The sequence below is a fragment of the Oncorhynchus keta genome, chromosome 15 (assembly GCF_023373465.1).
Source record: "Oncorhynchus keta strain PuntledgeMale-10-30-2019 chromosome 15, Oket_V2, whole genome shotgun sequence".
NCBI lineage: Eukaryota > Metazoa > Chordata > Actinopteri > Salmoniformes > Salmonidae > Oncorhynchus > Oncorhynchus keta.
Window position 1 is genome coordinate 1,244,691 of NC_068435.1, and position 62,368 is coordinate 1,307,058.

Below are 62,368 nucleotides of genomic sequence, written 5' to 3' on the forward strand. Positions count from 1 at the left end.
CTAGACAGGCTCTCTCATATAGTAACTAACTCCTCCCACTAGCCAGACTCTCTCATAGAGTAACTAACTCCTCCCACTAGCCAGGCTCTCTCATAGAGTAACTAACTCCTCCCACTAGCCAGGCTCTCTCATAGAGTAACTAACTCCTCCCACTAGCCAGGCTCTCTCATAGAGTAACTAACTAACTAGCCCTCCCACTCCCAGCCAGACTCTCTCATAGAGTAACTAACTCCTCCCACTAGCCAAGCTCTCTCATAGAGTAACTAACTCCTCCCACTAGCCAGACTCTCTCATAGAGGAACTAATTCCTCCCACTAGACAGGCTCTCTCATATAGTAACTAACTCCTCCCACTAGCCAGACTCTCTCATAGAGTAACTAATTCCACCCACTAGCCAGGCTCTCTCATAGAGTAACTAACTCCTCCCACTAGCCAGGCTCTCTCATGGAGTAACTAACTCCTCCCACTAGCCAGGCTCTCTCATAGAGTAACTAATTCCTCCCACTAGCCAGGCTCTCTCATGGAGTAACTAACTCCTCCCACTAGCCAGGCTCTCTGATAGAGTAATTAACTCCTCCACTAGCCAGGCTCTCTCATAGAGTAACTAACTCCTACCACTAGCCAAGATCTCTCATAGAGTAACTAACTCCTCCCACTAGCCAGACTCTCTCATAGAGTAACTAACTCTTCCCACTAGCCAAGCTCTCTCATAGAGTAACTAACTCCTCCCACTAGCCAGACTCTCTCATCCTCCCACTAGACAGGCTCTCTCATATAGTAACTAACTCCTCCCACTAGCCAGACTCTCATAGAGTAACTAATTCCACCCACTAGCCAGGCTCTCTCATAGAGTAACTAACTCCTCCCACTAGCCAGGCTCTCTCATGGAGTAACTAACTCCTCCCACTAGCCAGGCTCTCTCATAGAGTAACTAATTCCTCCCACTAGCCAGGCTCTCTCATGGAGTAACTAACTCCTCCCACTAGCCAGGCTCTCTGATAGAGTAATTAACTCCCTCCACTTGCCAGGCTCTCTCATGTAGTAACTAACTCCTCCCACTAGCTAGGCTCTCTCATATAGTTACTAACTCCTCCCACTAGCCAGACTCTCTCATAGAGGAACTAATTCCTCCCAATAGACAGGCTCTCTCATATAGTAACTAACTCCTCCCACTAGCCAGACTCTCTCATGGAGTAACTAACTCCTCCCACTAGCCAGGCTCTCTCATAGAGTAACTAACTCCTCCCACTAGCCAGGCTCTCTCATAGAGTAACTAACTCCTCCCACTAGCTAGGCTCTCTCATAGAGTAACTAACTCCTCCCACTAGCCAGGCTCTCTCATAGAGTAACTAAGTCCTCCCACTAGCCAGGCTCTCTCATAGAGTAACTAACTCCTCCCACTAGCCAGGCTCTCTCATAGAGTAACTAACTCCTCCCACTAGACAGGCTCTCTCATAGAGTAACTAAGTCCTCCCACTAGCCAGGCTCTCTCATAGAGTAACTAACTCCTCCCACTAGCCAGGCTCTCTCATAGAGTAACTAACTCCTCCCACTAGACAGGCTCTCTCATATAATGTGATATAAATGTATTCTTTGACATGAACAATATATTCACCAAATAATTACAATATTGGGGGGATGTAAAATGTGATGCCATATTGTGGCTTTTGCTGTTATTCTACATCATGTAGTGCCATACAGGTTGTCTCCTCTGAGGTCGTGACCTGACACAGAGCCATATATAGAGAGAGAGACCAACCAGATCTCTATAGCTCTGATATGACCAGGATCCAGAGAGAGAGACCAACCAGATCTCTATAGCTCTGATATGACCAGGATCCAGAGAGAGACCAACCAGATCTCTATAGCTCTGATATGACCAGGATCCAGAGAGAGAGACCAACCAGATCTCTATAGCTCTGATATGACCAGGATCCAGAGAGAGAGACCAACCAGATCTCTATAGCTCTGATATGACCAGGATCCAGAGAGAGAGACCAACCAGATCTCTATAGCTCTGATATGACCAGGATCCAGAGAGAGACCAACCAGATCTCTATAGCTCTGATATGACCAGGATCCAGAGAGAGACCAACCAGATCTCTATAGCTCTGATATGACCAGGATCCAGAGAGAGACCAACCAGATCTCTATAGCTCTGATATGACCAGGATCCAGAGAGAGACCAACCAGATCTCTATAGCTCTGATATGACCAGGATCCAGAGAGAGAGACCAACCAGATCTCTATAGCTCTGATATGACCAGGATCCAGAGAGAGACCAACCAGATCTCTATAGCTCTGATATGACCAGGATCCAGAGAGAGACCAACCAGATCCTATAGCTCTGATATGACCAGGATCCAGAGAGAGACCAACCAGATCTCTATAGCTCTGATATGACCAGGATCCAGAGAGAGACCAACCAGATCCCTATAGCTCTGATATGACCAGGATCCAGAGAGAGACCAACCAGATCTCTATAGCTCTGATATGACCAGGATCCAGAGAGAGACCAACCAGATCTCTATAGCTCTGATATGACCAGGATCCAGAGAGAGAGACCAACCAGATCTCTATAGCTCTGATATGACCAGGATCCAGAGAGAGACCAACCAGATCTCTATAGCTCTGATATGACCAGGATCCAGAGAGAGACCAACCAGATCTCTATAGCTCTGATATGACCAGGATCCAGAGAGAGAGACCAACCAGATCTCTATAGCTCTGATATGACCAGGATCCAGAGAGAGACCAACCAGATCTCTATAGCTCTGATATGACCAGGATCCAGAGAGAGACCAACCAGATCTCTATAGCTCTGATATGACCAGGATCCAGAGAGAGAGACCAACCAGATCTCTATAGCTCTGATATGACCAGGATCCAGAGAGAGACCAACCAGATCTCTATAGCTCTGATATGACCAGGATCCAGAGAGAGACCAACCAGATCTCTATAGCTCTGATATGACCAGGATCCAGAGAGAGACCAACCAGATCTCTATAGCTCTGATATGACCAGGATCCAGAGAGAGACCAACCAGATCTCTATAGCTCTGATATGACCAGGATCCAGAGAGAGACCAACCAGATCTCTATAGCTCTGATATGACCAGGATCCAGAGAGAGAGACCAACCAGATCTCTATAGCTCTGATATGACCAGGATCCAGAGAGAGACCAACCAGATCTCTATAGCTCTGATATGACCAGGATCCAGAGAGAGACCAACCAGATCTCTATAGCTCTGATATGACCAGGATCCAGAGAGAGACCAACCAGATCTCTATAGCTCTGATATGACCAGGATCCAGAGAGAGACCAACCAGATCTCTATAGCTCTGATATGACCAGGATCCAGAGAGAGACCAACCAGATCTCTATAGCTCTGATATGACCAGGATCCAGAGAGAGAGACCAACCAGATCTCTATAGCTCTGATATGACCAGGATCCAGAGAGAGAGACCAACCAGATCTCTATAGCTCTGATATGACCAGGATCCAGAGAGAGAGACCAACCAGATCTCTATAGCTCTGATATGACCAGGATCCAGAGAGAGAGACCAACCAGATCTCTATAGCTCTGATATGACCAGGATCCAGAGAGAGACCAACCAGATCTCTATAGCTCTGATATGACCAGGATCCAGAGAGAGAGACCAACCAGATCTCTATAGCTCTGATATGACCAGGATCCAGAGAGAGAGACCAACCAGATCTCTATAGCTCTGATATGACCAGGATCCAGAGAGAGACCAACCAGATCTCTATAGCTCTGATATGACCAGGATCCAGAGAGAGACCAACCAGATCTCTATAGCTCTGATATGACCAGGATCCAGAGAGAGAGACCAACCAGATCTCTATAGCTCTGATATGACCAGGATCCAGAGAGAGAGACCAACCAGATCTCTATAGCTCTGATATGACCAGGATCCAGAGAGAGACCAACCAGATCTCTATAGCTCTGATATGACCAGGATCCAGAGAGAGACCAACCAGATCTCTATAGCTCTGATATGACCAGGATCCAGAGAGAGACCAACCAGATCTCTATAGCTCTGATATGACCAGGATCCAGAGAGAGAGACCAACCAGATCTCTATAGCTCTGATATGAACAGGATCCAGAGAGAGACCAACCAGATCCCTATAGCTCTGATATGACCAGGATCCAGAGAGAGACCAACCAGATCTCTATAGCTCTGATATGACCAGGATCCAGAGAGAGACCAACCAGATCTCTATAGCTCTGATATGACCAGGATCCAGAGAGAGACCAACCAGATCTCTATAGCTCTGATATGACCAGGATCCAGAGAGAGACCAACCAGATCTCTATAGCTCTGATATGACCAGGATCCAGAGAGAGAGACCAACCAGATCTCTATAGCTCTGATATGACCAGGATCCAGAGAGAGACCAACCAGATCTCTATAGCTCTGATATGACCAGGATCCAGAGAGAGAGACCAACCAGATCTCTATAGCTCTGATATGACCAGGATCCAGAGAGAGAGACCAACCAGATCTCTATAGCTCTGATATGACCAGGATCCAGAGAGAGACCAACCAGATCTCTATAGCTCTGATATGACCAGGATCCAGAGAGAGAGACCAACCAGATCTCTATAGCTCTGATATGACCAGGATCCAGAGAGAGACCAACCAGATCTCTATAGCTCTGATATGACCAGGATCCAGAGAGAGAGACCAACCAGATCTCTATAGCTCTGATATGACCAGGATCCAGAGAGAGACCAACCAGATCTCTATAGCTCTGATATGACCAGGATCCAGAGAGAGACCAACCAGATCTCTATAGCTCTGATATGACCAGGATCCAGAGAGAGACCAACCAGATCTCTATAGCTCTGATATGACCAGGATCCAGAGAGAGAGACCAACCAGATCTCTATAGCTCTGATATGACCAGGATCCAGAGAGAGACCAACCAGATCTCTATAGCTCTGATATGACCAGGATCCAGAGAGAGAGACCAACCAGATCTCTATAGCTCTGATATGACCAGGATCCAGAGAGAGACCAACCAGATCTCTATAGCTCTGATATGACCAGGATCCAGAGAGAGAGACCAACCAGATCTCTATAGCTCTGATATGACCAGATCCAGAGAGAGACCAACCAGATCTCTATAGCTCTGATATGACCAGGATCCAGAGAGAGACCAACCAGATCTCTATAGCTCTGATATGACCAGGATCCAGAGAGAGACCAACCAGATCTCTATAGCTCTGATATGACCAGGATCCAGAGAGAGACCAACCAGATCTCTATAGCTCTGATATGACCAGGATCCAGAGAGAGACCAACCAGATCTCTATAGCTCTGATATGACCAGGATCCAGAGAGAGACCAACCAGATCTCTATAGCTCTGATATGACCAGGATCCAGAGAGAGACCAACCAGATCTCTATAGCTCTGATATGACCAGGATCCAGAGAGAGAGACCAACCAGATCTCTATAGCTCTGATATGACCAGGATCCAGAGAGAGAGACCAACCAGATCTCTATAGCTCTGATATGACCAGGATCCAGAGAGAGACCAACCAGATCTCTATAGCTCTGATGACCCAGAGAGAGAGACCAACCAGATCTCTATAGCTCTGATATCTCTCTATAGCTCTGATATGACCAGGATCCAGAGAGAGACCAACCAGATCTCTATAGCTCTGATATGACCAGGATCCAGAGAGAGACCAACCAGATCTCTATAGCTCTGATATGACCAGGATCCAGAGAGAGACCAACCAGATCTCAGACATGTCTGTAAAACGCTTCAGTAACTATTGTAACTTAGATGTTTTATGTCGTTGAAAAATAAGGTGGTGAAATGTGGTCCTTTATTTTCTATATCAGCCATTGGTACACAGTATGTCAACACAATGAAAACAGCTCATGGTTCAATGTGGACAAAACATTAGGAACACCTGCTCTTTCCATGACAGACGGACCAGGTGAATCCAGGTGAAAGCTATGATCCCTTATTGATGTCACTTGTTAAATCCACTTCAATCAGTGTAGATGAAGGTGAGGAGACCAGTTAAAGGATGATTTTTAAACCTTGAGACATGGATTGTGTCTGTGTGCCATTCAGAGGGGTAATGGACAAGACAACATATTGAAAGGCCTTAGAACGGGGTATGGTAGTAGCTGCCTTAGAACGGGGTATGGTTGTAGCTGCCTTAGAACGGGGTATGGTTGTAGCTGCCTTAGAACGGGGTATGGTAGTAGCTGCCTTAGAACGGGGTATGGTAGTAGCTGCCTTAGAACGGGGTATGGTAGTAGCTGCCTTAGAACGGGGTATGGTAGTAGCTGCCTTAGAACGGGTATGGTAGTAGCTGCCTTAGAACGGGTATAGTAGTAGCTGCCTTAGAACGGGGTATGGTAGTAGCTGCCTTAGAACGGGGTATGGTTGTAGCTGCCTTAGAACGGGTATGGTTGTAGCTGCCTTAGAACGGGGTATGGTTGTAGCTGCCTTAGAACGGGGTATGGTAGTAGCTGCCTTAGAACGGGGTATGGTAGTAGCTGCCTTAGAACGGGGTATGGTAGTAGCTGCCTTAGAACGGGGTATGGTAGTAGCTGCCTTAGAACGGGGTATGGTTGTAGCTGCCTTAGAACGGGGTATGGTAGTAGCTGCCTTAGAACGGGGTATGGTAGTAGCTGCCTTAGAACGGGGTATGGTAGTAGCTGCCTTAGAACGGGTATGGTAGTAGCTGCCTTAGAACGGGGTATGGTAGTAGCTGCCTTAGAACGGGGTATGGTAGTAGCTGCCTTAGAACGGGGTATGGTAGTAGCTGCCTTAGAACGGGGTATGGTTGTAGCTGCCTTAGAACGGGGTATGGTAGTAGCTGCCTTAGAACGGGGTATGGTAGTAGCTGCCTTAGAACGGGGTATGGTAGTAGCTGCCTTAGAACGGGGTATGGTAGTAGCTTTGTTTTTAGAACGGGGTATGGTAGTAGCTGCCTTAGAATGGGTATGGTAGTAGCTGCCTTAGAACGGGGTATGGTTGTAGCTGCCTTAGAACGGGGTATGGTTGTAGCTGCCTTAGAACGGGGTATGGTAGTAGCTGCCTTAGAACGGGGTATGGTAGTAGCTGCCTTAGAACGGGGTATGGTAGTAGCTGCCTTAGAACGGGGTATGGTAGTAGCTGCCTTAGAACGGGGTATGGTTGTAGCTGCCTTAGAACGGGGTATGGTAGTAGCTGCCTTAGAACGGGGTATGGTAGTAGCTGCCTTAGAACGGGGTATGGTAGTAGCTGCCTTAGAACGGGGTATGGTAGTAGCTGCCTTAGAACGGGGTATGGTAGTAGCTGCCTTAGAACGGGGTATGGTAGTAGCTGCCTTAGAACGGGGTATGGTAGTAGCTGCCTTAGAACGGGGTATGGTTGTAGCTGCCTTAGAACGGGGTATGGTAGTAGCTGCCTTAGAACGGGGTATGGTAGTAGCTGCCTTAGAACGGGGTATGGTAGTAGCTGCCTTAGAACGGGGTATGGTAGTAGCTGCCTTAGAACGGGGTATGGTAGTAGCTGCCTTAGAACGGGGTATGGTTGTAGCTGCCTTAGAACGGGGGTATGGTAGTAGCTGCCTTAGAACGGGTATGGTAGTAGCTGCCTTAGAACGGGGTATGGTAGTAGCTGCCTTAGAACGGGGTATGGTAGTAGCTGCCTTAGAACGGGGTATGGTAGTAGCTGCCTTAGAACGGGGTATGGTAGTAGCTGCCTTAGAACGGGGTATGGTAGTAGCTGCCTTAGAACGGGGTATGGTTGTAGCTGCCTTAGAACGGGGTATGGTAGTAGCTGCCTTAGAACGGGGTATGGTAGTAGCTGCCTTAGAACGGGGTATGGTAGTAGCTGCCTTAGAACGGGGTATGGTAGTAGCTGCCTTAGAACGGGTATGGTAGTAGCTGCCTTAGAACGGGTATGGTAGTAGCTGCCTTAGAACGGGGTATGGTTGTAGCTGCCTTAGAACGGGGTATGGTTGTAGCTGCCTTAGAACGGGGTATGGTAGTAGCTGCCTTAGAACGGGGTATGGTAGTAGCTGCCTTAGAACGGGGTATGGTAGTAGCTGCCTTAGAACGGGGTATGGTAGTAGCTGCCTTAGAACGGGGTATGGTAGTAGCTGCCTTAGAACGGGGTATGGTAGTAGCTGCCAGGCGCACCGGTTTGAGTGGCAACAACTGCAACTGGGTTTTTCACGCTCAACAGTTTCCCGTGTGTATCAAGAAAGGTCAACCACCCGAAGGACATCCAGCCATCTTGACACAACTGTGGGTGAACATGGGCCAGCATCCCTGTGGAACACTTTCAACACCTTGTAGAATCCACTCCCCGATGAATTGAGGCTGTCCTGAGGGCAAAAAGAGGTCCAACTCAATATTAGGACGTGTTCTTAATGTTTGATAGACTCACTGTAGTATTTAATAACTGTTTTTGCTTCTTTGTTTTTTATTTTTACAATTTGAGCAGTGTTGATATGTAATGATATGGTGTTATCATAGGGTGTTAACATATGGTGTTATCATATGGTGTTATCATATGGTGTTATCATATGGTGTTATCATATGATGTTATCATATGGTGTTATCATATGGTGTTATCATATGGTGTTATCATATGGTGTTATCATATGGTGTTATCATATGGTGTTATCATATGGTGTTATCATATGGTGTTATCATATGGTGTTATCATATGGTGTTATCATATGGTGTTATCATATGGTGTTATCATATGGTGTTATCATATGGTGTTATCATATGGTGTTATCATATGGTGTTATCATATGGTGTTATCATATGGTGTTATCATATGGTGTTATCATATGGTGTTATCATATGGTGTTATGCATGGTGTTATCATATGGTGTTATCATATGGTGTTATCATATGGTGTTATCATATGGTGTTATCATATGGTGTTATCATATGGTGTTATCATATGGTGTAATGATATGGTGTTATCATATGGTGTTATCATACAGTGTTATCGTACGGTGTTATCATATGGTGTAATGATATGGTGTTATCATATGGTGTTATCATACAGTGTTATCATACGGTGTTATCATATGGTGTTATCATATGGTGTTATCATACAGTGTTATCACATGGTGTTATCATATGGTGTTATCATATGGTGTTATCATATGGTGTTATCATATGGTGTTATCATATGGTGTTATCATATGGTGTTATCATACGGTGTTATCATATGGTGTTATCATATGGTGTTATCATATGGTGTTATCATATGGTGGTATCATATGGTGTTATCATACAGTGTTATCATATGGTGTTATCATATGGTGTTATGATATGATGTTATCATATGGTGTTATCATACAGTGTTATCATATGGTGTTATCATATGGTGTTATCATATGGTGTTATCATATGGTGTTATAATATGGTGTTATGATGCGGTGTTATCATATGGTGTTATGATATGGTGTTATCATATGGTGTTATCATATGGTGTTATCATATGGTGTTATCATATGGTGTTATCATATGGTGTTATCATATGGTGTTATCATATGGTGTTATCATATGGTGTTATCATATGGTGTTATCATATGGTGTTATCATATGGTGTTATCATATGGTGTTATCATATGGTGTTATCATATGGTGTTATCATATGGTGTTATCATATGGTGTTATCATATGGTGTTATCATATGGTGTTATCATACGGTGTTATCATAGGGTGTTATCATATGGTGTTATCATATGGTGTTATCACATGGTGTTATCATACAGTGTTATCATACGGTGTTATCATATGGTGTTATCACATGGTGTTATCATACGGAGTTATCATACGGTGTTATCATATGGTGTTATCATACGGTGTTATCATATGGTGTTATCATATGCGGTGTTATCATATGGTGTTATCATATGGTGTTATCACATGGTGTTATCATATGGTGTTAGCATATGGTGTTATCATACGGTGTTATCATATGGTGTTATCATAGGGTGTTATCATATGGTGTTATCACATGGTGTTATCATACGGTGTTATCATACAGTGTTATCGTACGGTGTTATCATATGGTGTAATGATATGGTGTTATCATAGGGTGTTATCATATGGTGTTATCACATGGTGTTATCATACAGTGTTATCATACGGTGTTATCATATGGTGTTATCATATGGTGTTATCATATGGTGTTATCACATGATACGGTGTTATCATACGGTGTTATCATATGGTGTTATCATACGGTGTTATCATATGGTGTTATCATACAGTGTTATCATATGGTGTTATCATATGGTGTTATCATATGGTGTTATCATATGGTGTTATCATATGGTGTTATCATATGGTGTTATGATATGATGTTATCATATGGTGTTATCATACGGTGTTATGATATGATGTTATCATATGGTGTTATGATATGATGTTATCATATGGTGTTATCATATGGGGTTATCATGCGGTGTTATCATATGGGGTTATCATACGGTGTTATCATATGGTGTTATCATATGGTGTTATCATATGGTGTTATGATATGATGTTATCATACGGTGTTATCATATGGTGTTATCATATGGGGTTATCATATGGTGTTATCATATGGTGTTATCATATGGTGTTATCATATGGTGTTATCATATGGTGTTATAATATGGTGTTATCATATGGTGTTATCATATGGTGTTATCATACGGTGTTATCATATGGTGTTATCATATGGTGTTATCATATGGTGTTATCATATGGTGTAATGATATGGTGTAATGATATGGTGTTATCATATGGGGTTATCATATGGGGTTATCATACGGTGTTATCATATGGTGTTATCATATGGTGTTATAATATGGTGTTATCATATGGTGTAATGATATGGTGTTATCATATGGTGTTATCATATGGAGTTATCATACGGTGTTATCATATGGGGTTATCATACGGTGTTATCATATGGTGTTATCATATGGTGTAATGATATGGTGTTATCATATGGTGTAATGATATGGTGTAATGATGATATTAATATGCAGTGTTAATAAGGACAAAACAGACCTCGTCGACAAACGGTTGAAAGCAGATGGCTGTGTTAATTTTCTGGTAATTTTCAGACGATTCTCCACGTTGAATCACCAGCTTTTATCGCCACCCAGCAGGGGATCTGCACAGCCGCCGTCCGCTATGCTGTGTTTTGTCCTTCAGGACGACATTTCATCTGATGATCTGGAGTCCCGATCTGTAGAGTTCATCCTATGTTATATAAGATATAAACATAAAACATCCTCTCTTTCTCTTCTACACTCAAATAGATGTATTGGCTAGAAATATGGTTTTAACATTGTATTTTATAATACCATGCTTATAAAGGCTCTTTCTTTAAAAAAAAAAATAATAGTAATATTGAGGAGACCAGGTTGTCCAAATGTCTTTTCTTTAATTCTACATTTTTAGATTCCCATTCCAAAGTGCCTGTTGGTCACCATACGACAGAAGATCCTAGATGTATCTATTTGCTTTATTTATGCAAAGAACGTGAGGAGTGGAATAGGTAACTTTCAAGTCATGTTGTTTTCTGAAATGATTCCAAAATGTCTGCCAATAAAAAGGACCAAATCTAGAATGGAAATCATAGATCACTGCACTGTATATAATCGTTGTGTCCAAAAAGGATTTATTTTCTCTGTATATGAATGTAAAAAATATCTTTATGAACTGAAAAGATATGCTGGTCTGAACTGATGTCATGAAACATGTCTGAACCTGTTGTAGTATTATATATGCTAACCTGTAGTAGTATTTTATATATTAACCTGTAGTATTATTATGTATATATATATACTAACCTGCAGTATTATTATATATACTAAACTGTAGTTGTATTTTATATATATATATATATACTAACCTGTAGTAGTATTATATATACTAATCTGTAGTAGTATTATATATACTAACCTGCAGTATTATTATATATACTAACCTGTAGTATTATATATACTAATCTGTAGTAGTATTATATATACTAACCTGTAGTATTATATATATATATATATATACTAACCTGTAGGATTCAAATCAAACTTTGTCACGTGCTGAATACAACAGGTGTAGTAGACCTTACCGTGAAATGCTTACTTACAAGCCCTTATTTCTATTTCTTGAACTGAATTGTTGGTTAAGAAGATAATAAAAAGTAACACAATAAAAGAGCAATAATGAGGCTATATACAGGGGGTACCAGTACCGAGTCAATGTATGGGGTTACAGGTTAGTCGAGGTAATTTGTACATGCAAAGTGACTATGCATAGATAATAAACAGTGAGTAGCAGCAGTGTAAAAACAAATGAGGTGGTGTGTCAATGTAAATAGTACGGGTGGCCATTTGATTAATTGTTCATCTGTTTTATGGCTTGGGGGTAGAAGCTGTTTAGAAGCCTCTTGGACCTAGACATGGTGCTCCGGTACCGCTTGCCGTGCAGTAGCAGAGAGAACAGTCTATGACTAGGGTGACTTGAGTTTTTGACAATTTTATGGGGCCTTTCTCTGACACCACCTGGTATAGAGGTCCTGGATGGCAGGAAGCTTGGCCCCAGGATGCTCTCGATGGTGCAGCTGTCAAACTTTTTGAGGATCTGGGGACCCATGCCAAATCTTTTCAGTCTCCTGAGAGGGGAAAGGTGTTGTCGTGTCCTCTTCACAACTGTCTTGGTGTGTTTGATCTATGATAGTTTGTTGGTGATGTGGAAACAAGCGGCGTGATGTAGCGACGTGAAGTAGAGGCGTGAAGTAGAGGCGTGAAGTAGCGGCGTGAAGTAGAGGCGTGAAGTAGAGGCGTGAAGTAGCGGCGTGAAGTAGCGACGTGAAGTAGCGGCGTGAAGTAGCGACGTGAAGTAGAGGCGTGAAGTAGCGGCGTGAAGTAGCGACGTGAAGTAGAGGCGTGAAGTAGCGGCGTGAAGTAGCGACGTGAAGTAGAGGCGTGAAGTAGCGGCGTGAAGTAGCGACGTGAAGTAGAGGCGTGAAGTAGCGGCGTGATGTAGCGGCGTGAAGTAGCGACGTGAAGTAGCGGCGTGAAGTAGAGGCGTGAAGTAGCGGCGTGATGTAGCGGCGTGATGTAGAGGCGTGAAGTAGAGGCGTGAAGTAGCGGCGTGAAGTAGCGGCGTGAAGTAGCGACGTGAAGTAGCGGCGTGAAGTAGCGACGTGAAGTAGCCACGTGAAGTAGCCACGTGAAGTAGCGGCGTGATGTAGCGGCGTGAAGTAGCGGCGTGAAGTAGCGGCGTGAAGTAGCGACGTGAAGTAGAGGCGTGAAGTAGCGGCGTGAAGTAGAGGCGTGATGTAGCGGCGTGAAGTAGCGGCGTGAAGTAGCGGCGTGAAGTAGCGACGTGAAGTAGAGGCGTGAAGTAGCAACGTGAAGTAGCCACGTGAAGTAGCGGCGTGAAGTAGCGACGTGAAGTAGAGGCGTGAAGTAGCGACGTGAAGTAGCGACGTGAAGTAGCGACGTGATGTAGCGGCGTGATGTAGCGACGTGAAGTAGAGGCGTGAAGTAGCGGCGTGATGTAGCGGCGTGAAGTAGCGACGTGAAGTAGCGGCGTGAAGTAGAGGCGTGAAGTAGCGGCGTGATGTAGCGGCGTGATGTAGAGGCGTGAAGTAGAGGCGTGAAGTAGCGGCGTGAAGTAGCGGCGTGAAGTAGCGACGTGAAGTAGCGGCGTGAAGTAGCGACGTGAAGTAGCGGCGTGAAGTAGCGACGTGAAGTAGAGGCGTGAAGTAGCGGCGTGAAGTAGCGACGTGAAGTAGAGGCGTGAAGTAGCGACGTGAAGTAGCGGCGTGAAGTAGAGGCGTGAAGTAGCGGCGTGATGTAGCGGCGTGATGTAGAGGCGTGAAGTAGAGGCGTGAAGTAGCGGCGTGAAGTAGAGGCGTGAAGTAGCGGCGTGAAGTAGCGACGTGAAGTAGCCACGTGAAGTAGCCACGTGAAGTAGCGGCGTGATGTAGCGGCGTGAAGTAGCGGCGTGAAGTAGCGGCGTGAAGTAGCGACGTGATGTAGCGGCGTGATGTAGCGGCGTGAAGTAGCGGAGTGACGTGAAGTAGCGACGTGAAGTAGCGGCGTGAAGTAGCGGCGTGAAGTAGCGGCGTGAAGTAGCGGCGTGAAGTAGCGGCGTGAAGTAGCGGCGTGAAGTAGCGGCGTGAAGTAGCGGCGTGAAGTAGCCACGTGAAGTAGCGGCGTGAAGTAGCGGCGTGAAGTAGCGGCGTGAAGTAGCGACGTGAAGTAGCGGCGTGATGTAGCGGCGTGATGTAGCGGCGTGAAGTAGCGGAGTGACGTGAAGTAGCGACGTGAAGTAGCGGCGTGAAGTAGCGGCGTGAAGTAGCGGCGTGAAGTAGCGGCGTGAAGTAGCGGCGTGAAGTAGCGGCGTGAAGTAGCGGCGTGAAGTAGCGGCGTGAAGTAGCCACGTGAAGTAGCGGCGTGAAGTAGCGGCGTGAAGTAGCGGCGTGAAGTAGCGGCGTGAAGTAGCGGCGTGAAGTAGCAACGTGAAGTAGCCACGTGAAGTAGCCACGTGAAGTAGCCACGTGAAGTAGCGGCGTGAAGTAGCGACGTGAAGTAGCGGAGTGACGTGAAGTAGCGACGTGGAGTAGCGGCGTGAAGTAGCGACGTGAAGTAGTGGAGTGACGTGAAGTAGCGACGTGGAGTAGCGGCGTGAAGTAGCGGCGTGATGTAGCGACGTGAAGTAGCGGCGTGAAGTAGAGGCGTGAAGTAGAGGCGTGAAGTAGCGACGTGAAGTAGCGGCGTGAAGTAGCGACGTGAAGTAGCGACGTGAAGTAGAGGCGTGAAGTAGCGGCGTGAAGTAGCGGCGTGAAGTAGCGGCGTGAAGTAGCGGCGTGAAGTAGAGGCGTGAAGTAGAGGCGTGAAGTAGCGGCGTGAAGTAGCGACGTGAAGTAGCGGCGTGAAGTAGAGGCGTGAAGTAGAGGCGTGAAGTAGCGGCGTGAAGTAGCGACGTGAAGTAGCGACGTGAAGTAGAGGCGTGAAGTAGCGGCGTGAAGTAGCGACGTGAAGTAGCGACGTGAAGTAGCGGTGTGAAGTAGAGGCGTGGATTAGCCCCTGGATTAGCCCCTGAGCCCCGCCCCCTTTCTATTACAACGTTTACTGGTTGGCCACACACAGCCCCTGAGCCCCGCCCCCTTTCTATTACAACATTTACTGGTTGGCCACACACAGCCCCTGAGCCCCGCCCCCTTTCTATTACAACGTTTACTGGTTGGCCACACACAGCCCCTGAGCCCCGCCCCTTTCTATTACAACGTTTACTGGTTGGCCACACACAGCCCCTGAGCCCCGCCCCTTTCTATTACAACGTTTACTGGTTGGCCACACACAGCCCCTGAGCCCCGCCCCTTTCTATTACAACGTTTACTGGTTGTCCACACACAGCCCCTGAGCCCCGCCCCTTTCTATTACAACGTTTACTGGTTGGCCACACACAGCCCCTGAGCCCCGCCCCCTTTCTATTACAACGTTTACTGGTTGGCCACACACAGCCCCTGAGCCCCGCCCCTTTCTATTACAACGTTTACTGGTTGGCCACACACAGCCCCTGAGCCCCGCCCCCTTTCTATTACAACGTTTACTGGTTGTCCACACACAGCCCCTGAGCCCCGCCCCCTTTCTATTACAACGTTTACTGGTTGGCCACACACAGCCCCTGAGCCCCGCCCCCTTTCTATTACAACGTTTACTGGTTGGCCACACACAGCCCCTGAGCCCCGCCCCCTTTCTATTACAACGTTTACTGGTTGGCCACACACAGCCCCTGAGCCCCGCCCCCTTTCTATTACAACGTTTACTGGTTGGCCACACACAGCCCCTGAGCCCCGCCCCCTTTCTATTACAACGTTTACTGGTTGTCCACACACAGCCCCTGAGCCCCGCCCCCTTTCTATTACAACGTTTACTGGTTGGCCACACACAGCCCCTGAGCCCCGCCCCCTTTCTATTACAACGTTTACTGGTTGGCCACACACAGCCCCTGAGCCCCGCCCCCTTTCTATTACAACGTTTACTGGTTGGCCACACACAGCCCCTGAGCCCCGCCCCCTTTCTATTACAACGTTTACTGGTTGTCCACACACAGCCCCTGAGCCCCGCCCCCTTTCTATTACAACGTTTACTGGTTGGCCACACACAGCCCCTGAGCCCCGCCCCTTTCTATTACAACGTTTACTGGTTGTCCACACACAGCCCCTGAGCCCCGCCCCCTTTCTATTACAACGTTTACTGGTTGGCCACACACAGCCCCTGAGCCCCGCCCCCTTTCTATTACAACGTTTACTGGTTGTCCACACACAGCCCCTGAGCCCCGCCCCCTTTCTATTACAACGTTTACTGGTTGGCCACACACAGCCCCTGAGCCCCGCCCCCTTTCTATTACAACGTTTACTGGTTGGCCACACACAGCCCCTGAGCCCCGCCCCCTTTCTATTACAACGTTTGGATTTTCTAATCTAAACAATAAGAGATCTCCTCTGAGTGAACCAATGAAACCTCGTCGCACAATTTATCAGCAAATGATGCATTAATGAACAACCTCCTTTCTGGACCAATGTGGTCACAGCTCTCCCTACGCTGTGAGTCACGTGGGTCGCGTCAGACAGGCAAACAGAATCAAATTCAAGTCTAATGTTTTTGTTAAAAAACTACCCACCATGCCTGGAGTATCCAGCAGACGCGGATACAGACGCTCTCTTGACTGTCCCATTCTGTCTGGTCCACTGAGACCGTCTCCATGTCCTCTGCATCCTGGTTGGTCAGCCAGCTGTTGTTCAGCCACTTGGTCATCTGGCCTGCTCTCTCACATTTGACACTGTTGTGAGCACAAAGTATTCAATTATTTATAAATTCCTTTTAACAATCAGTTTTTAAAATACACAAATCTTTCAACATGTACCTGGCAAGACTCGGCTACTGCTCCAGCTTGTTGTGTCGCTTGGTGTGTTCACAGTCCTATGTGTGTGTCTTGAGGACCTCTCCTCGTGTATAAAAAAGGTGATGTTTACAGAATACTCACTGCGTGTAAGTCTTTCATGTTCTTCTTTAACTTCAGGCTATAGTGTAGGGGCGGCAGGTAGCCTAGTGGTTAGAGTGTGGGGCGGCAGGTAGCCTAGTGGTTAGAGTGTAGAGGAGGCAGGTAGCCTAGTGGTTAGAGTGTAGGGGCGGCAGGTAGACTAGTGGTTAGAGTGTGGGGCGGCAGGTAGCCTAGTGGTTAGAGTGTAGAGGAGGCAGGTAGCCTAGTGGTTAGAGTGTGGGGCGGCAGGTAGCCTAGTGGTTAGAGTGTAGAGGAGGCAGGTAGCCTAGTGGTTAGAGTGTGGGGCGGCAGGTAGCCTAGTGGTTAGAGTGTGGGGCAGGTAGCCTAGTGGTTAGTGTGGGGCGGCAGAGTAGCCTAGTGGTTAGAGTGTGGGCCGGCAGGTAGCCTAGTGGTTAGAGTGTAGAGGAGACAGGTAGCCTAGTGGCTAGAGTGTAGAGGCGGCACGTAGCCTAGTGGTTAGAGTGTGGGGCGGCAAGTAGCCTAGTGGTTAGAGTGTAGGGGCGGCAGGTAGCCTAGTGGTTAGAGTGTAGAGGCGGCAGGTAGCCTAGTGGTTAGAGTGTGGGGCGGCAGGTAGCCTAGTGGTTAGAGTGTAGAGGAGGCAGGTAGCCTAGTGGTTAGAGTGTGGGGCGGCAGGTAGCCTAGTGGTTAGAGTGTAGAGGAGGCAGGTAGCCTAGTGGTTAGAGTGTGGGGCGGCAGGTAGCCTAGTGGTTAGAGTGTGGGCCGGCAGGTAGCCTAGTGGTTAGAGTGTAGAGGAGACAGGTAGCCTAGTGGCTAGAGTGTAGAGGCGGCACGTAGCCTAGTGGTTAGAGTGTGGGGCGGCAAGTAGCCTAGTGGTTAGAGTGTAGGGGCGGCAGGTAGCCTAGTGGTTAGAGTGTAGAGGCGGCAGGTAGCCTAGTGGTTAGAGTGTAGGGGCGGCTAGTAGCCTAGTGGTTAGAGTGTAGAGGCGGCAGGTATCCTAGTGGTTAGAGTGTAGGGACGGCAGGTAGCCTAGTGGTTAGAGTGTAGGGGCGGCAGGTAGCCTAGTGGTTATAGTGTGGGCCGGCAGGTAGCCTAGTGGTTAGAGTGTAGGGGCGGCAGGTAGCCTAGTGGTTAGAGTGTAGGGGCGGCAGGTAGCCTAGTGGTTAGAGTGTAGGGGCGGCAGGTAGCCTAGTGGTTAGAGTGTGGGGCGGCAGGTAGCCTAGTGGTTAGAGTGTAGAGGAGGCAGGTAGCCTAGTGGTTAGAGTGTGGGGCGGCAGGTAGCCTAGTGGTTAGAGTGTGGGCCGGCAGGTAGCCTAGTGGTTAGAGTGTAGAGGAGACAGGTAGCCTAGTGGTTAGAGTGTAGAGGCGGCAGGTAGCCTAGTGGTTAGAGTGTGGGGCGGCAGGTAGCCTAGTGGTTAGAGTGTAGGGGCGGCAGGTAGCCTAGTGGTTAGAGTGTAGAGGCGGCAGGTAGCCTAGTGGTTAGAGTGTAGGGGCGGCAGGTAGCCTAGTGGTTAGAGTGTGGGGCGGCAGGTAGCCTAGTGGTTAGAGTGTAGAGGAGGCAGGTAGCCTAGTGGTTAGAGTGTGGGGCGGCAGGTAGCCTAGTGGTTAGAGTGTGGGCGGCAGGTAGCCTAGTGGTTAGAGTGTAGAGGAGACAGGTAGCCTAGTGGCTAGAGTGTAGAGGCGGCACGTAGCCTAGTGGTTAGAGTGTGGGGCGGCAAGTAGCCTAGTGGTTAGAGTGTAGGGGCGGCAGGTAGCCTAGTGGTTAGAGTGTAGAGGCGGCAGGTAGCCTAGTGGTTAGAGTGTAGGGGCGGCTAGTAGCCTAGTGGTTAGAGTGTAGAGGCGGCAGGTATCCTAGTGGTTAGAGTGTAGGGCGGCAGGTAGCCTAGTGGTTAGAGTGTAGGGGCGGCAGGTAGCCTAGTGGTTATAGTGTGGGCCGGCAGGTAGCCTAGTGGTTAGAGTGTAGGGGCGGCAGGTAGCCTAGTGGTTAGAGTGTAGGGGCGACAGGTAGCCTAGTGGTTAGAGTGTAGGGGCGGCAGGTAGCCTAGTGGTTAGAGTGTGGGGCGGCAGGTAGCCTAGTGGTTAGAGTGTAGAGGAGGCAGGTAGCCTAGTGGTTAGAGTGTGGGGCGGCAGGTAGCCTAGTGGTTAGTGTGGGCCGGCAGGTAGCCTAGTGGTTAGAGTGTAGAGGAGACAGGTAGCCTAGTGGCTAGAGTGTAGAGGCGGCAGGTAGCCTAGTGGTTAGAGTGTGGGGCGGCAGGTAGCCTAGTGGTTAGAGTGTAGGGGCGGCAGGTAGCCTAGTGGTTAGAGTGTAGAGGCGGCAGGTAGCCTAGTGGTTAGAGTGTGGGGCGGCAGGTAGCCTAGTGGTTAGAGTGTAGGGCCGGCAGGTAGCCTAGTGGTTAGAGTGTAGAGGCGGCAGGTAGCCTAGTGGTTAGAGTGTGGGGTGGCAGGTAGCCTAGTGGTTAGAGTGTAGGGGCGGCAGGTAGCCTAGTGGTTAGAGTGTGGGGCGGCAGGTAGCCTAGTGGTTAGAGTGTAGAGGAGGCAGGTAGCCTAGTGGTTAGAGTGTGGGGCGGCAGGTAGCCTAGTGGTTAGAGTGTGGGCCGGCAGGTAGCCTAGTGGTTAGAGTGTAGAGGAGACAGGTAGCCTAGTGGCTAGAGTGTAGAGGCAGCAGGTAGCCTAGTGGTTAGAGTGTAGGGGCGGCAGGTAGCCTAGTGGTTAGAGTGTAGAGGCGGCAGGTAGCCTAGTGGTTAGAGTGTAGGGGCGGCAGGTAGCCTAGTGGTTAGAGTGTAGGGGCGGCAGGTAGCCTAGTGGTTAGAGTGTAGGGGAGGCAGGTAGCCTAGTGGTTATAGTGTGGGTCGGCAGGTAGCCTAGTGGTTAGAGCGTAGGGGCGGCAGGTAGCCTAGTGGTCAGAGTGTAGGGGCGGCAGGTAGCCTAGTGGTTAGAGTGTAGGGGCGGCAGGTAGCCTAGTGGTTATAGTGTGGGGCGGCAGGTAGCCTAGTGGTTAGAGTGTAGGGGCGGCAGGTAGCCTAGTGGTTATAGTGTGGGGCGGCTAGTAGCCTAGTAGTTAGAGTGTAGGGGCGGCAGGTAGCCTAGTGGTTAGAGTGTAGGGGCGGCAGGTAGCCTAGTGGTTATAGTGTGGGGCGGCAGGTAGCCTAGTGGTTAGAGTGTAGGGGCGGCAGGTAGCCTAGTGGTTAGAGTGTGGGGGCGGCAAGTAGCCTAGTGGTTAGAGTGTAGGGGCGGCAGGTAGCCTAGTGGTTAGAGTGTAGAGGCGGCAGGTAGCCTAGTGGTTAGAGTGTGGGGCGGCAGGTAGCCTAGTGGTTAGAGTGTAGGGCCGGCAGGTAGCCTAGTGGTTAGAGTGTAGAGGCGGCAGGTAGCCTAGTGGTTAGAGTGTGGGGTGGCAGGTAGCCTAGTGGTTAGAGTGTAGGGGCGGCAGGTAGCCTAGTGGTTAGAGTGTGGGGCGGCAGGTAGCCTAGTGGTTAGAGTGTAGAGGAGGCAGGTAGCCTAGTGGTTAGAGTGTGGGGCGGCAGGTAGCCTAGTGGTTAGAGTGTGGGCCGGCAGGTAGCCTAGTGGTTAGAGTGTAGAGGAGACAGGTAGCCTAGTGGCTAGAGTGTAGAGGCAGCAGGTAGCCTAGTGGTTAGAGTGTAGGGGCGGCAGGTAGCCTAGTGGTTAGAGTGTAGAGGCGGCAGGTAGCCTAGTGGTTAGAGTGTAGGGACGGCAGGTAGCCTAGTGGTTAGAGTGTAGAGGCGGCAGGTAGCCTAGTGGTTAGAGTGTAGGGGCGGCAGGTAGCCTAGTGGTTAGAGTGTAGGGGAGGCAGGTAGCCTAGTGGTTATAGTGTGGGTCGGCAGGTAGCCTAGTGGTTAGAGCGTAGGGGCGGCAGGTAGCCTAGTGGTCAGAGTGTAGGGGCGGCAGGTAGCCTAGTGGTTAGAGTGTAGGGGCGGCAGGTAGCCTAGTGGTTATAGTGTGGGGCGGCAGGTAGCCTAGTGGTTAGAGTGTAGGGCGGCAGGTAGCCTAGTGGTTATAGTGTGGGGCGGCTAGTAGCCTAGTAGTTAGAGTGTAGGGCGGCAGGTAGCCTAGTGGTTAGAGTGTAGGGCGGCAGGTAGCCTAGTGGTTATAGTGTGGGCGGCAGGTAGCCTAGTGGTTAGAGTGTAGGGCGGCAGGTAGCCTAGTGGTTAGAGTGTGGGCGGCAAGTAGCCTAGTGGTTAGAGTGTAGGGCGGCAGGTAGCCTAGTGGTTAGAGTGTAGGGGCGGCAGGTAGCCTAGTGGTTAGAGTGTGGGGCGGCAAGTAGCCTAGTGGTTAGAGCGTAGGGGCGGCAGGTAGCCTAGTGGTTAGAGTGTAGGGGAGGCAGGTAGCCTAGTGGCTAGAGTGTAGAGGAGACAGGTAGCCTAGTGGCTAGAGTGTAGAGGCAGCAGGTAGCCTAGTGGTTAGAGTGTAGGGGCGGCAGGTAGCCTAGTGGTTAGAGTGTAGAGGCGGCAGGTAGCCTAGTGGTTAGAGTGTAGGGGCGGCAGGTAGCCTAGTGGTTAGAGTGTAGAGGCGGCAGGTAGCCTAGTGGTTATAGTGTGGGGCGGCTAGTAGCCTAGTAGTTAGAGTGTAGGGGCGGCAGGTAGCCTAGTGGTTAGAGTGTAGGGGCGGCAGGTAGCCTAGTGGTTATAGTGTGGGGCGGCAGGTAGCCTAGTGGTTAGAGTGTAGGGGCGGCAGGTAGCCTAGTGGTTAGAGTGTAGGGGCGGCAGGTAGCCTAGTGGTTAGAGTGTGGGGCGGCAAGTAGCCTAGTGGTTAGAGTGTAGGGGCGGCAGGTAGCCTAGTGGTTAGAGTGTAGGGGCGGCAGGTAGCCTAGTGGTTAGAGTGTGGGGCGGCAAGTAGCCTAGTGGTTAGAGCGTAGGGGCGGCAGGTAGCCTAGTGGTTAGAGTGTAGGGGAGGCAGGTAGCCTAGTGGCTAGAGTGTAGAGGAGACAGGTAGCCTAGTGGCTAGAGTGTAGAGGCAGCAGGTAGCCTAGTGGTTAGAGTGTAGGGGCGGCAGGTAGCCTAGTGGTTAGAGTGTAGAGGCGGCAGGTAGCCTAGTGGTTAGAGTGTAGGGGCGGCAGGTAGCCTAGTGGTTAGAGTGTAGAGGCGGCAGGTAGCCTAGTGGTTAGAGTGTAGGGGCGGCAGGTAGCCTAGTGGTTAGAGTGTAGGGGAGGCAGGTAGCCTAGTGGTTATAGTGTGGGGCGGCAGGTAGCCTAGTGGTTAGAGCGTAGGGGCGGCAGGTAGCCTAGTGGTCAGAGTGTAGGGGCGGCAGGTAGCCTAGTGGTTAGAGTGTAGGGGCGGCAGGTAGCCTAGTGGTTATAGTGTGGGGCGGCAGGTAGCCTAGTGGTTAGAGTGTAGGGGCGGCAGGTAGCCTAGTGGTTATAGTGTGGGGCGGCTAGTAGCCTAGTAGTTATAGTGTGGGGCGGCAGGTAGCCTAGTGGTTAGAGTGTAGGGGCGGCAGGTAGCCTAGTGGTTAGAGTGTGGGGCGGCAAGTAGCCTAGTGGTTAGAGCGTAGGGGCGGCAGGTAGCCTAGTGGTCAGACTGTAGGGGCGGCAGGTAGCCTAGTGGTTAGAGTGTAGGGGCGGCAGGTAGCCTAGTGGTTATAGTGTGGGGCGGCAGGTAGCCTAGTGGTTAGAGTGTAGGGGCGGCAGGTAGCCTAGTGGTTAGAGTGTAGGGGCGGCAGGTAGCCTAGTGGTTATAGTGTGGGGCGGCTAGTAGCCTAGTAGTTATAGTGTGGGGCGGCAGGTAGCCTAGTGGTTAGAGTGTAGGGGCGGCAGGTAGCCTAGTGGTTATAGTGTGGGGCGGCAGGTAGCCTAGTGGTTAGAGCGTAGGGGCGGCAGGTAGCCTAGTGGTCAGAGTGTAGGGGCGGCAGGTAGCCTAGTGGTTAGAGTGTAGGGGCGGCAGGTAGCCTAGTGGTTATAGTGTGGGGCGGCAGGTAGCCTAGTGGTTAGAGTGTAGGGGCGGCAGGTAGCCTAGTGGTTAGAGTGTAGGGGCGGCAGGTAGCCTAGTGGTTATAGTGTAGGGGCGGCAGGTAGCCTAGTGGTTAGAGTGTAGGGGCGGCAGGTAGCCTAGTGGTTAGAGTGTGGGGCGGCAAGTAGCCTAGTGGTTAGAGTGTAGGGGCGGCAGGTAGCCTAGTGGTTAGAGTGTAGGGGCGGCAGGTAGCCTAGTGGTTAGAGTGTGGGGCGGCAAGTAGCCTAGTGGTTATAGTGTGGGGCGGCAGGTAGCCTAGTGGTTAGAGCGTAGGGGCGGCAGGTAGCCTAGTGGTCAGAGTGTAGGGGCGGCAGGTAGCCTAGTGGTTAGAGTGTAGGGGCGGCAGGTAGCCTAGTGGTTATAGTGTAGAGGCGGCACGGTAGCCTAGTGGTTAGAGTGTAGGGGCGGCAGGTAGCCTAGTGGTTATAGTGTGGGGCGGCAGGTAGCCTAGTGGTTATAGTGTAGGGGCGGCAGGGTAGCCTAGTGGTTAGAGTGTAGAGGGGGCAGGGTAGCCTAGTGGTTAGAGTGTAGGGGCGGCAGGTAGCCTAGTGGTTAGAGTGTAGGGGCGGCAGGTAGCCTAGTGGTTATAGTGTGGGGCGGCTAGTAGCCTAGTAGTTATAGTGTGGGGCGGCAGGTAGCCTAGTGGTTAGAGTGTAGGGGCGGCAGGTAGCCTAGTGGTTAGAGTGTGGGGCGGCAAGTAGCCTAGTGGTTAGAGCGTAGGGGCGGCAGGTAGCCTAGTGGTCAGACTGTAGGGGCGGCAGGTAGCCTAGTGGTTAGAGTGTAGGGGCGGCAGGTAGCCTAGTGGTTATAGTGTGGGGGCGGCAGGTAGCCTAGTGGTTAGAGTGTAGGGGCGGCAGGTAGCCTAGTGGTTAGAGTGTAGGGGCGGCAGGTAGCCTAGTGGTTATAGTGTGGGGCGGCTAGTAGCCTAGTAGTTATAGTGTGGGGCGGCAGGTAGCCTAGTGGTTAGAGTGTAGGGGCGGCAGGTAGCCTAGTGGTTATAGTGTGGGGCGGCAGGTAGCCTAGTGGTTAGAGCGTAGGGGCGGCAGGTAGCCTAGTGGTCAGAGTGTAGGGCGGCAGGTAGCCTAGTGGTTAGAGTGTAGGGGCGGCAGGTAGCCTAGTGGTTATAGTGTGGGGCGGCAGGTAGCCTAGTGGTTAGAGCGTAGGGGCGGCAGGTAGCCTAGTGGTCAGAGTGTAGGGGCGGCAGGTAGCCTAGTGGTTAGAGTGTAGGGGCGGCAGGTAGCCTAGTGGTTATAGTGTGGGGCGGCAGGTAGCCTAGTGGTTAGAGTGTAGGGGCGGCAGGTAGCCTAGTGGTTAGAGTGTAGGGGCGGCAGGTAGCCTAGTGGTTATAGTGTGGGGCGGCAGGTAGCCTAGTGGTTAGAGTGTAGGGGCGGCAGGTAGCCTAGTGGTTAGAGTGTGGGGCAGCAAGTAGCCTAGTGGTTAGAGTGTAGGGGCGGCAGGTAGCCTAGTGGTTAGAGTGTAGGGGCGGCAGGTAGCCTAGTGGTTAGAGTGTGGGGCGGCAAGTAGCCTAGTGGTTAGAGCATAGGGGCGGCAGGTAGCCTAGTGGTTAGAGTGTGGGGCGGCAAGTAGCCTAGTGGTTAGAGTGTAGGGGCGGCAGGTAGCCTAGTGGTTAGAGTGTAGGGGAGGCAGGTAGCCTAGTGGTTAGAGTGTAGGGGAGGCAGGTAGCGTAGTGGTTAGAGTGTAGGGGTGGCAGGTAGCCTAGTGGTTAGAGTGTAGGGGAGGCAGGTAGCCTAGTGGTTAGAGTGTAGGGGCCACAGGTAGCCTAGTGGTTAGAGTGTAGGGGCGGCAGGTAGCCTAGTGGTTAGAGTGTAGGGGCAGCAGGTAGCCTAGTGGTTAGAGTGTAGGGGAGGCAGGTACCCTAGTGGTTAGAGTGTAGGGGAGGCAGGTAGCCTAGTGGTTAGAGTGTAGGGGAGGCAGGTAGCCTAGTGGTTAGAGTGTAGGGGAGGCAGGTAGCCTAGTGGTTAGAGTGTAGGGGCGGCAGGTAGCCTAGTGGTTAGAGTGTAGGGGAGGCAGGTAGCCTAGTGGTTAGAGTGTAGGGGAGGCAGGTAGCCTAGTGGTTAGAGTGTAGGGGCGGCAGGTAGCCTAGTGGTTAGAGTGTAGGGGAGGCAGGTAGCCTAGTGGTTATAGTGTGGGGCGGCAGGTAGCCTAGTGGTTAGAGTGTAGGGGCGGCAGGTAGCCTAGTGGTTAGAGTGTAGGGGCGGCAGGTAGCCTAGTGGTTAGAGTGTAGGGGAGGCAGGTAGCCTAGTGGTTAGAGTGTAGGGGATGGCAGGTAGCCTAGTGGTTAGAGTGTAGGGGAGGCAGGTAGCCTAGTGGTTAGAGTGTAGGGGCGGCAGGTAGCCTAGTGGTTAGAGTGTAGGGGCGGCAGGTAGCCTAGTGGTTAGAGTGTAGGGGAAGCAGGTAGCCTAGTCGTTAGAGTGTAGGGGCGGCAGGTAGCCTAGTGGTTAGAGTGTAGGGGCCGCAGGTAGCCTAGTGGTTAGACTGTAGGGGAGGCAGGTAGCCTAGTGGTTAGACTGTAGGGGAGGCAGGTAGCCAAGTGGTTAGAGTGTAGGGGTGGCAGGTAGCCAAGTGGTTAGAGTGTAGGGGTGGCAGGTAGCCTAGTGGTTAGAGTGTAGGGGCGGCAGGTAGCCTAGTGGTTAGAGTGTAGGGGAGGCAGGTAGCCTAGTGGTTAGAGTGTAGGGGAGGCAGGTAGCCTAGTGGTTAGAGTGTGGGGGCCGCAGGTAGCCTAGTGGTTAGAGTGTAGGGGAGGCAGGTAGCCTAGTGGTTAGACTGTAGGGGTGGCAGGTAGCCAAGTGGTTAGAGTGTAGGGGTGGCAGGTAGCCTAGTGGTTAGAGTGTAGGGGCGGCAGGTAGCCTAGTGGTTCTAGTGTAGGGGCGGCAGGTAGCCTAGTGGTTAGAGTGTAGGGGAGGCAGGTAGCCTAGTGGTTAGAGTGTAGGGGATGGCAGGTAGCCTAGTGGTTAGAGTGTAGGGGAGGCAGGTAGCCTAGTGGTTAGAGTGTAGGGGCGGCAGGTAGCCTAGTGGTTAAAGTGTAGGGGCGGCAGGTAGCCTAGTGGTTAGAGTGTAGGGGAAGCAGGTAGCCTAGTGGTTAGAGTGTAGAGGAGGCAGGTAGCCTAGTGGTTAGAGTGTAGGGGAGGCAGGTAGCCTAGTGGTTAGAGTGTAGAGGCGGCAGGTAGCCTAGTGGTTAGAGTGTAGGGGCGGCAGGTAGCCTAGTGGTTAGAGTGTAGGGGAGGCAGGTAGCCTAGTGGTTAGAGTGTAGAGGCGGCAGGTAGCCTAGTGGTTAGAGTGTAGGGGCGGCAGGTAGCCTAGTGGTTAGAGTGTAGAGGAGGCAGGTAGCCTAGTGGTTAGAGTGTAGAGGCGGCAGGTAGCCTAGTGGTTGGAGTGTAGGGGCGGCAGGTAGCCTAGTGGTTAGAGTGTAGAGGAGGCAGGTAGCCTAGTGGTTAGAGTGTAGGGGCGGCAGGTAGCCTTGTGGTTAGAGTGTAGGGGAGGCAGGTAGCCTTGTGGTTAGAGTGTAGGGGAGGCAGGTAGCCTAGTGGTTAGAGCGTAGGGGCTGCAGGTAGCCTAGTGGTTAGAGTGTAGGGACGGCAGGTAGCCTAGTGGTTAGAGTGTGGGCGGCAGGTAGCCTAGTGGTTAGAGTGTAGGGACGGCAGGTCGCCTAGTGGTAAGAGTGTGGGCGGCAGGTAGCCTAGTGGTTAGAGTGTAGGGACGGCAGGTAGCCTAGTGGTTATAGTGTGGGGGCGGCAGGTAGCCTAGTGGTTAGAGTGTAGAGGCAGCAGGTAGCTTAGTGGTTATAGTGTGGGGCGGCAGGTAGCCTAGTGGTTAGAGTGTAGAGGCAGCAGGTAGCTTAGTGGTTATAGTGTGGGGCGGCAGGTAGTCTAGTGGTTAGAGTATAGAGGCAGCAGGTAGCTTAGTGGTTATAGTGTGGGGCGGCAGGTAGCCTAGTTGTTAGAGTGTAGGGACGGCAGGTAGCCTAGTGGTTAGAGTGTGGGGGCGGCAGGTAGCCTAGTGGTTAGAGCGTAGGGGCGGCAGGTAGCCTAGTGGTTAGAGTGTAGGGGCTGCAGGTAGCCTAGTGGTTAGAGTGTAGGGGCTGCAGGTAGCCTAGTGGTTAGAGTGTAGGGACGGCAGGTAGCCTAGTGGTTAGAGTGTAGGGGCTGCAGGTAGCCTAGTGGTTAGAGTGTGGGGCGGCAGGTAGCCTAGTGGTTAGAGCGTAGGGGCGGCAGGTAGCCTAGTGGTTAGAGTGTAGGGACGGCAGGTAGCCTAGTGGTTAGAGTGTAGGGGCTGCAGGTAGCCTAGTGGTTAGAGTGTGGGCGGCAGGTAGCCTAGTGGTTAGAGTGTAGGGACGGCAGGTAGCCTAGTGGTTAGAGTGTAGGGACGGCAGGTAGCCTAGTGGTTAGAGCGTAGGGGCGGCAGGTAGACTAGTGGTTAGACTGTAGGGGCGGCAGGTAGCCTAGTGGTTAGAGCGTAGGGGCGGCAGGTAGCCTAGTGGTTAGAGCGTAGGGGCGGCAGGTAGCCTAGTGGTTAGAGCGTAGGGGAGGCAGGTAGCCTAGTGGTTAGAGTGTAGGGGTGGCAGGTAGCCTAGTGGTTAGAGTGTAGGGGAGGCAGGTAGCCTAGTGGTTAGAGTGTAGGGGAGGCAGGTAGCCTAGTGGTTAGAGTGTAGGGGAGGCAGGTAGCCTAGTGGTTAGAGTGTAGGGGAGGCAGGTAGCCTAGTGGTTAGAGGGTAGGGGAGGCAGGTAGCCTAGTGGTTAGAGTGTAGGGGAGGCAGGTAGCCTAGTGGTTAGAGTGTAGGGGAGGCAGGTAGCCTAGTGGTTAGAGTGTAGGGGAGGCAGGTAGCCTAGTGGTTAGAGTGTAGGGGAGGCAGGTAGCCTAGTGTTTAGAGTGTAGGGGCGGCAGGTAGCCTAGTGGTTAGAGTGTAGGGGCGGCAGGTAGCCTAGTGGTTAGAGCGTAGGGGAGGCAGGTAGCCTAGTGGTTAGAGTGTAGGGGTGGCAGGTAGCCTAGTGGTTAGAGTGTAGGGGAGGCAGGTAGCCTTGTGGTTAGAGTGTAGGGGAGGCAGGTAGCCTAGTGGTTAGAGTGTAGGGGAGGCAGGTAGCCTAGTGGTTAGAGTGTAGGGGAGGCAGGTAGCCTAGTGGTTAGAGGGTAGGGGAGGCAGGTAGCCTAGTGGTTAGAGTGTAGAGGCGGCAGGTAGCCTAGTGGTTAGAGTGTAGGGGCGGCAGGTAGCCTAGTGGTTAGATTGTAGGGGAGGCAGGTAGCCTAGTGGTTAGAGTGTAGAGGCGGCAGGTAGCCTAGTGGTTAGAGTGTAGGGGCGGCAGGTAGCCTAGTGGTTAGAGTGTAGAGGAGGCAGGTAGCCTAGTGGTTAGAGTGTAGAGGCGGCAGGTAGCCTAGTGGTTGGAGTGTAGGGGCGGCAGGTAGCCTAGTGGTTAGAGTGTAGAGGAGGCAGGTAGCCTAGTGGTTAGAGTGTAGGGGCGGCAGGTAGCCTTGTGGTTAGAGTGTAGGGGAGGCAGGTAGCCTTGTGGTTAGAGTGTAGGGGAGGCAGGTAGCCTAGTGGTTAGAGCGTAGGGGCTGCAGGTAGCCTAGTGGTTAGAGTGTAGGGACGGCAGGTCGCCTAGTGGTTAGAGTGTGGGGCGGCAGGTAGCCTAGTGGTTAGAGTGTAGGGACGGCAGGTCGCCTAGTGGTAAGAGTGTGGGGCGGCAGGTAGCCTAGTGGTTAGAGTGTAGGGACGGCAGGTAGCCTAGTGGTTATAGTGTGGGGCGGCAGGTAGCCTAGTGGTTAGAGTGTAGAGGCAGCAGGTAGCTTAGTGGTTATAGTGTGGGGCGGCAGGTAGCCTAGTGGTTAGAGTGTAGAGGCAGCAGGTAGCTTAGTGGTTATAGTGTGGGGCGGCAGGTAGTCTAGTGGTTAGAGTATAGAGGCAGCAGGTAGCTTAGTGGTTATAGTGTGGGGCGGCAGGTAGCCTAGTTGTTAGAGTGTAGGGACGGCAGGTAGCCTAGTGGTTAGAGTGTGGGGGCGGCAGGTAGCCTAGTGGTTAGAGCGTAGGGGCGGCAGGTAGCCTAGTGGTTAGAGTGTAGGGGCTGCAGGTAGCCTAGTGGTTAGAGTGTAGGGGCTGCAGGTAGCCTAGTGGTTAGAGTGTAGGGACGGCAGGTAGCCTAGTGGTTAGAGTGTAGGGGCTGCAGGTAGCCTAGTGGTTAGAGTGTGGGGCGGCAGGTAGCCTAGTGGTTAGAGCGTAGGGGCGGCAGGTAGCCTAGTGGTTAGAGTGTAGGGACGGCAGGTAGCCTAGTGGTTAGAGTGTAGGGGCTGCAGGTAGCCTAGTGGTTAGAGTGTGGGGCGGCAGGTAGCCTAGTGGTTAGAGTGTAGGGACGGCAGGTAGCCTAGTGGTTAGAGTGTAGGGACGGCAGGTAGCCTAGTGGTTAGAGCGTAGGGGCGGCAGGTAGACTAGTGGTTAGACTGTAGGGGCGGCAGGTAGCCTAGTGGTTAGAGCGTAGGGGCGGCAGGTAGCCTAGTGGTTAGAGTGTAGGGGCGGCAGGTAGCCTAGTGGTTAGAGCGTAGGGGAGGCAGGTAGCCTAGTGGTTAGAGTGTAGGGGTGGCAGGTAGCCTAGTGGTTAGAGTGTAGGGGAGGCAGGTAGCCTAGTGGTTAGAGTGTAGGGGCGGCAGGTAGCCTAGTGGTTAGAGTGTAGGGAGGCAGGTAGCCTAGTGGTTAGAGTGTAGGGGAGGCAGGTAGCCTAGTGGTTAGAGGGTAGGGGAGGCAGGTAGCCTAGTGGTTAGAGTGTAGGGGAGGCAGGTAGCCTAGTGGTTAGAGTGTAGGGGAGGCAGGTAGCCTAGTGGTTAGAGTGTAGGGGAGGCAGGTAGCCTAGTGGTTAGAGTGTAGGGGAGGCAGGTAGCCTAGTGTTTAGAGTGTAGGGGCGGCAGGTAGCCTAGTGGTTAGAGTGTAGGGGCGGCAGGTAGCCTAGTGGTTAGAGCGTAGGGGAGGCAGGTAGCCTAGTGGTTAGAGTGTAGGGGTGGCAGGTAGCCTAGTGGTTAGAGTGTAGGGGAGGCAGGTAGCCTAGTGGTTAGAGTGTAGGGGAGGCAGGTAGCCTAGTGGTTAGAGTGTAGGGGAGGCAGGTAGCCTAGTGGTTAGAGTGTAGGGGAGGCAGGTAGCCTAGTGGTTAGAGGGTAGGGGAGGCAGGTAGCCTAGTGGTTAGAGTGTAGGGGAGGCAGGTAGCCTAGTGGTTAGAGTGTAGGGGAGGCAGGTAGCCTAGTGGTTAGAGTGTAGGGGAGGCAGGTAGCCTAGTGGTTAGAGTGTAGGGGAGGCAGGTAGCCTAGTGGTTAGAGTGTAGGGGAGGCAGGTAGCCTAGTGGTTAGAGTGTAGAGGAGACAGGTAGCCTAGTGGTTAGAGTGTAGGGGAGGCAGGTAGCCTAGTGGTTAGAGTGTAGGGGCGGCAGGGAGCCTAGTGGTTGGGAGCGTTGGACTCGTAACCGAAAGGTTGCGAAATTGAATCCCCGAGCCGACAAGGTAAATGTATTGTTCTGCCCCTGAACTGACTTGCCTAGTTATATAAAGGTAAAAAATAAAAAAGTAAATGTGTTTCCTGGTCTATCACTTCCTGGTCTATCACTCCCTGGTCTATCACTTCCTGGTCTATCACTTCCTGGTCTATCACTCCCTGGTCTATCACTTCCTGGTCTATCACTTCCTGGTCTATCACTTCCTGGTCTGTCACTCCCTGGTCTGTCACTTCCTGGTCTATCACTTCCTGGTCTATCACTTCCTGGTCTATCACTCCCTGGTCTATCACTTCCTGGTCTATCACTTCCTGGTCTATCACTTCCTGGTCTATCACTTCCTGGTCTATCACTCCCTGGTCTATCACTTCCTGGTCTATCACTTCCTGGTCTATCACTTCCTGGTCTATCACTCCCTGGTCTATCACTTCCTGGTCTATCACTTCCTGGTCTATCACTCCCTGGTCTATCACTCCCTGGTCTATCACTTCCTGGTCTATCACTTCCTGGTCTATCAATTAACGTCCCATCCGAAAGACAGCACCCTACACAGAGCAATGTGGCTCCCAAGTGGCCCAGTGGTCTCAGTGCTAGAGGCTTCACTACAACCTGGTTTGAATCCAGTGTCACGACTTTGAATCCAGTGTCCGCCAAAGTCGGTTCCTCTCCTTGTTCGGGCGGCGTTCGGCGGTCAACGTTACTGGTCTTCTAGCCATCGCCGCTCCACCTTTCATTTTCCATTTGTTTTGTCTTGTTTTCCCGCCCACCTGGTTCACATTCCCTCATCAGACTAAATGTATATTACCCTCTGTTTCCCCCATGTCTGTGTGTGGAATTGTTCTTTGTGTAGGGTGTTACACTACAGGTTGGCTTGCACTAGGGTTGTTTTGTTTAATCCGGTTCATGTTACCGTGGCTGTGCTTTGTGCTGCCTCGCCCGTGCCTTTGGGCCAGGGTGGATATTAAAGTTCTCCTGTTATCACCCATCTCTGCTCTCCTGCGCCTGACTTCCTGGAAACCAGTCACTCACCCCGCTACATCCAGACTATCACAACCGGGCCGTGATTGGGAGTCCCAATGGGCGGCGCACAATTAGCTCAGCGTCGTCCGGGTTTGGCCGTCATTGTAAATAAGGAATTGTTCTTACCTGACTTGCCTAGTTAAAAAAAGGGTACATTGTCACCAATCACTTCTCTGGGGTATTGGGATATCTTTGTAGACCAGAGGAAAGGGTGACTCCTACTGGCCCTCCAGCAGCATCTGGTCTCCTACCAGTGACCGACCAGGACCAACCCTGCTTAGCTTCAGAAGCAAGCCAGCAATGGGATGCAGGGTGATATGCTGCTGGCCTTGTGATAGGACAACCTATTTTACCTGAATGACCATCAAATTCATAACATGCATAACATTTTTAACTTATCTACCGTTTTTACGGTTGTCAGAGGGCCAAAACACACTCAGTCTGTCAACAGAACCGGAGACGTTTTCCACTCAGTCAGTCAACAGAACCGGAGACGTTTTCCACTCAGTCTGTCAACAGAACCGGAGACGTTTTCCACTCAGTCAGTCAACAGAACCGGAGACGTTTTCCACTCAGTCAGTCAACAGAACCGGAGACGTTTTCCACTCAGTCAGTCAACAGAACTGGAGACGTTTTCCACTCAGTCAGTCAACAGAACCGGAGACGTTTTCCACTCAGTCAGTCAACAGAACCGGAGACGTTTTCCACTCAGTCAGTCAACAGAACCGGAGACGTTTTCCACTCAGTCAGTCAACAGAACCGGAGACGTTTTCCACTCAGTCAGTCAACAGAACCACGTTTTCCACTCAGTCAGTCAACAGAACCGAGGCGTTTTCCACTCAGTCAGTCAACAGAACCGGAGACGTTTTCCACTCAGTCAGTCAACAGAACCGGAGACGTTTTCCACTCAGTCAGTCAACAGAACCGGAGACGTTTTCCACTCAGTCAGTCAACAGAACCGGAGACGTTTTCCACTCAGTCAGTCAACAGAACCGGAGACGTTTTCCACTCAGTCAGTCAACAGAACCGGAGACGTTTTCCACTCAGTCAGTCAACAGAACCGGAGACGTTTTCCACTCAGTCAGTCAACAGAACCGGAGACGTTTTCCACTCAGTCTGTCAACAGAACCGGAGACGTTTTCCACTCAGTCTGTCAACAGAACCGGAGACGTTTTCCACTCAGTCAGTCAACAGAACCGGAGACGTTTTCCACTCAGTCTGTCAACAGAACCGGAGACGTTTTCCACTCAGTCAGTCAACAGAACCGGAGACGTTTTCCACTCAGTCAGTCAACAGAACCGGAGACGTTTTCCACTCAGTCTGTCGCAAGAGAACAAGATGAAAAAATGACCCAGCACCAACAGCCCAACCTTAATGACCCAGCACCAACAGCCCAACCTTAATGACCCAACCTTAATGATCCAGCACCAACAACCCAACCTTAATGACCCAGCACCAACAGCCCAACCTTAATGACCCAGCACCAACAACCCAACCTTAATGACCCAGCACCAACAACCCAACCTTAATGATCCAGCACCAACAACCCAACCTTAATGACCCAGCACCAACAGCCCAACCTTAATGACCCAGCACCAACAACCCAACCTTAATGATCCAGCACCAACAACCCAACCTTAATGATCCAGCACCAACAACCCAACCTTAATGACCCAGCACCAACAGCCCAACCTTAATGACCCAGCACCAACAGCCCAACCTTAATGACCCAACCTTAATGACCCAGCACCAACAGCCCAACCTTAATGACCCAGCACCAACAACCCAACCTTAATGACCCAGCACCAACAACCCAAACTTAATGACCCAGCACCAACAACCCAACCTTAATGATCCAGCACCAACAACCCAACCTTAATGACCCAGCACCAACAGCCCAACCTTAATGACCCAGCACCAACAACCCAACCTTAATGACCCAGCACCAACAGCCCAACCTTAATGATCCAGCACCAACAACCCAACCTTAATGACCCAGCACCAACAGCCCAACCTTAATGACCCAGCACCAACAGCCCAACCTTAATGACCCAACCTTAATGACCCAGCACCAACAACCCAAACTTAATGACCCAGCACCAACAACCCAACCTTAATGACCCAGCACCAACAACCCAACCTTAATGACCCAGCACCAACAGCCCAACCTTAATGACCCAGCACCAACAGCCCAACCTTAATGACCCAACCTTAATGATCCAGCACCAACAACCCAACCTTAATGACCCAGCACCAACAGCCCAACCTTAATGACCCAGCACCAACACCCCAACCTTAATGACCCAGCACCAACAGCCCAACCTTAATGACCCAACCTTAATGACCCAGCACCAACAACCCAACCAAAACAACCCAACACTATGTCTAGTGTATATGTCTGGTGTATATGTCTAGTGTATATGTCTAGTGTATATGTCTAGTGTATATGTCTGGTGTATATGTCTAGTGTATATTTCTATGTCTGGTGTATATGTCTGGTGTATATGTATATGTATAGTGTATATGTCTGGTGTATATGTCTAGTGTATATGTCTGGTGTATATTTCTATGTCTAGTGTATATGTCTAGTGCATATGTCTGGTGTATATGTCTGGTTTATATGTCTGGTGTATATTTCTATGTCTGGTGTATATGTCTGGTGTATATGTATATGTCTAGTGTATATGTCTGGTGTATATGTCTGGTGTATATGTCTGGTGTATATGTCTGGTTTATATGTCTGGTGTATATTTCTATGTCTGGTGTATATGTCTGGTGTATATGTCTATGTCTAGTGTATATGTCTGGTGTATATGTCTATGTCTAGTGTATATGTCTAGTGTATATGTCTGGTTTATATGTCTGGTTTATATGTCTGGTGTATATTTCTATGTCTGGTGTATATGTCTATGTCTAGTGTATATGTCTGGTGTATATGTCTATGTCTAGTGTATATGTCTAGTGTATATGTCTGGTGTATATGTCTAGTGTATATGTCTAGTGTATATGTCTGGTGTATATGTCTAGTGTATATGTCTAGTGTATATTTCTATGTCTAGTGTATATGTCTGGTGTATATGTCTGGTGTATATGTCTATGTCTAGTGTATATGTCTGGTGTATATGTCTGGTGTATATTTCTATGTCTAGTGTATATGTCTAGTGTATATGTCTGGTGTATATTTCTATGTCTAGTGTATATGTCTAGTGTATATGTCTGGTGTATATGTCTATGTCTGGTGTATATGTCTGGTGTATATTTCTATGTCTAGTGTATATGTCTAGTGTATATGTCTGGTGTATATGTCTAGTGTATATGTCTAGTGTATATGTCTGGTGTATATTTCTATGTCTAGTGTATATGTCTAGTGTACATGTCTGGTGTATATGTCTATGTCTAGTGTATATGTCTGGTGTATATGTCTAGTGTATATGTCTAGTGTATATGTCTAGTGTATATGTCTAGTGTATATGTCTGGTGTATATTTCTATGTCTAGTGTATATGTCTAGTGTACATGTCTGGTGTATATGTCTATGTCTAGTGTATATGTCTAGTGCATATGTCTAGTGTATATGTCTAGTGTATATGTCTGGTGTATATGTCTGGTGTATATGTCTAGTGTATATTGTAACGGTTTTGACTTGAGGTTATTATTTATAGGGGTGCCAGGTAGGTTGTGCCTACCAGAGAAAACATTGGTTTCTCCTTTTAGTTTGGGTGGGAATGAGTCCCATCTGGTCCGTCAAGTCTACACCAATACAAAGGACTTATGTAAAAGTCAGGATGGAAATAAACTTTTCATAAACCCTTAAAACATTGGAAAGAACTTCAAAAACAACTATATTCTGTTGCGTGGGTTGTATTAGCAACAACAATGATTACACACACACATAATAATATCACAATGAGTTCTGGTTCCTCCAGAAATGTCCTGTACCTCGGGCCTAAAAAGAGTCCAGCCCGGTAAAGGAGTTCAGTGAACTCAAGTGACTTTTGTCACGCGATGTTTGTCCGTTCATTCCGTGTAGCGTAAACCCAGTGTTAAACATACAATCAATATAACAATTACTTTACCACAGAACCTTAAAGCGGATCAACTCTTAATTAAGTCCTCAACTACCACTAACTACACAAATCACAGTATACATCACATCCAAACAAATGAAATACCGTATACAAAAAGGTGGTAGTCAGACAATCCAATCCGCCAATAGATCTCCAGCGGAGAACGGAGAGGTGTAGTCCAGGGACGCGAAGAGTGGATCCGATCCTGGGTAAACTCTCTTAGGCTACAAAACACACGTTTAACGGCAACAAAACAAACGGAATAGAGAAGCTTCGGAACTGAGGGTTGAACACATCCTCATGCACGTCTCCATCACAACCCCCCTTTCGTGCAGCTGATGCTGGCTATTTAATTGGGAATTAAAGGGAAAGCGCCCTATTGCAAGGAGCTGCACTGAGACGGTTCAGAAAAATTCAGGGCCGTCACAATATGTCTAGTGTATATGTCTAGTGTATATGTCTAGTGTATATGTCTGGTGTATATGTCTGGTGTATATGTCTGGTGTATATGTCTAGTGTATATGTCTAGTGTATATGTCTAGTGTATATGTCTGGTGTATATGTCTGGTGTATATGTCTAGTGTATATGTCTAGTGTATATGTCTGGTGTATATGTCTAGTGTATATGTCTAGTGTATATGTCTGGTGTATATGTCTGGTGTATATGTCTAGTGTATATGTCTGGTGTATATGTCTGGTGTATATGTCTAGTGTATATGTCTGGTGTATATGTCTAGTGTATATGTCTGGTGTATATGTCTATGTCTAGTGTATATGTCTAGTGTATATGTCTAGTGTATATGTCTGGTGTATATGTCTGGTGTATATGTCTAGTGTATATGTCTGGTGTATATTTCTATGTCTAGTGTATATGTCTAGTGCATATGTCTGCTGTATATGTCTGGTTTATATGTCTGGTGTATATTTCTATGTCTGGTGTATATGTCTATGTCTAGTGTATATGTCTAGTGTATATGTCTAGTGTATATGTCTGGTGTATATGTCTAGTGTATATGTCTGGTGTATATGTCTGGTGTATATGTCTAGTGCATACATTTACATTTAAGTCATTTAGCAGATGCTCTTATCCAGAGCGACTCACTGGGTATACAGTGGGGCAAAAAAGTATTTATTCAGCCACCAATTGTGCAAGTTCTCCCACTTAAAAAGATGAGAGAGGCCTGTAAATTTTCATCATAGGTACACTATATCAGCCGAGAGTGTGGACTGGTTAGTCTGGGGTTTAACATGCCTGTTACAGTGTGGACTGGGTCTAACACACCTGTTATAGTGTGGACTGGGTCTAACACACCTGTTATAGTGTGGACTGGGTCTAACACACCTGTTATAGTGTGGACTGGGTCTAACACACCTGTTATAGTGTGGACTGGGTCTAACACACCTGTTATAGTGTGGACTGGGTCTAACACGCCTGTTATAGTGTGGACTGGGTCTAACACACCTGTTATAGTGTGGACTGGGTCTAACACACCTGTTATAGTGTGGACTGGTTAGTCTGGGGTCTAACACACACCTGTTATAGTGTGGACTGGGTCTAACACACACCTGTTATAGTGTAGACTGGTTAGTCTGGGGTCTAACACACACCTGTTATAGTGTAGACTGGGTCTAACACACCTGTTATAGTGTGGACTGGGTCTAACACGCCTGTTATAGTGTGGACTGGGTCTAACACACCTGTTATAGTGTGGACTGGGTCTAACACACACCTGTTATAGTGTGGACTGGGTCTAACACACACCTGTTATAGTGTGGACTGGTTCTAACACACCTGTTATAGTGTGGACTGGTTCTAACACACCTGTTATAGTGTGGACTGGGTCTAACACGCCTGTTATAGTGTGGACTGGGTCTAACACACCTGTTATAGTGTGGACTGGGTCTAACACACACCTGTTATAGTGTGGACTGGGTCTAACACACACCTGTTATAGTGTGGACTGGTTCTAACACACCTGTTATAGTGTGGACTGGTTCTAACACACCTGTTATAGTGTGGACTGGGTCTAACACACCTGTTATAGTGTGGACTGGGTCTAACACACCTGTTATAGTGTGGACTGGGTCTAACACACACCTGTTATAGTGTGGACTGGGTCTAACACACACCTGTTATAGTGTGGACTGGGTCTAACACACCTGTTATAGTGTGGACTGGGTCTAACACACCTGTTATAGTGTGGACTGGGTCTAACACACACCTGTTATAGTGTGGACTGGGTCTAACACACACCTGTTATAGTGTGGACTGGGTCTAACACACCTGTTATAGTGTAGACTGGTAAGTCTGGGGTCTAACACACACCTGTTATAGTGTGGACTGGGTCTAACACACCTGTTATAGTGTAGACTGGTAAGTCTGGGGTCTAACACACACCTGTTATAGTGTGGACTGGTAAGTCTGGGGTCTAACACACACCTGTTAGTGTGGACTGGGTCTAACACACACCTGTTATAGTGTGGACTGGTAAGTCTGGGGTCTAACACACGCCTGTTATAGTGTAGACTGGTTTCAGAGGTCAGCCTATTATAGGCAGACCCCAGACTAACCACACTATAACATGCGTGTTAAACCCCAGACTAACCATGGAGACAAGGACAGGTAGACATTACCGCATACGTTGTGAAACGGCACGTTAACCTGTTCTCCAACGACATGCTAACCCAAACACAACGCTCCAACTTTTGTTAAAGTGCATTTAACACTACAGTACCACGCTCAGTGATTTATTCTCTGTGGGACAGGAACTTCCTACTTAGGCCTGCGTTTGTGTTGTGATGCCAGCTATAGGACTAGGAAGCAAACAGACGTAAACATTTAGCAACAGTGTCCCACTAATGAATACACCACCAGAATGAAGAAGCAAGACAGATGAGTTTAAAAGCAAATCTGTGTATTTATTTCATCGTGTCACTTAAAAGCATTCATTACAGACTGATTTATTATAATTAAATATGTCTGGGAAAAAAAATACATAATTGTAAATCATGTCTTTAAAAAGTGATACTGTATCACTGTTGAAAGCAACAGGTGAATACATTGTCTGACAAGAGAGAGGTCCCGTCTGGTTCTCTCCAACCGGTCTTCCCACAGTCACAACCTCCGCTTGGGCATCCCCTCTCCCTCTTCAGCAAAACCGCTCTCTCTGCCTGAGTTACAGCTTCCTGCGTGACTTCCGCTGCATCATCCTCTGTCTGGAGCCGTTGGAGGAGGAGGAGGAGAGCTTGGATCCTGAGACGACAGAAGAGTTAGTCAGCACAACTCTAGGAAGACCTGGGACACAGCTGTATAGTGATGTGTCTTCACTTTACTGTAAAAATTAGATACAACCTGGGACAGAGGTTGGGCTGTTGGGGGGACCGGAGTTGGGCTGTTGGGGGGACCGGAGTTGGGCTGTTGGGGGACCGGAGTTGGGCTGTTGGGGGACCGGAGTTGGGCTGTTGGGGGACCGGAGTTGGGCTATTGGGGGACCGGAGTTGGGCTGTTGGGGGGACCGGAGTTGGGCTGTTGGGGGACCGGAGTTGGGCTGTTGGGGGACCGGAGTTGGGCTGTTGGGGGACCGGAGTTGGGCTATTGGGGGGACCGGAGTTGGGCTGTTGGGGGACCGGAGTTGGGCTGTTGGGGGACCGGAGTTGGGCTGTTGAGGGGACCGGATTTGGGCTGTTGAGGGGGACCGGAGTTGGGCTGTTGAGGGGGACCGGAGTTGGGCTGTTGAGGGGGACCGGAGTTGGGCTGTTGAGGGGGACCGGAGTTGGGCTGTTGAGGGGGACCGGAGTTGGGCTGTTGAAGGGGACCGGAGTTGGGCTGTTGAAGGGGACTGGAGTTGGGCTGTTGAAGGGGACCGGAGTTGGGCTGTTGAGGGGGACTGGATCACTGGAGTTGGGCTGTTGGGGGGACTGGAGTTGGGCTGTTGGGGGTGACCGGAGTTGGGCTGTGGGGCGTGACCGGAGTTGGGCTGTTGGGGGAGGGGGACCGGAGTTGGGCTGTGGGGGTGACCGGAGTTGGGCTGTGGGGGTGACCGGAGTTGGGCTGTGGGGGTGACCGGAGTTGGGCTGTTGAGGGGGACTGGATCACTGGAGTTGGGCTGTTGGGGGAGGGGGACCGGAGTTTAGTTTAGTTGGGCTGTGGGGAGGGGGAAGTTGGGGTTGAGGGGGACTGGATCACTGGAGTTGGGCTGTTGGGGGAGGGGGACGGAGTTGAGCTGTGGGGGAGTTGAGCTGTTGAGGGGGACCGGAGTTGGGCTGTGGGGGGACCGGAGTTGGGCTGTTGAGGGGGACTGGATCACTGGAGTTGGGCTGTTGGGGGAGGGGGACCGGAGTTGAGCTGTGGGGCGGAGTTGAGCTGTTGAGGGGGACCGGATGGGCTGTGGGGGTCCGGAGTTGAGCTGTTGGGGAGAGACCGGAGTTGGGCTGTTGGGGGAGAGACCGGAGTTGGGCTGTTCCAGAGTTGGGCTGTTGAGGGGACCGGAGTTGAGCTGTGGGGGAAGAGTTGGGGGAAGGGTGGGGGAGGGGGACCGGAGTTGGGGGAAGAGGGGTGGGGGAGGGGGACCGGAGTTGAGCTGTTGAGGGGGACCGGATGGGCTGTGGGGGGACCGGATGGGCTGTGGGGGGATCCGGAGTTGAGCTGTTCCAGAGTTGGGCTGTTGAGGGGGACCGGAGTTGAGCTGTGGGGAGAGGAGACCGAAGTTGGGCTGTTGAGGGGGAGGTGGGCTGTTGAGGGGGAGTTGGGCTGTTGAGGGGAGTTGGGCTGTTGAGGGGAGTTGGGCTGTTGAGGGGAGTTGGGCTGTTGAGGGGAGTTGGGCTGTTGAGGGGGAGTTGGGCTGTTGAGGGGGAGTTGGGCTGTTGAGGGGGAGTTGGGCTGTTGAGGGGGAGTTGGGCTGTTGAGGGGGAGTTGGGCTGTTGAGCGAGAGTTGGGCTGTTGAGCGAGAGTTGGGCTGTTGAGCGAGAGTTGGGCTGTTGAGCGAGAGTTGGGCTGTTGAGCGAGAGTTGGGCTGTTGAGCGAGAGTTGGGCTGTTGAGGGAGAGTTGGGCTGTTGAGGGAGAGTTGGGCTGTTGAGGGAGAGTTGGGCTGTTGAGGGAGAGTTGGGCTGTTGAGGGAGAGTTGGGCTGTTGAGGAGAGTTGGGCTGTTGGGGGGAGAGACCGGAGTTGGGCTGTTGGGGGAGAGACCGGAGTTGGGCTGTTGGGGGAGAGACCGGAGTTGGGCTGTTGGGGGGAGGGGGACCGGAGTTGGGCTGTTGGGGGGAGGGGGACCGGAGTTGGGCTGTTGGGGGGAGGGGGACCGGAGTTGGGCTGTTGGGGGAGGGGGACCGGAGTTGGGCTGTTGGGGGAGGGGGACCGGAGTTGGGCTGTTGGGGGAGGGGGACCGGAGTTGGGCTGTTGGGGGAGGGGGACCGGAGTTGGGCTGTTGGGGGAGGGGGACCGGAGTTGGGCTGTTGGGGGAGGGGACCGGAGTTGGGCTGTTGGGGGAGGGGGACCGGAGTTGGGCTGTTGGGGGAGGGGACCGGAGTTGGGCTGTTGGGGGAGGGGGACCGGAGTTGGGCTGTTGAGGGAGGGGGACCGGAGTTGGGCTGTTGGGGGAGGGGGACCGGAGTTGGGCTGTTGGGGGAGGGGGACCGGAGTTGGGCTGTTGAGGGGAGTTGGGCTGTTGAGCGAGAGTTGGGCTGTTGAGCGAGAGTTGGGCTGTTGAGGAGAGTTGGGGGACCGGAGTTGGGCTGTTGGGGGGAGAGACCGGAGTTGGGCTGTTGGGGGAGGGGGACCGGAGTTGGGCTGTTGGGGGAGGGGGACCGGAGTTGGGCTGTTGGGGGAGGGGGACCGGAGTTGGGCTGTTGGGGGAGGGGGACCGGAGTTGGGCTGTTGGGGGAGGGGGACCGGAGTTGGGCTGTTGGGGGAGGGGGACCGGAGTTGGGCTGTTGGGGGAGGGGGACCGGAGTTGGGCTGTTGGGGGAGGGGGACCGGAGTTGGGCTGTTGGGGGAGGGGACCGGAGTTGGGCTGTTGGGGGAGGGGGACCGGAGTTGGGCTGTTGGGGGGAGGGGGACCGGAGTTGGGCTGTTGGGGGGAGGGGGACCGGAGTCGAGCAACACTGCTGTTGGGGATGGCTGAGTCATGTTAAAGTACAACTAGCTCCTACACCTACCTTTCAGGTTGATCCGACAGGTCTCCCTCAAAACAACAGGTCGAGCAAGTCTCCACATCAGACTAAAACCCACAACTATCATCGTCTAGTACTGGATTTGACCAATAGAGTTGTAGAGTTGGTTTCAGCATTATCTACTATTAGGTTTCAACTTACCGAAGGGTGAGAACGCGAAGCCCCCGAATGTGGGGACTGCAGCTCCCGGGCTGAGGAACGGGTTGAGACCCCCCCCACTGGAGCTCTGCTCTACTGCAGCCAGAGCTGGCGGAGGAGCCACCACTAGGTAGGAGGAGACAGAACGGGTCAGAACATAGGCAATGCCCACAAACAACTGCTAGGCCCAGTGCCAAACAGACTCTAGTCTAGAAACAACTCCTAGGCCCAGTGCCAAACAGACTCTAGTCTAGAAACAACTCCTAGGCCCAGTGCCAAACAGACTCTAGTCCAGAAACAACTCCTAGGCCCAGTTCCAAACAGACTCTAGTCCAGAAACAACTCCTAGGCCCAGTGCCAAACAGACTCTAGTCCAGAAACAACTCCTAGGCCCAGTGCCAAACAGACTCTAGTCTAGAAACAACTCCTAGGCCCAGTGCCAAACAGACTCTAGTCCACAAACAACTCCTAGGCCCAGTGCCAAACAGACTCTAGTCCACAAACAACTCCTAGGCCCAGTTCCAAACAGACTCTAGTCCAGAAACAACTCCTAGGCCCAGTGCCAAACAGACTCTAGTCCAGAAACAACTGCTAGGCCCAGTGCCAAACAGACTCTAGTCCAGAAACAACTCCTAGGCCCAGTTCCAAACAGACTAGTCCAGAAACAACTCCTAGGCCCAGTGCCAAACAGACTCTAGTCCAGAAACAACTCCTAGGCCCAGTTCCAAACAGACTCTAGTCCAGAAACAACTCCTAGGCCCAGTTCCAAACAGACTCTAGTCCAGAAACAACTCCTAGGCCCAGTGCCAAACAGACTCTAGTCCAGAAACAACTCCTAGGCCCAGTGCCAAACAGACTCTAGAAACTACTCCTAGGCCCAGTGCCAAACAGACTCTAGTCCAGAAACAACTCCTAGGCCCAGTGCCAAACAGACTCTAGTCCAGAAACAACTCCTAGGCCCAGTGCCAAACAGACTCTAGTCCAGAAACAACTCCTAGGCCCAGTGCCAAACAGACTCTAGTCCACAAACAACTCCTAGGCCCAGTGCCAAACAGACTCTAGTCCACAAACAACTCCTAGGCCCAGTGCCAAACAGACTAGTCCAGAACCAACTCCTAAGTTAAACAACTCTAGTCCAGGCTAAACAGACATTCCAGAAAAAGCACTGCAATGCCAAACAGACTCTAGTCCAGAAACAAAAGTGCCAAACAGTTGAATCAGATTCCACAAACAATTGCCAAAACAGAGATAGGAGCCAAACAGACTCTAGTCCAGAAACAACTCCTAGGCCCAGTGCCAAACAGACTCTAGTCCACAAACAACTCCTAGGCCCAGTGCCAAACAGACTCTAGTCCACAAACAACTCCTAGGCCCAGTGCCAGAAACACAGAACCAACTGACCTAAATTAAATAAAGGCTAAATACATTTTAAAAAGCACTGCAATGGATGAGAAAGGGTTGAATCATTACATTAGAGATAGGAGGTAGAGTAGAGGTAGAGTGGAGGTAGAGTAGAGGTAGAGTAGAGGTAGAGTAGAGGTAGAGTAGAGGTAGAGTGGAGGTAGAGTGGAGGTAGAGTGGAGGTAGAGTAGAGGTAGAGTAGAGGTAGAGTAGAGGTAGAGTAGAGGTAGAGTGGAGGTAGATAGGAGGTAGAGTGGAGGTAGATTGGAGGTAGATAGGAGGTAGAGGTAGATTAGAGGTAGAGTGGAGGTAGAGTAGAGGTAGATAGGAGGTAGAGGTAGATTAGAGGTAGAGTGGAGGTAGAGTGGAGGTAGAGTAGAGGTAGAGTGGAGGTAGAGTGGAGGTAGAGTGGAGGTAGAGTGGAGGTAGAGTAGAGGTAGAGTAGAGGTAGAGTAGAGGTAGAGTGGAGGTAGATAGGAGGTAGAGTAGAGGTAGAGTAGAGGTAGAGTAGAGGTAGATAGGAGGTAGAGGTAGATTAGAGGTAGAGTAGAGGTAGAGTGGAGGTAGAGTGGAGGTAGAGTGGAGGTAGAGTAGAGGTAGATAGGAGGTAGAGTAGAGGTAGAGTGGAGGTAGAGTGGAGGTAGAGTAGAGGTAGAGTAGAGGTAGAGTAGAGGTAGAGTGGAGGTAGAGTAGAGGTAGAGTGGAGGTAGAGTGGAGGTAGATAGGAGGTAGAGTAGAGGTAGATAGGAGGTAGAGTAGAGGTAGAGTGGAGGTAGAGTGGAGGTAGAGTAGAGGTAGAGTAGAGGTAGAGTGGAGGTAGAGTGGAGGTAGAGTGGAGGTAGAGTGGAGGTAGATTGGAGGTAGAGTGGAGGTAGATTGGAGGTAGAGTGGAGGTAGATAGGAGGTAGATAGGAGGTAGATAGGAGGTAGAGGTAGATTAGAGGTAGAGTGGAGGTAGAGTGGAGGTAGATTAGAGGTAGAGTGGAGGTAGAGTGGAGGTAGAGTAGAGGTAGAGTGGAGGTAGAGTGGAGGTAGATAGGAGGTAGAGTAGAGGTAGATAGGAGGTAGAGTAGAGGTAGAGTGGAGGTAGAGTAGAGGTAGAGTGGAGGTAGAGTAGAGGTAGATAGGAGGTAGAGTAGAGGTAGAGTAGAGGTAGAGTGGAGGTAGAGTGGAGGTAGAGTAGAGGTAGAGTAGAGGTAGAGTAGAGGTAGAGTGGAGGTAGAGTGGAGGTAGAGTGGAGGTAGAGTAGAGGTAGAGTGGAGGTAGAGTGGAGGTAGAGTGGAGGTAGAGTGGAGGTAGATAGGAGGTAGAGTAGAGGTAGAGTGGAGGTAGAGTGGAGGTAGATAGGAGGTAGAGTAGAGGTAGATAGGAGGTAGAGTAGAGGTAGAGTGGAGGTAGAGTGGAGGTAGAGTGGAGGTAGAGTAGAGGTAGAGTAGAGGTAGAGTAGAGGTAGAGTAGAGGTAGAGTAGAGGTAGAGTAGAGGTAGAGAGGAGGTAGAGTAGAGGTAGAGTGGAGGTAGAGTAGAGGTAGAGTGGAGGTAGAGTGGAGGTAGAGTGGAGGTAGATAGGAGGTAGATAGGAGGTAGAGTAGAGGTAGAGTGGAGGTAGAGTGGAGGTAGAGTGGAGGTAGAGTGGAGGTAGAGTAGAGGTAGAGTGGAGGTAGATAGGAGGTAGAGTGGAGGTAGATAGGAGGTAGAGTGGAGGTAGAGGTAGATTGGAGGTGGAGGTAGAGTAGAGGTAGAGTAGAGGTAGAGTAGAGGTAGAGTAGAGGTAGAGTGGAGGTAGATAGGAGGTAGAGTAGAGGTAGAGTGGAGGTAGAGTGGAGGTAGATAGGAGGTAGAGTGGAGGTAGAGTGGAGGTAGAGTGGAGGTAGAGTAGAGGTAGAGTGGAGGTAGAGTGGAGGTAGAGTGGAGGTAGAGTAGAGGTAGAGTAGAGGTAGAGTGGAGGTAGAGTGGAGGTAGAGTGGAGGTAGAGTGGAGGTAGAGTGGAGGTAGAGTAGAGGTAGAGTGGAGGTAGAGTGGAGGTAGAGTAGAGGTAGAGTAGAGGTAGAGTGGAGGTAGAGTAGAGGTAGAGTGGAGGTAGATAGGAGGTAGAGTAGAGGTAGAGTGGAGGTAGAGTGGAGGTAGATAGGAGGTAGAGTGGAGGTAGAGTGGAGGTAGAGTGGAGGTAGAGTGGAGGTAGAGTGGAGGTAGAGTGGAGGTAGAGTAGAGGTAGAGTGGAGGTAGAGTGGAGGTAGAGTGGAGGTGGATAGGAGGTGTAGATTAGAGAGGTAGAGGTGCACAGTAACTCACATGCTGTTGGATCAGTCTGGAAACAGCTGGGGGGTTCTGGTGACTCTACTATAGACACCTCTCTCACTGGGGAGGAACACAGACAGTCTGCTGTATTTACTCAAGGTATGGTATGGATCCTGCCTCGTTCTCAGAGGAATAAATAAATCAAATCAGGCCTTTTGAGGACAGGTTGAGGACAGATGTTGGTGGTCCTTCTGTAGCTCAGTTGGTAGAGCATGGCGCTTGTAACGCCAGGGTAGTGGGTTCGATTCCCGGGACCACCCATACGTAGAATGTATGCACACATGACTGTAAGTCGCTTTGGATAAAAGCGTCTGCTAAATGGCATATATTATTATATTATTATTTGTTTCACTTCCAGTATCAAATGGTTTTGGTGTCTGAAAAAAAACAAAATTAAATGATAAACATATTTTAAGAAGTCCCACTTTAACTTTTAACTTGAGAGAAGAGTAAAGAAGAGGTTCTCAGGAGATAAATGGTTCTGTACCTCTCTCAGGAGATAAATGGTTCTGTACCTCTCTCAGGAGATAAATGGTTCTGTACCTCTCTCAGGAGATAAATGGTTCTGTACCTCTCTCAGGAGATAAATGGTTCTGTACCTCTCTCAGGAGATAAATGGTTCTGTACCTCTCTCAGGAGATAAATGGTTCTGTACCTCTCTCAGGAGATAAATGGTTCTGTACCTCTCTCAGGAGATAAATGGTTCTGTACCTCTCTCAGGAGATAAATGGTTCTGTACCTCTCTCAGGAGATAAATGGTTCTGTACCTCTCTCAGGAGATAAATGGTTCTGTACCTCTCTCAGGAGATAAATGGTTCTGTACCTTTCTCGTAGATGCTGATGAAGCTCCCTTGACACACCTCCTCCAGGAGCCCTCTGAAGTCAGCTACCGATGACATCACCATGTTAAAGGTGAAGTTGGGGTCGAAGGTCACAGCTGGCAGGCCTCCAATCACAGGAGAGGAGCTCAGAGTCTGACAGCTCTACAACAACACAGAGACGGATGGGTTAGAGAGACCAGAGAGACATAGCCTGGCCAGGAGAGAGAGAGAGACATAGCCTGGCCAGGAGAGAGAGAGAGACATAGCCTGGCCAGGAGAGAGAGACATAGCCTGGCCATGAGAGAGAGACATAGCCTGGCCGGGAGAGAGAGATATAGCCTGGCCGGGAGAGAGAGAGAGACATAGCCTGGCCAGGAGAGAGAGACATAGCCTGGCCGGGAGAGAGAGATATAGCCTGGCCGGGAGAGAGAGAGAGACATAGCCTGGCCAGGACAGAGAGAGAGACATAGCCTGGCCAGGACAGAGAGACATAGCCTGGCCGGGAGAGAGAGAGAGACATAGCCTGGCCAGGAGAGAGAGAGAGACATAGCCTGGCCAGGAGAGAGAGAGAGACATAGCCTGGCCAGGAGAGAGAGAGAGACATAGCCTGGCCAGGAGAGAGAGACATAGCCTGGCCATGAGAGAGAGAGAGACATAGCCTGGCCATGAGAGAGAGAGAGACATAGCCTGGCCGGGAGAGAGAGAGAGACATAGCCTGGCCAGGAGAGAGAGAGAGAGAGCCATAGCCTGGCCAGGAGAGAGAGACATAGCCTGGCCGGGAGAGAGAGATATAGCCTGGCCGGGAGAGAGAGAGAGACATAGCCTGGCCAGGACAGAGAGACATAGCCTGGCCGGGAGAGAGAGAGAGACATAGCCTGGCCGGGAGAGAGAGAGAGACATAGCCTGGCCAGGAGAGAGAGACATAGCCTGGCCGGGAGAGAGAGATATAGCCTGGCCGGGAGAGAGAGAGAGACATAGCCTGGCCAGGACAGAGAGACATAGCCTGGCCGGGAGAGAGAGAGAGACATAGCCTGGCCAGGAGAGAGAGAGAGACATAGCCTGGCCAGGAGAGAGAGAGAGACATAGCCTGGCCAGGAGAGAGAGAGAGACATAGCCTGGCCATGAGAGAGAGAGAGACATAGCCTGGCCGGGAGAGAGAGAGAGACATAGCCTGGCCAGGAGAGAGAGAGCCATAGCCTGGCCGGGAGAGAGAGATATAGCCTGGCCGGGAGAGAGAGAGAGACATAGCCTGGCCAGGACAGAGAGACATAGCCTGGCCGGGAGAGAGAGAGAGACATAGCCTGGCCGGGAGAGAGAGAGAGACATAGCCTGGCCGGGAGAGAGAGAGAGACATAGCCTGGCCAGGAGAGAGAGAGAGACATAGCCTGGCCAGGAGAGAGAGACATAGCCTGGCCATGAGAGAGAGAGAGACATAGCCTGGCCGGGAGAGAGAGAGAGAGACATAGCCTGGCCAGGAGAGAGAGAGCCATAGCCTGGCCAGGAGAGAGAGACATAGCCTGGCCGGGAGAGAGAGAGAGACATAGCCTGGCCAGGACAGAGAGACATAGCCTGGCCGGGAGAGAGAGAGAGACATAGCCTGGCCGGGAGAGAGAGAGACATAGCCTGGCCAGGGAGAGAGAGACATAGCCTGGCCAGAGAGAGAGAGACATAGCCTGGCCAGGAGAGAGAGAGACATAGCCTGGCCAGGAGAGAGAGAGACATAGCCTGGCCAGGAGAGAGAGAGACATAGCCTGGCCAGGAGAGAGAGACATAGCCTGGCCAGGAGAGAGAGAGACATAGCCTGGCCAGGAGAGAGAGACATAGCCTGGCCAGGAGAGAGAGACATAGCCTGGCCAGGAGAGAGAGACATAGCCTGGCCAGGAGAGAGAGACATAGCCTGGCCAGGAGAGAGAGAGACATAGCCTGGCCAGAGAGAGAGAGACATAGCCTGGCCAGGAGAGAGAGAGACATAGCCTGGCCAGGAGAGAGAGAGACATAGCCTGGCCAGGAGAGAGAGACATAGCCTGGCCAGGAGAGAGAGAGAGAGAGAGAGAGAGAGAGAGAGAGAGAGAGAGAGAGAGAGACATAGCCTGGCCAGGAGAAAGAGAGAGAGAGAGAGACATAGCCTGGCCAGGAGAAAGAGAGAGAGAGAGAGACATAGCCTGGCCAGGAGAGAGAGAGAGACATAGCCTGGCCAGGAGAGAGAGAGAGAGAGACATAGCCTGGCCAGGAGAGAGAGAGAGAGAGACATAGCCTGGCCAGGAGAGAGAGACATAGCCTGGCCATGAGAGAGAGACTTAGCCTGGCCGGGAGAGAGAGAGAGAGAGACATAGCCTGGCCAGGAGAGAGAGACATAGCCTGGCCGGGAGAGAGAGACATAGCCTGGCCAGGACAGAGAGAGAGACATAGCCTGGCCAGGACAGAGAGACATAGCCTGGCCGGGAGAGAGACATAGCCTGGCCGGGAGAGAGAGAGAGACATAGCCTGGCCAGGAGAGAGAGACATAGCCTGGCCGGGAGAGAGAGAGAGAGACATAGCCTGGCCAGGACAGAGAGACATAGCCTGGCCGGGAGAGAGAGAGAGACATAGCCTGGCCAGGAGAGAGAGAGAGACATAGCCTGGCCAGGAGAGAGAGAGAGACATAGCCTGGCCAGGAGAGAGAGAGAGACATAGCCTGGCCAGGAGAGAGAGAGAGACATAGCCTGGCCAGGAGAGAGAGACATAGCCTGGCCATGAGAGAGAGAGAGACATAGCCTGGCCGGGAGAGAGAGAGAGACATAGCCTGGCCAGAGAGAGAGAGCCATAGCCTGGCCAGGAGAGAGAGACATAGCCTGGCCGGGAGAGAGAGAGAGACATAGCCTGGCCAGGACAGAGAGACATAGCCTGGCCGGGAGAGAGAGAGAGACATAGCCTGGCCGGGAGAGAGAGAGAGACATAGCCTGGCCAGGAGAGAGAGAGACATAGCCTGGCCAGGAGAGAGAGAGACATAGCCTGGCCAGGAGAGAGAGAGACATAGCCTGGCCAGGAGAGAGAGAGACATAGCCTGGCCGGGAGAGAGAGATATAGCCTGGCCGGGAGAGAGAGAGAGAGACATAGCCTGGCCAGGACAGAGAGACATAGCCTGGCCGGGAGAGAGAGAGAGACATAGCCTGGCCAGGAGAGAGAGAGAGACATAGCCTGGCCAGGAGAGAGAGAGAGACATAGCCTGGCCAGGAGAGAGAGAGAGACATAGCCTGGCCAGGAGAGAGAGACATAGCCTGGCCATGAGAGAGAGAGAGACATAGCCTGGCCGGGAGAGAGAGAGAGACATAGCCTGGCCAGGAGAGAGAGAGCCATAGCCTGGCCAGGAGAGAGAGACATAGCCTGGCCGGGAGAGAGAGAGAGACATAGCCTGGCCAGGACAGAGAGACATAGCCTGGCCGGGAGAGAGAGAGAGACATAGCCTGGCCGGGAGAGAGAGAGAGACATAGCCTGGCCAGGAGAGAGAGAGACATAGCCTGGCCAGGAGAGAGAGAGACATAGCCTGGCCAGGAGAGAGAGAGACATAGCCTGGCCAGGAGAGAGAGAGACATAGCCTGGCCAGGAGAGAGAGAGACATAGCCTGGCCAGGGAGAGAGAGACATAGCCTGGCCAGGAGAGAGAGAGACATAGCCTGGCCAGGAGAGAGAGAGACATAGCCTGGCCAGGAGAGAGAGAGACATAGCCTGGCCAGGAGAGAGAGAGACATAGCCTGGCCAGGAGAGAGAGACATAGCCTGGCCAGGAGAGAGAGAGACATAGCCTGGCCAGGAGAGAGAGACATAGCCTGGCCAGGAGAGAGAGACATAGCCTGGCCAGAGAGAGAGAGAGAGAGAGAGAGAGAGAGAGAGAGAGAGAGACATAGCCTGGCCAGGAGAAAGAGAGAGAGAGAGAGAGACATAGCCTGGCCAGGAGAAAGAGAGAGAGAGAGAGACATAGCCTGGCCAGGAGAGAGAGAGAGACATAGCCTGGCCAGGAGAGAGAGAGACATAGCCTGGCCAGGAGAGAGAGAGAGAGAGACATAGCCTGGCCAGAGAGAGAGAGAGAGAGACATAGCCTGGCCAGGAGAGAGAGACATAGCCTGGCCATGAGAGAGAGACTTAGCCTGGCCGGGAGAGAGAGAGAGAGAGAGACATAGCCTGGCCAGGAGAGAGAGACATAGCCTGGCCGGGAGAGAGAGACATAGCCTGGCCAGGACAGAGAGAGAGACATAGCCTGGCCAGGACAGAGAGACATAGCCTGGCCGGGAGAGAGACATAGCCTGGCCGGGAGAGAGAGAGAGACATAGCCTGGCCAGGAGAGAGAGACATAGCCTGGCCATGAGAGAGAGACATAGCCTGGCCATGAGAGAGAGACATAGCCTGGCCGGGAGAGAGAGACATAGCCTGGCCAGGAGAGATGGATACCTACTCTACATCAGTCACCTCAGGCTGAGGATGGTATTGACAGGACCTACTCTATATCAGTCACCTGTAGGAAGAAGATGTGGTCCTCAGTGTGTGAAAGCTGCTCCAACTCATCATCTCTCCTCCTCAACTCAGACATCTCCTGCTCCAGTTTGGCCAGCAGTCCTTCAGCTTGGCTGACAGCAGTCTTCTCCTGGGCTTTGATCAACTCCCTCACCTCAAACCTCTTCAGCTCCATGGAGCGGATCAGCTCTGTAAACACCCTCTCAGTGTCCTCCACGGCCGACCGCGCTGAACGCTGGAGGGGGACACAGACACACAGCAGATGTCTATATAGGTCTTGAATATATCTAAAGTACTAATGCAATATTGTGTGAGGCTGAAGCCGTGTTGCATATTTTAATTATCAAATAAGTTCAATGAATACTAACAGAAACAGACAGAGGTTTTAGTATCAGGACTAGTGTGGCCCAGTCCATTCCCCATATTGCTACTCACAATTGGAGAATCTGCAACTGCAAGTCCTTCTCCCATCGTTAGACAGACATATACTCACAGTTAGAGAGCTGATGGCCTGTCTCAGCTCCTGCACGTCCTTCTCCCTCTCCTGGATCCTCTGCTGAGACCTCCTCTTCAGCTCCCCCAGCTGGCTCTGAAGAGAAATGTACAGACGGACAGAGAGACAGGCAGACAGACCATTAACATTGACTTCAGCTATAACTGTAAAGGGTAGTCTGGGGCTGATAATCCTTTTTCAGAACTTTTAAATCATGCTATCATGCTATTAAAGCCATAGTCTTCACAAAAATGTCGCCATCATCTCTCAGCTCTTTAACACAAGGTCTGACACAAAATGCATTATTTTACACAATATCACTATCTAATGCTGTAGGCAGCACTCTGCCTTCTCGCTGCAGCTCTCAGCCATTAGCTTCACCCACGACTGACTCATGTCAACTACAAACCTGTGTTTTAACGTTTAGAAACGTCAACGATAATCACACGTGATACCGCTTCCGAAACATACGGCCCTTATCTTTAATCAGCGAGAAAAAAAACCTTCAACTAAAATATGATACACTGTTACAGATCCATACAGCCTCCATCCTACTAAACTACACTGTAGTAGTTACAGATCCATACAGCCTCCATCCTACTAAACTACACTGTAGTAGTTACAGATCCATACAGCCTCCATCCTACTAAACTACACTGTAGCAGTTACAGATCCATACAGCCTCCATCCTACTAAACTACACTGTAGTAGTTACAGACCCATACAGCCTCCATCCTACTAAACTACACTGTAGTAGTTACAGATCCATACAGCCTCCATCCTACTAAACTACACTGTAGTAGTTACAGATCCATACAGCCTCCATCCTACTAAACTACACTGTAGTAGTTACAGATCCATACAGCCTCCATCCTACTAAACTACACTGTAGTAGTTACAGACCCATACAGCCTCCATCCTACTAAACTACACTGTAGCAGTTACAGATCCATACAGCCTCCATCCTACTAAACTACACTGTAGTAGTTACAGATCCATACAGCCTCCATCCTACTAAACTACACTGTAGCAGTTACAGATCCATACAGCCTCCATCCTACTAAACTACACTGTAGTAGTTACAGATCCATACAGCCTCCATCCTACTAAACTACACTGTAGTAGTTACAGATCCATACAGCCTCCATCCTACTAAACTACACTGTAGTAGTTACAGACCCATACAGCCTCCATCCTACTAAACTACACTGTAGTAGTTACAGATCCATACAGCCTCCATCCTACTAAACTACACTGTAGTAGTTACAGACCCATACAGCCTCCATCCTACTAAACTACACTGTAGTAGTTACAGATCCATACAGCCTCCATCCTACTAAACTACACTGTAGTAGTTACAGACCCATACAGCCTCCATCCTACTAAACTACACTGTAGTAGTTACAGATCCATACAGCCTCCATCCTACTAAACTACACTGTAGTAGTTACAGATCCATACAGCCTCCATCCTACTAAACTACACTGTAGTAGTTACAGACCCATACAGCCTCCATCCTACTAAACTACACTGTAGTAGTTACAGATCCATACAGCCTCCATCCTACTAAACTACACTGTAGTAGTTACAGATCCATACAGCCTCCATCCTACTAAACTACACTGTAGTAGTTACAGACCCATACAGCCTCCATCCTACTAAACTACACTGTAGTAGTTACAGATCCATACAGCCTCCATCCTACTAAACTACACTGTAGTAGTTACAGATCCATACAGCCTCCATCCTACTAAACTACACTGTAGTAGTTACAGATCCATAGAGCCTCCATCCTACTAAACTACACTGTAGTAGTTACAGATCCATACAGCCTCCATCCTACTAAACTACACTGTAGTAGTTACAGATCCATACAGCCTCCATCCTACTAAACTACACTGTAGTAGTTACAGATCCATACAGCCTCCATCCTACTAAACTACACTGTAGTAGTTACAGATCCATAGAGCCTCCATCCTACTAAACTACACTGTAGTAGTTACAGATCCATACAGCCTCCATCCTACTAAACTACACTGTAGTAGTTACAGATCCATACAGCCTCCATCCTACACTGTAGTAGTTACAGATCCATACAGCCTCCATCCTACTAAACTACACTGTAGTAGTTACAGATCCATACAGCCTCCATCCTACTAAACTACACTGTAGTAGTTACAGATCCATACAGCCTCCATCCTACTAAACTACACTGTAGTAGTTACAGACCCATACAGCCTCCATCCTACTAAACTACACTGTAGTAGTTACAGACCCATACAGCCTCCATCCTACTAAACTACACTGTAGTAGTTACAGACACATACAGCCTCCATCCTACTAAACTACACTGTAGTAGTTACAGACCCATACAGCCTCCATCCTACTAAACTACACTGTAGCAGTTACAGATCCATACAGCCTCCATCCTACTAAACTACACTGTAGTAGTTACAGATCCATACAGCCTCCATCCTACTAAACTACACTGTAGTAGTTACAGACCCATACAGCCTCCATCCTACTAAACTACACTGTAGTAGTTACAGATCCATACAGCCTCCATCCTACTAAACTACACTGTAGTAGTTACAGACCCATACAGCCTCCATCCTACTAAACTACACTGTAGTAGTTACAGATCCATACAGCCTCCATCCTACTAAACTACACTGTAGTAGTTACAGATCCATACAGCCTCCATCCTACTAAACTACACTGTAGTAGTTACAGACCCATACAGCCTCCATCCTACTAAACTACACTGTAGTAGTTACAGATCCATACAGCCTCCATCGTACTAAACTACACTGTAGTAGTTACAGATCCATACAGCCTCCATCCTACTAAACTACACTGTAGTAGTTACAGATCCATACAGCCTCCATCCTACTAAACTACACTGTAGTAGTTACAGATCCATAGAGCCTCCATCCTACTAAACTACACTGTAGTAGTTACAGATCCATACAGCCTCCATCCTACTAAACTACACTGTAGTAGTTACAGATCCATACAGCCTCCATCCTACTAAACTACACTGTAGTAGTTACAGATCCATACAGCCTCCATCCTACTAAACTACACTGTAGTAGTTACAGACCCATACAGCCTCCATCCTACTAAACTACACTGTAGTAGTTACAGATCCATACAGCCTCCATCGTACTAAACTACACTGTAGTAGTTACAGATCCATACAGCCTCCATCCTACTAAACTACACTGTAGTAGTTACAGACCCATACAGCCTCCATCCTACTAAACTACACTGTAGTAGTTACAGATCCATACAGCCTCCATCGTACTAAACTACACTGTAGTAGTTACAGATCCATACAGCCTCTATCCTACTAAACTACACTGTAGTAGTTACAGACCCATACAGCCTCCATCCTACTAAACTACACTGTAGTAGTTACAGATCCATACAGCCTCCATCCTACTAAACTACACAGTTACAGATCCATACAGCCTCCATCCTACTAAACTACACTGTAGTAGTTACAGATCCATAGAGCCTCCATCCTACTAAACTACACTGTAGTAGTTACAGATCCATACAGCCTCCATCCTACTAAACTACACTGTAGTAGTTACAGATCCATACAGCCTCCATCCTACTAAACTACACTGTAGTAGTTACAGATCCATACAGCCTCCATCCTACTAAACTACACTGTAGTAGTTACAGATCCATAGAGCCTCCATCCTACTAAACTACACTGTAGTAGTTACAGATCCATACAGCCTCCATCCTACTAAACTACACTACAGCCTCCAGTAGTTACAGATCCATACAGCCTCCATCCCTAAACACTGTAGTAGTTACAGATCCATACAGCCTCCATCCTACTAAACTACACTGTAGTAGTTACAGATCCATACAGCCTCCATCCTACTAAACTACACTGTAGTAGTTACAGATCCATACAGCCTCCATCCTACTAAACTACACTGTAGTAGTTACAGACCCATACAGCCTCCATCCTACTAAACTACACTGTAGTAGTTACAGACCCATACAGCCTCCATCCTACTAAACTACACTGTAGTAGTTACAGACCCATACAGCCTCCATCCTACTAAACTACACTGTAGTAGTTACAGATCCATACAGCCTCCATCCTACTAAACTACACTGTAGCAGTTACAGATCCATACAGCCTCCATCCTACTAAACTACACTGTAGTAGTTACAGATCCATACAGCCTCCATCCTACTAAACTACACTGTAGTAGTTACAGATCCATACAGCCTCCATCCTACTAAACTACACTGTAGTAGTTACAGATCCATACAGCCTCCATCCTACTAAACTACACTGTAGTAGTTACAGATCCATACAGCCTCCATCCTACTAAACTACACTGTAGTAGTTACAGATCCATACAGCCTCCATCCTACTAAACTACACTGTAGTAGTTCCATACAGCCTCCATCCTACTAAACTACACTGTAGTAGTTACAGATCCATACAGCCTCCATCCTACTAAACTACACTGTAGTAGTTACAGATCCATACAGCCTCCATCCTACTAAACTACACTGTAGTAGTTACAGATCCATACAGCCTCCATCCTACTAAACTACACTGTAGTAGTTACAGATCCATACAGCCTCCATCCTACTAAACTACACTGTAGTAGTTACAGATCCATACAGCCTCCATCCTACTAAACTACACTGTAGTAGTTACAGATCCATACAGCCTCCATCCTACTAAACTACACTGTAGTAGTTACAGATCCATACAGCCTCCATCCTACTAAACTACACTACAGTACAGCCTCCATCCTACTAAACTACACTGTAGTAGTTACAGATCCATACAGCCTCCATCCTACTAAACTACACTGTAGTAGTTACAGATCCATACAGCCTCCATCCTACTAAACTACACTGTAGTAGTTACAGATCCATACAGCCTCCATCCTACTAAACTACACTGTAGTAGTTACAGATCCATACAGCCTCCATCCTACTAAACTACACTGTAGTAGTTACAGATCCATACAGCCTCCATCCTACTAAACTACACTGTAGTAGTTACAGATCCATACAGCCTCCATCCTACTAAACTACACTGTAGTAGTTACAGATCCATACAGCCTCCATCCTACTAAACTACACTGTAGTAGTTACAGACCCATACAGCCTCCATCCTACTAAACTACACTGTAGTAGTTACAGATCCATACAGCCTCCATCCTACTAAACTACACTGTAGTAGTTACAGATCCATACAGCCTCCATCCTACTAAACTACACTGTAGTAGTTACAGATCCATACAGCCTCCATCCTACTAAACTACACTGTAGTAGTTACAGACCCATACAGCCTCCATCCTACACTGTAGTAGTTACAGATCCATACAGCATCCATCCTACTAAACTACACTGTAGTAGTTACAGATCCATAGAGCCTCCATCCTACTAAACTACACTGTAGCAGTTACAGATCCATACAGCCTCCATCCTACTAAACTACACTGTAGCAGTTACAGATCCATACAGCCTCCATCCTACTAAACTACACTGTAGTAGTTACAGATCCATACAGCCTCCATCCTACTAAACTACACTGTAGCAGTTACAGATCCATACAGCCTCCATCCTACTAAACTACACTGTAGTAGTTACAGATCCATACAGCCTCCATCCTACTAAACTACACTGTAGTAGTTACAGATCCATACAGCCTCCATCCTACTAAACTACACTGTAGCAGTTACAGATCCATACAGCCTCCATCCTACTAAACTACACTGTAGTAGTTACAGACCCATACAGCCTCCATCCTACTAAACTACACTGTAGTAGTTACAGATCCATACAGCCTCCATCCTACTAAACTACACTGTAGTAGTTACAGATCCATACAGCCTCCATCCTACTAAACTACACTGTAGTAGTTACAGATCCATACAGCCTCCATCCTACACTGTAGTAGTTACAGATCCATACAGCCTCCATCCTACTAAACTACACTGTAGTAGTTACAGATCCATACAGCCTCCATCCTACTAAACTACACTGTAGTAGTTACAGATCCATACAGCCTCCATCCTACTAAACTACACTGTAGTAGTTACAGATCCATACAGCCTCCATCCTACTAAACTACACTGTAGTAGTTACAGATCCATACAGCCTCCATCCTACTAAACTACACTGTAGTAGTTACAGATCCATACAGCCTCCATCCTACTAAACTACACTGTAGTAGTTACAGATCCATACAGCCTCCATCCTACTAAACTACACTGTAGTAGTTACAGATCCATACAGCATCCATCCTACTAAACTACACTGTAGTAGTTACAGATCCATACAGCCTCCATCCTACTAAACTACACTGTAGTAGTTAGACCCATACAGCCTCCATCCTACTAAAATACACTGTAGTAGTTACAGATCCATACAGCCTCCATCCTACTAAACTACACTGTAGTAGTTACAGATCCATAGAGCCTCCATCCTACTAAACTACACTGTAGTAGTTACAGATCCATAGAGCCTCCATCCTACTAAACTACACTGTAGTAGTTACAGATCCATACAGCCTCCATCCTACTAAACTACACTGTAGTAGTTACAGATCCATACAGCCTCCATCCTACACTGTAGTAGTTACAGATCCATACAGCCTCCATCCTACTAAACTACACTGTAGTAGTTACAGATCCATACAGCCTCCATCCTACTAAACTACACTGTAGTAGTTACAGATCCATACAGCCTCCATCCTACACTGTAGTAGTTACAGATCCATACAGCCTCCATCCTACACTGTAGTAGTTACAGATCCATACAGCCTCCATCCTACACTGTAGTAGTTACAGATCCATACAGCCTCCATCCTACTAAACTACACTGTAGTAGTTACAGATCCATACAGCCTCCATCCTACACTGTAGTAGTTACAGATCCATACAGCCTCCATCCTACTAAACTACACTGTAGTAGTTACAGATCCATACAGCCTCCATCCTACTAAACTACACTGTAGTAGTTACAGATCCATACAGCCTCCATCCTACTAAACTACACTGTAGTAGTTACAGATCCATACAGCCTCCATCCTACTAAACTACACTGTAGTAGTTACAGATCCATACAGCCTCCATCCTACTAAACTACACTGTAGTAGTTACAGATCCATACAGCCTCCATCCTACTAAACTACACTGTAGTAGTTACAGATCCATACAGCCTCCATCCTACTAAACTACACTGTAGTAGTTACAGATCCATACAGCCTCCATCCTACTAAACTACACTGTAGTAGTTACAGATCCATACAGCCTCCATCCTACTAAACTACACTGTAGTAGTTACAGATCCATACAGCCTCCATCCTACTAAACTACACTGTAGTAGTTACAGACCCATACAGCCTCCATCCTACTAAACTACACTGTAGTAGTTACAGATCCATACAGCCTCCATCCTACTAAACTACACTGTAGTAGTTACAGACCCATACAGCCTCCATCCTACTAAACTACACTGTAGTAGTTACAGATCCATACAGCCTCCATCCTACTAAACTACACTGTAGTAGTTACAGATCCATACAGCCTCCATCCTACTAAACTATGCCGCACGGCCATCGCACGGCCATCGCCGTGTACATATTCTTATTCTTATTAATTCCTTTACACTTGTGTGTATAAGGTAGTTGTTGTGAAATTGTTAGTTAGATTACTCGTTGGTTATTACTGCATTGTCGGAACTAGAAGCACAAGCATTTCGCTACACTCACATTAACATCTGCTAACCATGTGTATGTGACAAATAACATTTGATGTTATTTTAATGGTGAGCTTTTCTTCCAAAAACAATGTATTTTCTAAGTGACCCCACACTTTTGAATGGTAGTGTGTACACACACACACACACACACACACACACACACACACACACACACACACACACACACGACTGGGAAACTCCACGAACTCTGATTTCAAGAGAGAATACTATTATGAAGAAAGAGCCAGACTAGCTGAACTCTTTATGAACTGCTCTGGTGTGTATTAGTTACAACTGTCCCCACACATCCTGTGAACTAACATCATAACGGTTTAGAGCAGGCAGGTACGGTGGCTCCCATAGGACATAATGTGAGCCAAAAGGTACACACAACAATAATACATAAGGGCTACATAGCGAACATAACAAACGCAACATTTTATTATGGATTCACATGACAACTAAATTGCCATGTGCGACGCAGTGTATGTGAATTGACTCTCAACTCTTCCACGCAAAATCCCGACCCAGTCTCTCGGTGTGATTTAGGCTCCATGTGTAATGTACAGAGTGAATAATGACTCTAGGGTAATGGTTGACCAAAATGTCTTACCTTTTATCACGTCAACAAAAAAAAAACAAAAAAAAATGGTTAATGTCCATTAGAAATATTCTAATTTCTACTTCTATGGTTAGATCAATCCTATAAGTTTTGTCTTGGGTGACGACGAGCGGTTAATCGTCAACAGAGAACGTCGGTGCCGATATCCTACCTGTTTTCGCTGGATCTCAGTCTCCACCAGGACCGTGTCATGGCCCTTATGCTCCGCCGTCATACACAGGTAACATATACAGTGTTGGTCGGTCCGACAGTACACCTCCAGCAGCTTGTCGTGATGCGGACAGATCGTCTCCTGTAGCTTCTTGGAGGCCTGGACCAACTTGTGTTTCTTAAACGGAGCGGATTCGTAGTGAGGCAGGAGGTGGGTGTCGCAGTAAGAGGCCAGACACACCAGACAGGATTTAACGGCTCGGTTCTTCCTTCCGGTGCACACGTCACATTCCACGTCCTCCGGTCCCGCGTAGCACTGTTCCGGGGGAGCAGCTTGAAGTCCCGTCTTCTTGAACTTGTCCACCACCTCGGATAGCATGGTGTTTCTGCCCAGGAGAGGCCTCGGGTTGAAGCTCTGGCGGCACTGCGGACAGCAGTAAAAACCCAGAAAATCGTCCTGGTCCCAGTAGCCTTTAATACAGACCGAACAGTAGCTATGACCACACGGGATGGTCACGGGATCCCTCAGCACATCCAGACATATGGAGCAGTTGAATTGGTCTTGGTCGAGGAAGAGTCCAGCTTGAGCCATTTTGTGAACACAAACAGCGAGTTAAAGAGACGAGCTTTGTTTACAGGAAGTGGAGGGATGACGTCGGAAGAAGGCAGACGCCGAAGGTCCGCAAACCAACGTTAAAGGTACATGTCGCCACCTACCGTGCTGGAGTGTTGTGGTCAATCCCGGGTTACAACATCAACTCCACATTTCTTAATCCTCCTACCTAACTCAGTATTTCTGAGAAAATAAAAAAGAGCCCTACTAATTTATAATAGACCCTCCCCCAAATCTCTTCCAACCCTAAACTTCAATTTAATAAAAAACTCTGTTGCTGCTTCCACAAATGATCTTCAATTTGGCAGTTATTTCCACAAATGCAGTCAGGTTGATAACCTTTCCAATGAAGGCTATGAAGTCAATCTGATTAACTATCCAGGTCTCCTTCGACAAGATACAAAGACTTTTGCAATTGTCTCAGAACAGGGCAGTACGGCTGGCCCTTGGATATACAGACAGCTAATATTAATAATATGCATGTCAAACTCTCCTGGTTCAAAGTGGAGGAGAGATTGACTTCATCACTACTTGTATTTATGAGAGGTGACATGTTGAATGCACCGAGCTGTCTGTTTAAACTGCTGGCACACATCTCAGACACCCATACATACTCCACAAGACATGCCACTAGAGGTCTCTTCACAGTCCAAGTCCAGAACAGACTATAGGAGGTGCACAGTACCACATAGAGCCATGACTACATGGAACTCTATTCCACAGTACTACATAGAGCCATGACTACATGGAACTCTATTCCACAGTACTACATAGAGCCATGACTACATGGAACTCTATTCCACAGTACTACATAGAGCCATGACTACATGGAACTCTATTCCACAGTACGACATAGAGCCATGACTACATGGAACTCTATTCCACAGTACTACATAGAGCCATGACTACATGGAACTCTATTCCACAGTACTACATAGAGCCATGACTACATGGAACTCTATTCCACAGTACTACACAGAGCCATGACTACATGGAACTCTATTCCACAGTACTACATAGAGCCATGACTACATGGAACTCTATTCCACAGTACTACATAGAGCCATGACTACAAGGAACTCTATTCCACAGTGGAACTATTCCACAGTAGAGCCATGACTACATGGAACTCTATTCCACAGTACTACATAGAGCCATGACTACATGGAACTATATTCCACAGTACTACATAGAGCCATGACTACATGGAACTCTATTCCACAGTACTACATAGAGCCATGACTACATGGAACTCTATTCCACAGTACTACATAGAGCCATGACTACATGGAACTCTATTCCACAGTACTACACAGAGCCATGACTACATGGAACTCTATTCCACAGTACTACATAGAGCCATGACTACATGGAACTCTATTCCACAGTACTACATAGAGCCATGACTACATGGAACTCTATTCCACAGTACTACATAGAGCCATGACTACATGGAACTCTATTCCACAGTACTACATAGAGCCATGACTACATGGAACTGTATTCCACAGTACTACATAGAGCCATGACTACATGGAACTCTATTCCACAGTACTACATAGAGCCATGACTACATGGAACTCTATTCCACAGTACTACATAGAGCCATGACTACATGGAACTCTATTCCACAGTACTACATAGAGCCGTGACCACATGGAACTCTATTCCACAGTACTACATAGAGCCATGACTACATGGAACTCTATTCCACAGTACTACATAGAGCCATGACTACATGGAACTCTATTCCACAGTACTACATAGAGCCATGACTACATGGAACTCTATTCCACAGTACTACATAGAGCCATGACTACATGGAACTCTATTCCACAGTACTACATA

At 49.6% G+C, this 62,368-nt stretch overlaps 1 protein-coding gene and 3 long non-coding RNA genes across 4 annotated transcripts; 3 read left to right on the plus strand and 1 right to left on the minus strand.

The window, feature by feature from the left end:
* The first annotated feature begins 18,979 nt into the window (after positions 1-18,979).
* LOC127907480 (uncharacterized) lies at positions 18,980-29,678 on the plus strand. The gene is made up of 6 exons (XR_008064497.1): positions 18,980-19,081; positions 22,021-22,180; positions 26,286-26,381; positions 27,364-27,843; positions 28,292-28,387; positions 29,118-29,678. It is a non-coding gene; the product is annotated as an uncharacterized LOC127907480 (long non-coding RNA).
* Positions 22,240-23,788, plus strand: LOC127907481 (uncharacterized). Its single transcript, XR_008064498.1, has 3 exons — positions 22,240-22,464; positions 22,655-22,970; positions 23,546-23,788. It is a non-coding gene; the product is annotated as an uncharacterized LOC127907481 (long non-coding RNA).
* An 8,792-nt stretch (positions 29,679-38,470) lies between the features above and the next one.
* LOC118371399 (E3 ubiquitin-protein ligase TRIM47-like) lies at positions 38,471-60,551 on the minus strand. The gene is made up of 7 exons (XM_052462736.1): positions 59,909-60,551; positions 51,378-51,473; positions 50,886-51,119; positions 46,401-46,560; positions 45,572-45,637; positions 41,884-42,006; positions 38,471-38,825 (listed from the first exon to the last, which is right to left on the minus strand). Exons 1-7 carry the CDS (start codon positions 60,497-60,499, stop codon positions 38,749-38,751), a joined length of 1,347 nt encoding a protein of 448 aa, XP_052318696.1. The 5' UTR covers positions 60,500-60,551; the 3' UTR covers positions 38,471-38,748.
* On the plus strand, positions 42,602-45,628 carry LOC127907482 (uncharacterized). The gene is made up of 7 exons (XR_008064499.1): positions 42,602-42,924; positions 43,133-43,397; positions 43,580-43,612; positions 44,577-44,642; positions 45,293-45,347; positions 45,392-45,457; positions 45,491-45,628. It is a non-coding gene; the product is annotated as an uncharacterized LOC127907482 (long non-coding RNA).
* Positions 60,552-62,368: the final 1,817 nt, after the last annotated feature.

Bases quoted from the DNA above. Each gene is read 5' to 3' on its own strand.
- LOC118371399 (XM_052462736.1), bottom strand. From the start codon at position 60,499: ATGGCTCAAGCTGGACTCTTCCTCGACCAAGACCAATTCAACTGCTCC. The intron at 51,120-51,377 runs GTGAGTATATGT...GTCCCCCTCCAG, and splicing joins AGGCCATCAGCTCTCTAACT to CGTTCAGCGCGGTCGGCCGT. The intron at 46,561-50,885 runs GTGACTGATATA...GTGTTGTTGTAG, and splicing joins ACCACATCTTCTTCCTACAG to AGCTGTCAGACTCTGAGCTC.